Source organism: Leucopleurus acutus (genome assembly GCF_964270905.1).
Source record: "Leucopleurus acutus genome assembly, chromosome: 2".
In the NCBI taxonomy this organism is placed as follows: Eukaryota; Metazoa; Chordata; class Mammalia; order Artiodactyla; family Delphinidae; genus Leucopleurus; species Leucopleurus acutus.
Genome location: NC_139143.1, coordinates 92,643,024 through 92,699,561, shown reverse-complemented (window position 1 = coordinate 92,699,561; position 56,538 = coordinate 92,643,024). Strand labels below are relative to the sequence as shown.

At 38.7% G+C, this 56,538-nt stretch overlaps 2 protein-coding genes across 5 annotated transcripts; both read right to left on the bottom strand.

Moving 5' to 3' along the window:
* Nucleotides 1–578: 578 nt before the first annotated feature.
* Nucleotides 579–16,163, bottom strand: BCAS2 (BCAS2 pre-mRNA processing factor). Of its 2 annotated transcripts, XM_082865738.1 has the most exons (7): nucleotides 15,929–16,163; nucleotides 15,727–15,819; nucleotides 13,128–13,198; nucleotides 11,257–11,418; nucleotides 2,990–3,040; nucleotides 2,203–2,283; nucleotides 579–883 (listed from the first exon to the last, which is right to left on the bottom strand). In XM_082865738.1, the coding sequence occupies exons 1-7, from the start codon at nucleotides 16,019–16,021 to the stop codon at nucleotides 757–759; spliced, it is 678 nt and encodes a 225-aa protein (XP_082721864.1). In that variant the 5' UTR covers nucleotides 16,022–16,163; the 3' UTR covers nucleotides 579–756. The 2 variants fall into 2 exon arrangements, with proteins under 2 accessions (XP_082721864.1, XP_082721865.1); XM_082865739.1 differs by lacking the exons at nucleotides 579–883; nucleotides 2,203–2,283; nucleotides 2,990–3,040 and adding an exon at nucleotides 4,773–5,057.
* Nucleotides 16,164–19,041: 2,878 nt separating this feature from the next.
* DENND2C (DENN domain containing 2C) lies at nucleotides 19,042–54,728 on the bottom strand (the record flags this gene model as incomplete). 3 transcript variants are annotated; one of them, XM_082832575.1, is made up of 18 exons in its annotated part: nucleotides 19,042–19,073; nucleotides 20,542–20,628; nucleotides 20,871–21,107; nucleotides 25,590–25,695; nucleotides 26,634–26,675; nucleotides 33,342–33,519; nucleotides 33,994–34,142; nucleotides 34,628–34,768; nucleotides 35,354–35,431; nucleotides 36,355–36,424; nucleotides 38,026–38,135; nucleotides 42,128–42,315; nucleotides 44,149–44,193; nucleotides 48,491–48,587; nucleotides 51,787–51,957; nucleotides 52,540–52,652; nucleotides 53,082–53,218; nucleotides 53,905–54,728. In XM_082832575.1, 18 exons carry the CDS (start codon nucleotides 54,726–54,728, stop codon nucleotides 19,042–19,044), a joined length of 2,805 nt encoding a protein of 934 aa, XP_082688701.1. The 3 variants fall into 3 exon arrangements, with proteins under 3 accessions (XP_082688701.1, XP_082688702.1, XP_082688703.1); XM_082832576.1 differs by lacking the exon at nucleotides 51,787–51,957; XM_082832577.1 differs by lacking the exons at nucleotides 48,491–48,587; nucleotides 51,787–51,957; nucleotides 52,540–52,652; nucleotides 53,082–53,218; nucleotides 53,905–54,728 and having other exon boundaries at nucleotides 44,145–44,184.
* Nucleotides 54,729–56,538: the final 1,810 nt, after the last annotated feature.

The window sequence follows — 56,538 nt, the reverse complement described above, 5'->3', positions numbered from 1 at the left end:
TAATCAGCACCTGTTACAGTTTGTGTATGGGAACAACAGTATGTAATTCCATAGGTTTTTGTGAGGAGCCAATTATTTTTCTATTCATGTAAGTTTAGTTCATCTACCTAAAGTGCTTGGAACAGTGCTCAGCACATACTAAGCTTTATGTGTTACTTATGACGATGATCATCATCACAGATGACATATATGGAGTCATTGTATTTCTTTAGTCTTGTCTGGTAATTAAGAAGTCGTTTAGAACTACCTCTTTCATTTTATTTTGGCCGCACTGAGCAGTATGCAAACTTCCCCAACCAGGGATCGAACCCGTGTTCCCTGCATCAGAAGCACGGAGTCTTAACTACTGGATCACCAAGTAAGTCCAACTACCTCTTTATTTGAAATACTTATAAATCAAAAGTTTCCAACTTCTTGTACATGTTGAAAACTTTCAATAAAGATCTCTTGGGTACAAAATATGATCCTGGTGACTCAAAATTAATTCTACGAACATTATTATAAAGTCATACTTATTTTGAAAGTCTAAAGTTCTTTTTTTAAATGGCAAAAACACAAGACAAAACAAGCCACCATGTTGAAATTTTTTATTTTGCTGAAATGTACAAACAGAATATAACAGTCCACATTCTATGCTTTCTAAACATTTAACCACTGATGATTTCCGTAAGATGCTGCTGTTTTTCACAGTTCAGATGTTTGATCTTCTGTGAAAGCCCAACATGCCTTCCTTTCTACCCACCAGATCAGTCTTTTTCAGAAGTCTTGCCGTATGTTTTCTTTGTTTGCCTCTCCATGTTGCTGCTTCATTTGAAAGAGTTCATTTTCTAATTGTACAATAGTCCTTTCAATCTCATAATTCTTACTGACCAGGGATACCCAACTAGAAAAGAAAAAAGGGGGGGAAATTACTTAATGTGAACTTTCCCTTATAAGATTTTTATAGTATATATATTTTCAGCCAGGGTCATAACACTAACCTTCACTTTTAGCTTTACATTTTCAAAAACTGAGGTGTAATTAGGCAGGAAAGTGAGTAAAGGGTGTATAGGACCTCTGTATTATTTCTTAAAATTGCATGTGAACCTACAATTATCTCAAAATAAAAGGTTTAATTTAGAAAAGAACAAATTAGAAAGAGCTGAAGAGATATGAAAGAGTGAAGTTGGTATTTAATTGGATTAACAAAAAAGGAGAGAAAATAGGGCAGAGGCAATAAAGAAAAATGATGAAGAAATTCCTACAACTGCTAAGATAAAATTCCATAGATTCAAGGAATCTTCCCCTTCCCCCAGAAAAAAATCTCTAGGACAAATGAAAAGAAACACACATGTACATGTAGAAGATTGTATTAGTTTGAAGAACAGTGTGGAAAGATGCATAATAGACTGATAACATGGGGTACTTAGAGGATGAGGGGAAGGTGGAACAAGGACAATGATGTGGGTGATGGAGGCAGGGAGGTTAGGGAAAGAGCAAATCAAAAATGAAAAGAAATGATAAAAAAAATCATGACTATATTCAGAGATTTGTACAAACTTATTTGAATACATGAAGAACAACATTAAAATATATATATATGGGGCTTCCCTGGTGGCACAGTGGTTGAGAGTTCACCTGCCAATGCAGGGGACACAGGTTCGTGCCCCGGTCCGGGAAGATCCCACATGCCGCGGAGCGGCTGGGCCTGTGAGCCATGGCCGGTGAGCCTGCGCGTCCGGAGTCTGTGCTCCGCAACGGGAGAGGCCACAACAGTGAGAGGCCAGCGTACAGGGGAAAAAAAAATATATATATATATATATATATATATATATATAAATAAACAAAGGGAAAAAACCCCTGAGACACATAAAATTATCAAGAAAGTATGGAATCTCCCTCCTGCAAGAGTTAAAAAATAGACTTTTTTCCTTTTAAAAGAATATAGGTAAAATCTTATTCAGAGCAGAAGTACTGGGCAGAAAACAGGGTGCTCTAAGATCAGAATAAATTAGCAGTGGTTCAGTTTTTGTTTCTAACTCTCATTTCCTTCCGAGCCCATACTTCAGAAAGAGGAAGAGGCGGTGAAGAGTGGGATTCAGAAAACAGCATTTCTGTGACACCTGTGGCACCCCATTTGAATACTGTTTGAATTATATTGTTGAATCTTGATCTTAAAATGTGATAAGCAATTTAAAAGGTGATGGGATTGTAGATACTCACGTTGACTCCATTTCTCTTAATTTAGATCCAGCTGTGAGTTGCATGTTCTTTCGCTGCCAGTTTAAGTCTTGAATATGTTTCCTGTAAAAAAAATTATTTATACAACCCACCTACATTCTAAAATAAGACTAAAATCAGCAGAAAAACCTATAACTAATACATTTTTAATCCTTTGAGAAGAACAGATATATGTATGTGTATATATATACACATATATAGTCACAGACTAATTCCAGGAAATAACTTACTTTTTTTTTTTTAACTTTCTTCTCATTATTTTTCAATTACAAATTTCATAAAACATGCTCATGGTGAAGAATTAAATACACACACACAAGCATGCACACAGACAGAATAAAAATCCAAAGTCCCTCCTCCCATGTGCTTCTCCTTCTCCCTGATAACTTCTGTTCAGTTTTTGGTGAGTGTCTTTCCAGATTCTTTCCTGTATATGTATGTGCCTGTATAGATTAGGGTGTTTTGTTTGCTTGTGTTTTTAACATAAATCAGATTATACATGTTATTCTACAACTTTTCCCCTTCTAAAAGTACCTTTTCAATGTCTGCAGACTTGCAAACTGCAAATGACCTGGTAGAGATGTTTTCAGACCTCAGGTCCATTTCTCCTCCACTCAGGTAGGGCAAACCCAACACTAGACACTGGACACAGTGGATCATCAATTATTTACTCTCATATGACTATAGTCCAATGGTTCCTTTTTCTTCTCATTCTATTTATTAAGATTCACCTCAACTTTATTATAAAATAAGAAGAAAAACAATTTACCTTAACTTCTGGAGCTCTTTCTGTGCATGTTCAATCATATGAACTAGATTTCTAAAAAAGAAAAAGAAAATCAGATTAATGTACATTAAAATCACATAGTACCAACTAAAATGTACTATCTAGTTGATACAAGGTCAAGTTTTTCTGCTAAAAATAGTTAATATTAATTGAGCTCTCTGTGCCAAACACCATGTTAGACACTCTATAAAACTAATTTAATTCTCATAAGAATTCTTTGAGGTAGGTATGATTATCCCTATCTCACATGTTAGGACACTAAGAAAGATAAAGTAACTTGGTCAAGGTAACATGGTTAAGTGTCAGAGGTGAATTCTACTTCAGGTCTTTTAAACTCTTGAGCCCAAACCACTTACTGATATTCTGATTTTGTGTACTTATATCACTTCTTAAACTGTTATTGTCTTTTCATAGACAAGATGGGAAGTATCTGATGAGTGCACTCATTTACACTCCCTTTTATCTCTTTATTCCTTTACCTACATTTATCTTGTCACTCTCCCATCTACTGCTAGCTAGAGAGAAGAAAAAAACTGTTGTGGAAGGCTACAGATTCAGATTCCAGTCCAAATCAGCTCTAATGAGCAGAGGGGAGAAGTTGAGCCATACAGAGTTCCATGGGCTTATTATCATTAGAGAAGTGATTCAAGGGTAAAGTTCAAAATCTATCTTTTCCTAAATAACAGCTTTACTGAGATATAATTTACATACCATATCAATTTCCTCTTAAGGCAGGAGAGTCCATTTCAACCACATTGGCCCTACTATGCTCTTGCTCTAGATCCAGTATTGTTTCCCGGCTTTTGTGACTCAAATTTCCTGCTGCCCTTCTGAGTTATTCTCCTATCTCCACTGACTGATTTCCTATAACTAACTCCAATTCTCTAGAGATTTGGTCTTCAAAAAGTGGTGCCTCTCCAGCTTTCCTTTAGCTCATCCCAATTTCCCTGACTTTGACACTCATTCCATGCTGAGGACAATAAAGCTTAGTACTCTATTCCTGACCTCCAACCATTAATAGGGAGCTTTCTTTTGAACCACCTCTTCCTGAAAGCCCAGTTTGTGGTCTTCTCCCTTCTTCCAGCCTCCCTCTCAAGTACACAGGTCTCTCCTCAAGTACTCTGAATGCTGAAACTGATCACACTGCATCATGGGAGTCAGAAGACTTGGCTTCTAGTCCCAGCTCTGCCCTAAATAGCTATGTTTCCTTTGACAAGTCACCTGACATCACTTGGGCTAAGTCTGTTTATTTGTAAAATTAGGGGCTGACCTTGAAGGTTTCCCTTCAGTTTCAAGTACAGAATTCTCTCCTTATTAATGAAATACTATTTTTTTTAAAGCAGTTCGGCACCAAGACCTACTTAGAGCTAAAAGCTTTCTGCCTAGCATATTTGACACCCTCAAATCCTATCACCGAGAAAGAAAATATAGTACAGCTCCTCTGGAGAAGCATCCATTGGGTTTGGAGGAGACAAAATATGTGCAGGAGAATGACCAACACTATAAAGTGTTATGTAATTAAGTGTACAACAAGTGATGTGCATAATAATTTGTATAGTTACTCAGAAGAGAGAGAGAGTACCAGAGGCAGAATTTTAATCAGGGAAGAAAAGGAAACAGATTAAAGTTGGGCCTTCAATAAGTCGAATTTGGGTAGAATAGTTAAAGGTATTCCAGGTGGAGATAAGGCCTGAGTAAAGGTTCGGAGGCAGAGTTTATGATAATCACCAAGGAGAGGACTAGTTTGGCTGGAGTGAAAGTCTACAACTGAGGTATAGCCTTTTGCTTTGAATATCATGTTAAATAGCCTGGACCTTACCTTGTAGGTAAGGGAAAATTATTAAAGGTTTCTAGGCAAGATGAAAGCAATGCTCTCTTCAATTTAATGCCTCCTCCCCACCCCCCATCCCCTCACCTATGTTCTCCTCCATTCCTGGAATGTTCTCGCTCTCCTTTAAACACCCAAATCTCACCCTTTTCTGGAACCCCTGTACACTGTTGGTGGGAATGTAAATTGGTGCAGCTACTATGGAAAATAGTATGGAGGGTCCTAAAAAAAAAAAAAACTAAAAATAGAACTACCACATGATACAGCAATTCCACTCCTGGGTATATATCCGGAAAAAATGAAAACTCTAATTCGAAAAGATAAACGCACCCCAATGTTCACAGCAGCACTACTTACAGTAGCCAAGACATGGAAGCAACCCGAATGTCCATCAACAGATGACTGTATTAAGATATGGTGCATATATATACATATACAATGGAATATTACTCAGTCATAAAAAAGAAATACTGCCATATGCAGCAATGTGGATGGCCCTAGAGAACATTATGCTTAGTGACATAAACAAATTGGACAGAGACAAATATTGTACGATGTCACTTATATGCGGAATCTAAAAAATAATACAAATGAAAATTCATGCAAAACAAAACAGACTCACAGATATAGAAAACAAACTTGTGGTTAGCAAAGGTGAGAGAGAAGGGGAGTAGGGACAAATTACGGGTATGGGATTAACAGATACAAACTACTATATATAAAATAGATAAGCAACAAAGATATACTGTATAGCACAGGGAATTATACCCGTTATCTTGTAATAACCTACAGTATAATCTGCAAAAATACTAAATCACTATGCTGTATACCTCAAACTAACACAAAAATCAACTATACTTTAATAACCCCCACCCCCATTCCCTAATCTCACTCTTTTATAATGGTCCTAATCCTTAACGTCCCTTTCTTTGGATCTCTGTAGTTTATGGACCACAACACACAATGCAGCACTTGCCCCCATACTGCCAAAAATGAACTACTAGTTATCTGGCCTAGAATATCTTGCCTCCTCAACTAGATAAAGCTTCCTGAGGACAAAGATCACATTTTTCCACTTTGTGAAATACACATTTTGGGGACTGATTTGTTCTCAAATTTCTTAATCATCCCAACCCCATTTTCCCTTTATTCTCCTTGCAACATATTCACAGTAGAAACTGAATTGTTTGTTCTGCAGTTTCTTAAATTCTGGATTTTGCCCAAAGATCCTTACGTGGCCAATAGACATTTAAACATGATTCTGAAAACTTGAGAAAAGGTATTTATTATTTTGTGATTTTTGCTTTACTGTTTCAGGAATCATACTCTAACAAATAGTTTTATGCACAGTTGTGTAGTTCAATGGCCTTTTCTCCTTAAAAGAGACTCGGGATTTTAGGGCTCAAAGGAGCCATGGAGATCATCTAACCACTGAGTTTTACAAGTTGGAAACTGAACCCTAAATAGATAACAAAACCTAAAGCTAAAGCTAGTTATATGGAACAGAAACAGGAGCTAGTGGCACTTTTGTTTCTGGTGTTAATTCTCTACTTACAGTCAATTCTCATCATTTGCAGATTCTGTATATGTGAATTTGCCTACTCACTCAAATTTATGTGTAACCCCAAAATCAATACCTGCAGTGTTTTGTGAGCATTCATGGACATGCTCAGAGCAGCAAAAAATTTTAGTTGCTGGGCATGCACATTTCCAGCTGCATTGGAACAAGGAGATATGCCACCTTCTTGTTTCAGGTCTCATGCAGGGATGACCAAAGGATAGAGTTTGCTTTCCAACTCTGGCAAGTTACTTAACACTTCTGAACTTTATCTTTTCTTTTATAAAATAAAGAAAATACAGAATCTGCCAGGATGAGCTGTTTTAAAGGATTTAAGATTATAATCTATCTGAGATGTGTATATATATATATGTACATATTTCTCCCAGGAGAAATGGTTCAGTATTTGTTAATTCAGTATCCAAGACCACTTTATAAAGCACAACATGCAATAATGAGAGCTAACTGTATAAGCAACCCCCCCACATTAAGGATTACATTCTACCAAGCTGTGATTTGTAAATCAGACCTCAGAACTCATTATTGTAATATTACACAACAAATGTGTTAGGTTTATATTCCCTAAAACTTTGAGATGGGTCTCAAAGCCTTTCATATGGGTTGTAGTTCTAGGACATGACCCCAAGTGAAAGTCCAGCTATACTATTTTTATCCCACTTCTACTCTACTTCCCACATTAAAAAAACAGGACTGGTGAGTGGTCTTAGCACTGCAGGGTCAGGGGCAGAGGGGGTGCAGGGCCTGGGCCCCGGTCCCCTGCCTTCATTCGCTCTGGGGTCACCAGTGGCAGTGCCATAAAGGAGCCAGGCACCATCCAGAGAGTCAAATCTCCACCCAGCATGGGGCATGTTTCTCCTCCAGCTGTAAACACGGTATTTCTTAAGTAAACATTTAGTACACTCCCTCAGAAAGGCAGCCAGGGGGGAAAGAACCACATGTGGGTGAGAGGAGAGAATTCCATTCTCTTGTCCCAGTGCCTCTGGGATGAGAGGGTGCTAAGGCCTGCAACCCTAGTCCCGGTGCCCAGGAGGGGGTCAGATGGAGCTGGTCTCCAAGGAAAAGACTGCATCCTCCCGGCTGGAGGTAAGAGGCGGGACCTGCTGGGGAGGAGGTGGCCGAGAGTGAACCTGTCTGCAGCACAGCCCTGGCCTCAGCAGAAGCTGCTAGTGAGTGCCCTGTGGTGGCTGGGGGTCACGTGCCTGGCTGCAGCTCTTAGGAAAGGATGGGGCAAAGACCGGGGCGTTCATCCTCCCACGAGGCTATCTGTGGGCGGGGGGTGAGAGTTTAAGTGGCAGATGAACACCGAGAGGGAGAAAGAAGCCTTGTACTGCCAACTGAGCCAGGCGGCCGGGCGGGGAGGGCAATGGAATAAGGCACTATGATCTGTCTTGCTGATTCCTCTCACTGAGGGGGAATGGAGCTCAGATCCGTAGGGCTGAGGCCCAGATCCTCCCTCCAAAGGCTATCCTTTTCACAGATCCCAGGAGACAAGAATAACTGGCTGCTATTTTAATGGTTGGAAACTCCTAGAACTTGGACAGGACTAACAGATTGTGGCGCTGAGATGATGCTCCCCAGGGCGGCTGCCAGGCCCGAGACCCAGGTAAAAGGCAGGAAGAGACGACAAGGCTGACTCCAGTGGGAAGAGGTGAACAGTGGCTAAGGGAGAGGATGGCTACCTGGGCCTAACTGAGGCTAGTCTGCCGACTGGGCAGAGCCAGCCTTGACTTCGGGCTGACTTCCACCCGGTTGCTGGGTATCCGAGGTGGATGAAGTGGAGAACAGGGGAGGGAGAAGAGAGACAGGCACTTGAGGCTAACAAGCTGGGCCTCAGGAGCTAGGGAAGGAGGTCCTGCCACCAAGCAAGGACGGGCTAGGAGTCCTGCAAGACAAGGGTACGTGGAGGCTGCCCACCTCACCCGAAAGGTATAGCCACCTGTGACCTACAGTTCCAAGACCTTAGTCAGAGCTAAGAGACCTGGGGAGGGCAGAAGGGAAGGATAAGCAAAAGGTAAATAACCTGTTAGGCTTGAACCGTCACTAGGACTTCAGAGTATGGGCTGTGGCCAGGGAAAGGTGAGGGTGCCAAGTCCGGGGACTGTTTTTCCCACATGTTCATGGACAGACAGACAGCTGCCCTGAGGGAAGGCGGGGAGGTGGGGCAGAGAAGGGGTGCACACTGCAGTTAGGGGATGTGCTCTCCCAGCTGCAGCTCAGAATAGACTCTAGGTTGTCTGAGAAGTCAGAGGGAAGAGACAAGAGACAGATGATGACAAAGAATTTCAGCTGAGGGAGGGGAGGGAGGGGCCTGGTCACCTCCTGCTGCCCTGCTGGATCCTGCTAAGCACAGCTAGCCATCTGCCCAGGAGAAGGAAGAGGACTTGAGAAAAGGTGGAAAGAATGTGAGCAAACATATTGCTGAGTTTGCAAGTCTGGGCTGATGCTGTGCTGGTCTCTCCTAAACTCCCAGGGCCGAAGGGCTGCAGCTCTGGGGGGAAGCCCTCCTTGGTCACATACCAACTTAAATGCCCTCCAACATCTCCCCTATCCATCCTATGCTGGTTTAGAGAAAACAAACAAAAACAACTAAACACAAAAGAATTCCTTTTCCCTTCCTTGCTTTGCTGTAATGGGGTTAGAAGCCAGGTGAGGGGCAACAGGGACAGCTCTCCTCCTGGCAAGGGGAGCGGACACCCCACTTCAGAAGCCCAGGAGTAGGGAGGTTGCAAGAGTCGTTGGAGAGCAGAAGAAAGGCTACAGACAGACAATGGAGGTGGGATCACAGGGTCACAGCCAACAAGCCCACAGGCACCTAATGGTCTTGGTCCACCCCGTCAGCCAGGTCCATCCTTTCCCATCAGACACATTTACACTGAGGGTAGCCCCTAACAGTAAGTCCCTGCAGTGAGGGAGATGATGGTCGACACTGTCACTATATGTGACACCATGGGGCCGGCACACAGGGCACACCCCTCACTGTGAGGAGACGACAGTGGCAGCCGGTTCAGGACACCCTGTTCCTATGGCAATGGTCACAACTGGGTCTTGGGGACTCAGGCGGTGTCTGACGACCTGGACATCTGGCGGGTACATCTGGGAAGACGACGATGCAGGAGGTGATGGGTGCTGAGCTCACAGGAGTGACAGATGCCCGCCGAAGACCCAGCTGTGTCCCAGGCAGAGGTTTGGCACACAGTTTTTTCTGGGAATCATCCTCTGGGAGGAAGATCACTAACAGAAAGGTAGGCTTGTAGAGCTGGGGTGGGCTGGCCGTTCAAACGCCAGACAGTATGAGATGATCACCCTCTGTCCCTCCCCCCCTCAGAACTCCTGGTTTTAAAGGGCAGTAGAAGGAATGGATTCCCTCTTAAGTCCTGGTGTGGCCCTGGGCTTCCAACTGCTTAAAGAGGACAAACCCAAAATACAGATCTTATTTCTCGAGTTCTCCTGGCCAAGCCCTGGTCCTCCCTTTTCAGGTGGTTCTTGGCCGCTATCATCTCCAAGGCCCAAGGGCCAGCCAGGAGCAGGCCACCAGGGAGTCCAGCAGTTCCTGCACCTGGTGAGGAGGCGGCACAGAGGCCTCCTTCTGGCTTCATGCCCCCCATTCCAGAAGAAATCCCCAAATTCTCCATGGAGGGGCAGGCCTTCTCTAGGGAAGTGAGGTGTTATAAGCAGAACTAAGAGATGGGTAAAAGAAAGAAGACAGGAAAAATAAAGGACAAAAACAAAATAGCTCCCTAACCCCTTATAAAAATGAAATTTATACATATGCTTTGTCCATATTGAGTTTCTTTAAAGAAATTGGTGCCTGTCCACAGCATAGCTTCCTGTTCTTCTGAAGTCTTAATTGTTTAAATTTTTTTAAAAAAGGGGGGGAAAGGAAGACAAAAAATTAAAAAATTAAGCAAAACTAAAAGGAGGGGGAAAACCCAAACAAATCTTCACACTGCTGGAGATCCAGCTGTTGGGAGATCGCCAACCGGCCAAGCCACCACCTGTACCCTCTGCCGTCCTCTGTGCGAGACATGATGAGACTGTGGGTCCCGAGGATCAACCTAGTTTAAAAACACCCAAGATGCTTTGCCCTGAATTTTAAGCAGCACACGTGACCCACTACTGGGCATATACCCTGAGAAAACCATAATTCAAAAAGAGTCATGTACCAAAATGTTCACTGCAGCTCTATTTACAATAGCCAGGAAACGGAAACAACCTAAGTGTCCATCAACAGATGAATGGATAATGAAGATGTGGCACATATATACAATGGAATATTACTCAGCCATAAAAAGAAACGAAACTGAGTTATTTGTAGTGAGGTGGATGGATGCAGAGTCTGTCATACAGAGTGAAGTAAGTCAGAAAGAGAAAAACAAATACCATATGTTAACACATATATATGGAATCTAAGAAAAAAAAAAAAAAGGTCATGAAGGACCCAGGGGTAAGATGGGAACAAAGACACAGACCTACTAGAGAATGGACTTGAGGATATGGGGAGGAGGAAGGGTAAGCTGTGATAAAGTGAGAGAGTGGCATGGACATATATACACTACCAAACATAAAATAGATAGCTAATGGGAAGCAGCTGCACAGCACAGGGAGATCAGCTCGGTGCTTTGTGACCGCCTAGATGGGTGGGACAGGGAGGGTGGGAGGGAGGGAGACACAAGAGGGAAGAGATATGGGAACATATGTATATGTATAACTGATTCACTTTGTTATAAAGCAGAAACTAACACACCATTGTAAAGCAATTATACTCCAATAAAGATGTTAAAAAAAAAAAACAACAAGACTAAAGGTGGCATGGGTTTAAAGGAAACAAAAAAGGCTTCTTACTCATTATACACTTTCCAGGCATTGCATCCATGCTGTGACATTAGTTCCAGATTCTCAATTCGAACCGCTTGATGCTCTAACTGGGCCATAGAATTGTTTACGCATTCTTGCCACGCAGTAATGTCATTTTTCTGACCCGAGGAAGGGGCTGGAAGTTCATATCTGAAATTAAACAACAATGAAATAAAACCACATATTCCTCCAAACCTTTCTTTCTCCTCCCAACAGAATGCCTAATGGGTCTATGCACACTGTAAAAACTACAGAAGACTGAAGATAAGATGCAGACCTTGCAATAATAAGAAATCTATTTATCCTAAGAAACAATCAATTTACAAATAAGATTTAGCATCATTATACACAGTAACAAAAAATTGCTCACTTTAATGAACAATTCAATAAGCTACACTGTGCATTCATACAACGTACTGTTATATTAGCTATTAAATGTTATTAAAGAATAGTTAAAACATTAAGATGTTTATAATACATTAAGGGAAAAAAGGATAGAAAAAAATATGCACCTACATCCATCCACCATCCCACCCACGTACCTACACCCCTCTAGAGAAAAAATGGCAGAGGGGTATAATAATTTTTACATTTTGAATTCAGCCTTTTCTGTCTTCATAATACCCAGTCCTTCAACACTGCCAACACAGCCAGCAACATACACTCTTCATAAATCTCAGCTCACTACTGAGTTACTACAAACTAACTTCTAATTTCCATTTTGTTATTTTTACTAGGTATTGTAAAAACTCCAAATCATTCCTATGAAAAATTGAGGGATATGCAACTGGGATTAAGAAGTGATAAACCATTTTGTTTATAAAAAAAACAAGCTTACACATGCATCATGAATGCAGCATTTTGGGAACTTCTAATCATAACCCACAGTAAGAAATATTTTACACTGTGATCCAGTCCACAAATACACACAGCTGAACAGAAGTTTCACAAAACAAAACTTACCTTTACATGCAATGCATTCTGATATTTTCTATCCTACTTCCTTAAAAAAGTGCTGTGGTGTCTTACTAAACTTACTTCACAATCTACTGCTTAAAGGATCATGACCTACTTATGGGTTCAAAATATACTGTTATGAAGGAGTTACTATCATGAAAATCTTTAGAGCAGAAGCACCTGGAAACAGAACTGAGGAGTCCTAGGAGTTTTCCTGCCTTTATCATTCAAGCCAGATAGGAAATGGAGCACAAGAAAAGAAAAAATCTGGTCCTTCGATTCTATAGACTCAAATCCCTCTTTTAATCTGTACATATGCTGAAAGGATAACCCTATTGTTCATGTGGCCCTCTCTGCTCTGCCAGATTAGTTACTGGTTCTCATAATTTCATAGTTTTCTTAGAGCTGAAGGGGACCTCAGATGTTAAGCAACCCAATTCTCCAATTTAGTGAAAGTAACAAAAGGGTGTTTTGGTTTTTTTCCTGAAACAGTTTTGTAGTAAAGTGGTATGGGAAGGGAGACAGTAGAACCAAAGTCAAACTATGCAGGTACTCTGAGTTTACTCATGTTGCCTGTGTAAGAGCGAAGCACTACATGTCTAACCAGGAACCTTTCCTCGGGAATTCTTAAACATGAACTTAGTTACAATTTACCATTCCCCTGTTATTGGATTTTAAAATAGTTTGCATTTTTAAATAATGGTGCAAAGAATATTTTTGAACATTAACACAAGATTATATGAACCACTATTATAACTATTACATGAAAAAACATAAATGCATAAAAACAGACAAGAATTTTTTCTCTTCCACATTTATTTTAACATGGCTACAGCAGTTTTACTAATAAATTAAAATTAAACAATGATTTGAGGCCAGCTGAACCCAGAAATAGGACTTACCGTTTCATACTGAGCAATTCAATTGGTTGCCGAGCAGCCAATCTTTCAAATTCATTTCTCATTATGTCGGTCTGATGTGTAAATTGAAGAAAGAATTATTTCCAAAATCATATCAACAAACTGTATTACTATCCATTATTAACGGATCATTTCCCTTCCCCCCAGGTCTTCTCTGCAGTCAGTGCTCTCTAGAATCTGGACAAGTGCACAGGCACACACACACTTCATATGTAAAGGGGCCCTCAGAGAAAAGGATTAATCCTAAATCAGTGGTTCTCAGTCCAGCACACATTTAGAATCAAATGGGAGTTTCGAAAACAATTCCAATACAATTCACACTATCACTCCTCTCCCCCGCTACAGGACGTGATTATAACTTTTGCTTTTAACTCACCAGTTGATTGTAAAGCCAAGCCAGTGTTGAGAACTATGGATCTAAGTATTCACTGGGGGCATGGGAAGAGAGAAGAGGACGTGGGACATAAAATAATTTGCTTTAGCGCTATGAGCCTAAACCTATACTTTCTTTTTGATCCTGGCTGCTCTTTTCACTTTACTCTTTGCAAAGGAGTAACAGGGGAAGGGACAAAAGGACCTGGTTCTGCTGTCTGCTCTAACAATTTTACTATTTTAAAAAAAATGTGGTATAGCTCTACCTCTTTAAGTCCAGTGTTTTGGTCAACATCTTATTCCATTTAGACTAAAGAGTAGGCAAAAAAGACCTTCCAGAGGTCACATTCCTTGCTTAAAAATTGTGCATTAAGCATGTCTTCATTGGAGAAAGACGTTTTTTTGGACTATTGCTGAGTTTCACACAACTCTAAGAAAATGTGGTTACTTAGTTTCCTGCAGAAACTAAGGCATTCTAGCTAGAAGGCTATGCACAGTGACAGAGTAAAAACTAACAATTAGGTAAGACAGAAACTACAAAAATATAGTACAAGCCAATCTTCCGCCACATAACATCACATGGCTAGTAAGTGACAGATCTGGAATTTTAACTAAACTCTCTTCAACGAATGAGCCAATTCTCACAGGGCTAAGTCATAAGAAGAACTCCAGGCATGAATTGCACACATTAAGCATTCATTAAACTGCCTTAGGCACTCTTCATACATTCAGTGATAAATATATGGGTTCCTATCGTGTGCCAAACACTGTTTTAGGTGATGAAAATACAGTGCTGAAGAAGACAAAAAAGATCCCTGCTCATAGAGCATTCTCATTCTCAGCTTAGACAGGCCTTCCTCAGCCATCCTATCTAAAGCAGTCACCCAGTCACTCTGTATCACATCATTACTTTAATTCTCTGTATAGCTTTATCAAGAATCTGATATTTTCTGATTTATCTGTCTCCACACTCTAGAATTTAAACTCCTGTTCCCCAATAACTCGAATAGAATCGATTTTCAGAAATAGTTGTTAAATGAATTAATGAAAGAGCAGTTCAAAGGCAGTTTGAGGAGTGCTTAAGGTCTTGGGCAAATTAGTTAGCCTAACCTGCAGTTTTCCCATCTAAAAAATTGGGATAATAAACATACAGTTATATAGTTCACAGAGCTGTTTTTAGGACTGAGACAGTGAACCCAGTACACTATTAGCTTCTACTATTAGAAAGCGTTAACTAATCAGTATACTAATTATAAAGACAGGAAACACAGGTTGTATCTAAAAGAGGTAAAAAGAAAACTGGCTCAAGTATTTAAAAGTTTGTGACTGAATGCAATTATCTAAAACTTTCAGAAATCAAGCTAATAAGTACCCATTACTGTCCTTAGTTCTTAATGTGATAACATCTATATTTGGGCAACACCATTTACAAAATGCATGGGAAAACAGCATGCCATAGGAACATCTGTCTCCTACTTAAAACTTAACCAATATTTTTTTTCATGTTACTTCAATAGGAAATCTTGCGTTTTAATAACAGAATTCTTTCATAAATAAATGGTTAACTGTAATGGGGGAAAAAACGGAACATGTATGTACTAAAATGCCTAACAGAATCCATTAACTTAGAAATGATATTTTACATTTCATTCAGCTAATTAGACCCTAAATAGTATTTTGGGTGCACTTCTGGGCTAAATAGCTAAATGGTTTGATATGGTTCACTTAGATATGATTTATCTCTACAGTCATTCACGTCCACCCAGTAAATATTTTAAGACTTTTGATACAAAGGCCGCCCTCCAGTGGTTCTCAGAGGCTTAGGTAATTAGGCTTTTGTAAATATATTAAAAAACCCTAGATCACTTGTTTTACAGTAGTCCTTAATTAGAGAGAAGAGGATCCCTTTGAGAATTTACACAAAAACCTATCTCGGAAAAACGTAACACTAAATTTTGCAGTTAGGTCAGTTCGCGGAGCCCCAGAAAGTCCTTCCGTGGCTCTCAGAATAAGAACCCCGGGGAAGGCTTCTCTGTGTAGCTATTTTCAACTGACTGACAATACCTATACAAAAGGGTAAGTAGTAGCTAAGCAAGTAACAGTTAAAGCTGGAATTTAAAATTCACTTCTACGTGGCGAAGCCTCTCGATCCAAAATAAGGATTCACAGGATCCTGGTTCATACGCTAGGCTCAAAACATCACACTTACTTCAAAAGCGGAATAATCCGGAGCTGTCAGGTAGCTCAGGTAGTTCTTGGTAGGTCGGTATCTGCGTGTTTCCTCCTCCACCAATGCCGCAGCCTAAGAACGAGAACAGAGGCCAGGGTAGAGGCAGCAAATTGTTAAGCGATTCTTCCAGCACTAAGGGCCAGCGAGCGCTGAGTCAGTTACACAGACACCCCGAACTTACCGCTTCCCGCACACCAGGCGCTTCATAACCTTGGTCAAAATACGGCAGCGCATCCACCACAACCTCTCCGGCCACCAGACCCGTACCCGCCATTCTTAGGTTCGCCGAAGTTTTCCGACTTCGCGCTGGCTCAGGTTCACTTAAATACTCCTGCGCCCTACGCTAACGTAATGACGTCGCCTGCGCATCAGCTTTGGCGCCTGCTAAGTTAATTCTGATGGCGCGCTCGCTAGAAATTGCCCGGCCATTTTGTTTTGGTCGGAATTGACGTCACGTCGTGGTTTCCCCTAGTCAGCGGTACATCTCAACTTCCTGTCCCCACGTGCTCTACCGTTTTGCCTCCGACTGGCAGCAAAGTGGAGAGGAGTTGGGACTTTTGGTTTCCTCCAGGACGCTGATATTTGGTTGGGGAATCCTTTAAAACTTTTGGAGGGAACTGGCTGCAGGAATTGGCGGGGAGCAAGTACTGGTTTCCCACCTCGGCTTTACTCTCCTAACCTTTCACCTTCTTCCGTTAAATTCTCTCTCTTTGCACTTCCTTGCTGTATCCCCATCATTCTTCGTTCTCAGCGCCCCCGAGGGTCTTTGCACTAAGTGCAGTTATTTCACAGATTCTGGAAGTGGGCGCTAGTCTCCAATTAAAATTGCGAAGCTTTAGACTCTGCGTAACAAAACGAACCTGATCTCGCCCCCAGCGCGAGATAACCGCCCGCTAATCCCATCTTTTAAAAAGACTGTGATTTCGCATTCAGGGCGTGTATAAAATCCAATCATTTTGCCTTTAGAACTTCTGGTAATAGAATAGTTTCTCATTGCCTCCGACCACTCCTGCTACTGCTGGTGCCCAGTCTCTGGTCCCTGGCTTCCAGTTCCTTTTGACTAAGCAGGGAAAGACCAAATAAGGTAGTCGGACTATATATACCGTGCCCGGTGTGCAAATCTAGACCCCGACTTTGCCAAGAGCCTGGAAATGTTGGCCACTGTAATTAAAGCTTGGTTAGTCTTGGATCGATTATCTTTTACCTACCATTGGATAAATGTGTTAGCTATAGATTTAAGTGAAGTAAAATATCTTTACAGCTTAAACAATTTTATTTCAAATTCTCCAGAAGATCCATTGAATTTTTTGTGTTTATTCATTAAAAGATCTGTAAACATTTTATACAAATTTTCAGCGATTATTTTACAAGTGTGTCCAGAATTTGTAATACTTTACAAACAAAAAATAAAACAGACTGAAGAAAAGGAAGCAGCTTCACATCGCAGGGATAAGACTCCCATCCCTGAAGAAAAGGTCTCCTCACAGAGGGATGTCTGGGATCCACCACAGTAACACCTTATACCCCCATTTTATAAACACTCAATTCCCAGTTACTAATTGTTCCCTCAGGGTGGGAGTGTTAGAGGAGACCAAATGGGGACATGTCTGGTAAAAGCCCCACTGAGGTAAGCTGCTTAATAAACTTTTTTTTTTTTTAACATAGGCTTAGTTCTATTTTCTTGGCCCACATCTATAGGAATTGAATTATACAGCACCCATCTTAAATGGTGTCTGCTTCAGATCCATTCACGCACACCTGAATGGGTTGTAATGACAATACTGCACAAGTTAATAAGTTGTATCATAACACAACTTATAATGCTTTAAGTTTGAATAAATATTTTTTATGCCAGTTAAAGCCATCAGCAGGAGCTGAAGAAAACAAACTGACACTTGCTGTAACATTTATCAATTAGCGTTACACCAATGCTGACAAATTCCTCTTTCATACCACTACTACTACTTTAGATATTATGGGTTGGAGTGATTATGTGGTGTGTGCCCAGGAAATGTCCATATTCTGAGTCCAATTTAACTAGAGCAAAAAGTCCAACATTTCTAGAGGAACCAAAAAAAGTCTCATCTAGACACCTATAGTCTGAAGTCCCTTATTCTCAGAGCTGCAAGTTGACTCTGGTACACTTCAGCTTAAAAAACAAAAACAAAAAAAAAAGCTTTTTCAATAACTAGAGTCCCACAGAGTTCAAATTTCCATCTGTAGGAATAACCAACTTTCTATGTGTTCATAAACTAATAGTCCTAGCTTCAGTTTAAAGTTATTTAAACTCTGAATTCCATTTTCCTCATTAGTAAAATGCAGATGCAAATATCTCATAAAGTTGATTTAAAGACTAAACAAGATGACATACATACATGTACCATTCATGGCACATGGTGGACACTAAAAAAGAAGGTAGTTCTCATGCCCTTAAAGGACATTTTCCTGTTAGGTATATATTTTTTTCTTTTCTTGTTTTTGGCCATGCCATGCGGCATGTGGAATCTGCATGGGGGATCTTAGTTCTCGGACCAGGGATCAAACCCGTGCCCCTGCGGTGGAAGCATGAAGTCTTAACCACTGGACTGCCAGGGAAGTCCCCCATTAGCTATAATTCCCCAAAGTTTAATGCTGACATGCGTGGGACAAGCTACCCAAGTGCCACACAATGTGGAGGAGGCGCTATAAAATGTCTATTTTTATAAGATACTCAATAACAGTGATAATACATAGGGCTTCCACGTAAGTGAGATTCCCCTAGACAGAGCATTAGACCAAAAAAAAAAAAAAAAAAGACGAGTAGAGTCCTTAGCTCAGCTCAAACAGCCCATAGGTTTAAAGCTGCCATGTTATTTCAGTGATGAGAATATGTGTGAAGGGCTAGTCCTCTACTTCTATCATGCCTCCGTAGTACCTTAAATGCAGCACTTTTCTCATTGTGCTCATCTTTGAGCTGTTTTTAAAATGCAACACCACCTCTTTCTTGTAAAAGACAAATGCCTTCATAGACTAAGCTCAAAACACAAAGAATGAGCTCAAGAATCAAAAAGAAAGGCCACTTAAAAAAAATCTGGTGGCAGAGTAAAGGGAGCATTGGTTCCAGACTACTCCCAACAATTCTCCAGTGATTACTACAGCAGCAACAGGAGAATCCTCCTCCGAGAACCTGGCCCGCTCTGTAACCTTTCAACTTTCAAGACTTTGTAGAATACTTCAGGGCATCTTGACTCTTGGAAAAATAGTTTCTTTGTCACTTTCTGTTCTATTTAGGATGGAGGCTGTCAATCAAAGATTTCATTTCTTCTGAAGAAATTTCATTTTACTTCCTAAAGGAAAAAAGTAGAGTGAACTCTCATTAGTTCATTTTTATTTATTATACATTATTTGAGGCAAGGGATTAAACCTAGTCATTCAGAACAGCCCAGAAGTAAGCTGCCATCTCAAGCTATCAGTTGATGGTTTTTTTTTTTTTTGCGATACGCGGGCCTCTCACCGTGGTGGCCTCTCCCACTGCGGAGCACAGGCTCCGGACGCACAGGCTCAGCAGCCATGGCTCACGGGCCCCGCCGCTCTGCGGCATGTGGGATCCTCCCGGACCGGGGCACGAACCCGCCTCCCCTGCATCGGCAGGCGGACTCTCAACCACTGCGCCACCAGGGAAGTCCAGTTGATGTGTTTAACCACCAAAAAACCCCAAACCAAACCAAACCAAACTCACACACACAAAATCCCCACATTTCTAATTGTAGAGGTAGAAGAGAACTGAGACATCATCTAATCCTATGGTTTTCAAACCTGACTGTAGGTTAAAATCAGCTGTCCTGCTCCCCAGAGATTTTGTGGAGCCTGGTGTGGGGTGTGGGGTGTATTTTCTTTTTGTTTTTTCTTTTTCTTGCCGCACCACACAGCTTGCAGGACCTGAGTTCCCTGACCAGGGATCGAACCCATGCCCCTGCATTGGAAGCGTGAAGTCCTAACCACTGGAACGCCAGGAAATTCCCTGGATTTTCATTTAAATTCCCCAGAGATTATAATATTGTAATCAGAGCTGAGAACCACTGATCTAATCTAACATCATGGTATAAAGATGAAATAATAGCCCTAGACATGATTGTCCATGGTCTCTCAGCTAATTAGGGGCTAATTTTAATTAGGGGGGGCACATATTTCAAAGACCAATATAAATACCATAGAATACAGGTTCTTCATTGTTTGGGGCTACCACACCACTGTTCTCCTACATCATACTGGATAATTAAAAGTTAACTATAATTGAAAAATCATAAACAACTGTGTTTCCTTGTGAAGAGTAAAATTAGAGACTTGCAGGAAATCCTCTTTTGCCTCAGATGCCCTCTGAACCAGGTATTTTTAACCTGGAGCATATGGATGGGCTTCAAGGGGGTCCACTAACACCCTAAAATTATATGCATAATTTGTTTGTATGCTCCAAGTATATTTTTCTGGGAAAAGGTGCAGATTTTAATAAGATTCTTCCAGGGATGTGGCCTAGAAAAGATTAATAATCATGATATGCAAAATTCTTATATCATGAGGGAGCTTCATCTGAGGAAAACAGCCCCATGGACGACTCTGATGGAGAATCCTAACCTCTGAGAAAGAGTTTTGTCTTTCTCCAAAACACTTTGGAAATAGGGTCATTGTTTCTTGTCACCCTCCTTGAGTTTATATTGTTGATGTGATGATAAAGCTTTTGTGATGAGGCATGCTTACCGCAAAAGTTTTTTTTTTTTTTTAACTATATTTATCTAACAGGAAAACACAGCAACTTACCAAGAGTCCGCAAAATTCTATTCACTCCACTGGGCTCAGACTCAGGAATTGTTTCCAAATACTGGAGGGCCCGGACCTCAAACAAACCTACAAGAAAAACTCATGTTGATGAAACTGCCATACATTTAAGACTGAAAATCAATTGAATCAAACTCTGTACTCACTACCAATGTACTTCCGTAGCTAAAACAATATCACAAAATAAATGTTTCCCATAATAAACAACTCATAGTGAGCCCTTGTAGCTTTATGCTATTTTTTTATATATTATTTTCAAATCTTTCAAGTACTCACTAAATACAGAGGGAGAACTTTACGATGAAACTGACCTTTCACCCCACTTTTCCGAAGCTCTCGGTCCTGGATGAATCCTGCAAACATCTGAGTTTCCATGAAGAGATCCAGGAAGTGGCGTACACTTCGGGAGGTGTGGGATTTACGGAATGGCTCCCTTTGGAATACACGCTCCCCATGCTCAGTGACAGTCATGCTCAAAGAATAATGTCCCACCAGTTCAACAAAAAACCTGACAAATGCTTCGGACACCAGAGAGTTGAGTGTCACATCTTCTGCAAAATGAACGAAAAAAGGAAGAAGGGGGGAAAAATCCCCTAAGTTTTGTGTTTATAGGGACACTCGCTCCAGTTATAAAAGTGACGCCTAGGGGATCATAGATTAAAGGACAGAGAATAAATGTAGGAATCCTCATTCTTAGCTTTCTTGTACTCTTCATGACCTGAAAAAAAGCAAATGGCTTATATACTTACCTTCATGTTCTTCCCACGCATACTGTGGTCTGCACATCTGTGATTTCACTGTAATGGCTCTTTCAAAGGCCACCAGTGAGAACCAGCCAAATTTAATCTCCTTTTCTATTTTTATCCTCCTTTAAACTCTATGCTGCATTTGTGCTGACCTCCTCCTCATTCCTCTTGTCTCCCACAACTTTATGCTCTCCTGATTTCCTGATTCCTCTCCTGCCTTTAGGACCAAAAACATTTGTTTTGCTCTTGCCTCTTCTTCTTCTTCCTAGGCATGGTCTTTGGACCCCTTCTCTTCAACATTCCTTTCCTTAAGGAGCTAACTGGTATATGCAGAGAGAGCTGGCTTTCTTTGTCAATAATTCTCAACCTCAGATCTCCAGTCCTGATATTTCACCAAAATTCACTTTCTACATTTTCAGGCTACCTATAGGTGATCATCATTTGGCTGTCCCATTAGCACTTACATTCCATTTGTCTAAAAGTCACCATCTAGGGAATTCCCTGGAGGCCCAGTGGTTAGTACTCTGTGCTCTCACTGCTGAGGGCATGGGTTTGATCCCTGGTCAGGGAACTAAGATGTTGCAAGCTGCCTGGCACAGCCAAAAAAAAAAAAAAAAAAGTCACCATCTCAGGTCCTTTTGGGAAATTGGTAGACTACAAATCAAATAAACAATACATGCCAAAAACCAAATTCATTATATTTCTCCACCAAATCAGTTTCTCTCTCAACTTTCTCATTTCATATTGCATCATGATTATTCCATAATAAATAATAATGTATTGAGTGCTTTTACAAATTTTAAAATAATCCAGTGAGGTAAGTCTATTATTTCCCTTTTACAGCTGAGGAAACTGAGGCTCAAATCAAAGACATTCTCCAGGGTCCCCTCATCCAGTACCATGGAGAAGCTGCAGGACTCCCAAGTCAAGTGATTCTTAACCACTATGATATAGCACGATGTGTTGCCTTCCAGGTTCCAGGCTCAAACCTCAGGTTCAACTTAGACTCCTCCTTTTCCTCCCATATCAAAATAGTATTCTTTTCCTCACAATGTCTCTTGCTCTTTCCCATGGGCTGACTGGGGATCTGGGACCCAGGTTTAATCAGACTTCTACCATGAAGCAGCTGTATAATAGTGGGCAACTTGCTTTACCTCTCATGGCCTCTCTTTCCATATCTGTATAATGAGGCGGCTGATTAGGCAATTTCTGAGCTCTCTTCCAACATTAACATTTTTATTCTTTTTTTTTAAATTTCATTTTTATTATTTGGCTGCATCAGGTCTTAGCTGTAGCACGTGGGCTTTTCTCTAGTTCTGGCACGTGGGCTTAGTTGCCCCATAGCATGTGGGATTTTAGTTCCCCAATCAGAGATCGAACCCACATCCTCTGCATTGGAAAGCAGAATCTTAACCACTGGACCACCAGGGAAGTCCTTACACTTTTATTCTAATCTAGATTTTTGTTATATTTGTTATATTTTGTTCAACAGACTTCCTTCTCATCTCTTTCTTTCTGCAGCTGAGAATCCATCACTGCTTTATCATTAATGCTTTTGCCCCACTCTCCCATCACCTCCAGTTACTGTCCCATCTATCCTCCAGTTTGCAGCAAAAAATTTCTTGGAAGAGTTGTTCATACCTGTTGTACCTACTTTCTTACACCTAATTCCCTTTCTTTAAAAAATTATGTTTTTCTATAACTTATCTTCCATTCTTTGTTTCTGTTTTAATGAATAACTTTATAGATTCTTGTAACATGTATGAATATTTCATAAGATCAGGAGTGAGATGACCACAGAAGTGCCCACCACAAAGCTTAGAATAGAACATCACGTGTATCTCTGAAGTTCCCCGTGTGATGCTCTCTCAGTGGTGTTCTTCCCCTACTTTGCAATAGAGGGTGACAATTTTTTGTAATTTTGTGTGTATCATTTGCTTTACATTACAGCCTTACCATACACATCCAACACCAACAACATATTGTTAGGTTTTGTATGTCTTTGAACGTTATATAAAACATTATATTCTTCTGCAACTTACTGTTTTAATTCAACGTGTTTTTTAAAAAATATTTATTTATTTATTTATTTGGCTGTGTTGGGTCTTAGTTGCGGCACGCCAGATCTTCAAAATGTGTGTTTTTAAGCTTCTTTTTTTTAAATGCTATATTCTCCTGTCAGTGGACATTTAGGTTGTTTCAGTGTTTGCTATCACATACAATAACACTATAAAAATTATTGTACTTGTTTCCTAGTTATAATGTACAAGAGTTTCTCTGTGTATATATCTAAAATGGAATTGTTGGGTTGCAGGATATGTACACCTTTAATGTTACTAGATGATGCCAAATTGTTTTTCCAAAGGGGTTGAAGTAACTTACACATTCTCATCAACACCTGATACTGTCAGACTTTTAAATTTTTGCCAATATGGTGGGTATAAAATGGTATCTCACTGTGGTTTTATTTATTTATTTATTTATTTATTTTTTTTGCGGTACGCGGGCCTCTCACCGTTGTGGCCTCTCCCGTTGTGAAGCACAGGCTCCGGACACACAGGCTCAGCGGCCATGGCTCACAGGCCCAGCCACTCTGCGGCATGTGGGATCTTCCCAGACCGGGGCACAAACCCGCGTCCCCTGCATCGGCAGGCGGACTCTCAACACACTGCGCCACCGGGGAAGCCCCTCACTGTGGTTTTAATTTACATTTCCCTGATTTTGATGGGGTTGTGTATCTTTTCATATATTTATTGGCCTTTCATGTTTCCTCCTCTATGAAATGACTGTTCATATCTTTCCCCCATTTTCCTCTTGGGTTGTTCATCTTTTTACTTTTAAACTGTAGGAATTTTAAAAACTAAATTCTAGATACTATTCCTTTGTTAGTTATATTTGTTGAAAATGCCTTCATCTAGTTTATAGCTTGTTTTTTATTTCTTTTAGGGTTAGGGAGATTGGGGTGGACATATATACACTATTGATACCATGTATAAAACAGATAACTGATGAGAACCTACTGTATAGCACAGCAAACTACTCAGTGCTCTGTGGTGACATAAATGAGAAGGAAATCCAAAAAAAGAGGGGCTATATGTATACATATACCTGATTCACTTTGCTGTACTGTACAAACTAACACAATATTGTAAAGCAACTATACTCCAATAAAAATAAAAACAAAAAAACATAACTGCGTACTCTTTCCTCCATGGAATACTTTCTTCACTCAGTTTCTACAATATCACATACTCCTGGTTTTCCACCTACTTCACTAGCTGCTCCTTTTAGTCTCCTTTGCTGGATCCTTCTCCTCTTCCCAACTACCAAAAGTTGGAAATCTAAGCACATCAACCCCAACCAGGGCTCAATCCTTAAATCTTTTTAATTTTCTCTCTATACTTACTCTATTGGGCTATTTCATCTGTTCCCACAGCTTTAAAATAGCAACTTTTAAATGTATGTCTCTAGCCCAAATCTTTCCTCTGAATCTCAAATTCAGGTATATAAATGCCTACTTGATATCTCCAGCTGAAAGTCTGCCAGGTATTGGATGTCCAATAGGTATCTCAAACTTAATATTAAAAACTGAACTTTTAGTTAGTCCTCTAAACCTGCCCCTTCTCTAATGTTCCCCATTGGTAAACAGCCTTAGTGTTCTCCTCTGTAGAATGGGGATTAAATCATAACACCTGCTTCATAAGGATATTACAAGGATGAAATAAGATGTATGCCAAGTGCTTAAAACAATGCCTGGCACAGAGTAAGCCACCCATAAAATATTATTCATCCTTTTATTCAACAAATACTTATTGAATACCTATTTACTGAATGCTGTTTAAAGTACTGGAAATAGAAAACAAATAGACGGTCACGGCTCTCATGGAACTTACATTTTAGCACATCAGATGGTGATGAAAGCCATGGAGAAAAATAAGGTCAGGGAGGAGGATAGGACATGCTAAGGGAACAGGAACAATTTCAAACAGGACAGTCAGAAAAGGCCTCACTAAGAAAGTGACATTTGAGCATGGGCCTGCAAGAACAAAGAGCAGAAGCCATGTGGATATCTAGGGGAATAGCATTCCATACATGGAACTGAGCAAGTGCAAAAGTCCTGAAATAGAAGGGGACTTGGCACAGCTGAGGGTGAGCAAGAAAGCTGACTATAAGCTTATGAAGGCACAGGCAATCTCATACTGCTATTGCATATGCTTTGGCAGGGTGCTGGGCATTTGGTATTTACTGTCTTGACCTTAAATCCTCAGACCACTTGTCTCATACCTTGTAAAAAATTCTGCTCCTGAGCCAAAATTTCATTTCGTTCTTCCAGAATTTGTATCAGGGCAGCCTGGAGTTTAGGTGGTAGAATTTCATCCTCATCAGATACCTTAAGAGAAGAAATTGAGATTTTCATGAGCTTTGAGAGAGAAAGTCTCAAACACGCCTTATTTAAGTCCCTCAAAGTCCACAGGTAGCTTTGTATATATTTTGGCTGAAGAGTCAGTCTCAAGCTTCCTTCCCTACATTGAGCAGAATCCACAAAACTTATGGTGCATACATCTTCATTACATTTAAGAAAAATAAATAATATGCCTTATAAAATTTTCTGGCACTTTCCCACAAAATGTTTCTCATCTCCAAGTCTTATGCTATATTACAAAGATCATCCCCAAATAAATGGTGCTTCACATGTGACGAGCTGACTGATTCTGAAAAAAGACAGTCTTGGGAAACATTCTTTTCACCCTGCCCTCAGTGCTCACAAAACTATATACAGGTTACATACAGAGGGCTGCTCTAAGGCTTTACTAACTCTCCTCTCCACTTCACTATCCAGAATAAGTGACACTTCCTTTCTGCCCCTACTGTATCTTGTATAAGTTTCTATTACACCATTTCTAAAACTTTATGGCTATGTCTGCTCCCTCTCCCCTCCCCTTTAAACTATAAGGCCTGAGAGATCAAACTGAGTATCTTACTCATCTTTACTTTCTGACTGGCTAACAGAATATCTAGAAATAATTGGTGCTGAATGCTTGTTAAATTTAATTAGAGACCTATACATCAACCCATAAGACTTGAAGGGAGGGTTACCTCTTTTGAGAATGGCATTTAATCTGTTTCCTCCTTCCCTAAATTGGGACAGTGAGCTAATTTGAACCCAAATCAAATTTTTCAGGTCCATCTTGTATGATTGGCCGCAGTGTCAAGTCAAGTATGTGTAGGAACTGTAAGTCTTGCCTGAGTCACCTTCTCTAAGTACTTTCACATATTTTCTGGCCAATTATACCCAAACATTACATAATCACCTCCTATGTCACTCACCTCCTGTAAGAACTTGTCTGCACAGAGATCAACTATCAGCACCTACGGAATAAAGGAGCCAGACAAGTTAAACCAGAGACATTCACAGAGAAATACATTAGACACTGCTAGATCAGGAAGAGTGTTTTGATTCTTTCATGCAAAGGGGAATAGTTTTAAATAAACTTAAAGGTTTATTTGTTTTGTTTCCTTTCTTTTTTAAAAAATTGAAGTATAATTGACTTAAATATTATATTAGTTTCAGGTGTATAAAGTGATTCAATATTATTATACACTAACTTAAAGTGTCAGCCCATTTAAATGTTAACTCATCAACACAAGTAAAAAGAATTTCAAGTTAAAAAAAAATGATGGCAGCACACCTAGAGATTAAAAGAGACTAAAAAAACCCACACCAACCAAATGCACTGCATGGACTTTATTTGGAACTTAATTCAAACTATTAAAAATTTATGAAATAATTAGAGAGCTGAATACTGAATTTTTCTGATATTGAGGAACTGTTATTAAATTTTTTAGGTGTGATAATGGTATTGTGATTATGTTAAAAATGACCTTATAGAAATTCATATTGCAATATTTAGAATTATGAAATTATGTCAGGATATACTTCAAAATATTATGGGAGAGAGGTAGAAGTATGATTGGCCAAAACTTTGTAAGTATTTAAGAAGGGTGATTGGATTTATTTTACTCTCTTGTTTACTTTTACGTATGTTTAAAGTTTTCCATTATAACAAGTTAAAAAAAAAGGTTAATACAAAAATCAGAAGTGTTTCTATACATATACACTAACAATGAAGTGTCTGAAAGATAAATTAAGAAAACAACCCCATTTTCAATTGCACCACAAAGAATAAAATACCTAGGAATAAATTTAAACAAGGAGGTCAAAGATATTTGTGCTGAAAACTATAAGACACTGATGAGAGAAACTGAACAATACACAAATAAATGGAAAGATATTCCATGCTCATGGACTGGAAGAATTAATATTGTTAAAATGTCTAAATTACCCAAAGCAATCTACAGTCAGTGCAATCCCTACCAAAATTCCAATGGCAATTTTCACAGAAAGAGAACAAACAATTGTAAAATTTCCATGGAACTACAAAAGATTCCAAATAGCCAAAATGATCTTGAGAAAGAAGAATAAAGGTAGAGACCATCATACCTCCTGATTTCAAACTATATTACAAAGCTATAGTAATCAAAACAGTATGGTACTGGCATAAAACAGACACATGGCTCAATGGAACAGAATAGAGGGTCCATAAATAAACCCCACACATAGTCAATTAACTTTTTTTTATTAATTTTTAAAAAATTAATTAATTTATTAATTTGGCTGCACTGGGTCTTAGTTGCATCACATGAGATCTTTAGTTGTGGCATGAGGGATCTAGTTCCCTGACAGGGGTCGAACCCAGGCCCTCTGCATTGGCAGCGCACAGTCTTCACCACTGGACCACCAGGGAAGTCCCAGTCAATTAACTGATGACAAAGGAGCCAAGAATATAAAATGGGGAAAGGACAATCTCTTCAATTAATGGTGTTGGGAAGATTAGATAGCTGCACGCCAAAAAATAAAATTGGATTCCAATCTTACACCATACACAAAAATCAACTCAAAATGGATTAATGACTTAATCATAAGACCTGAAATCATAAAATTCCTAGAAGAAAACACAGGGGGTAGCATCTTTACCTTGGTCTTGGCAATGATTTTTTGGATTTGACACCAAAAGCAAAGGCAACAAAAGCAAAAATAAGCAAGTAGGATTACATCAAACTAAAAAGCTTCTGCACAGCAAAGGAAACCATCAATAAAATATAAAGGAAATGTAAAGAATGGGAGAAAACATTTGCAAATCATATATTGGATAAGGGGTTACTACCCAAAATATATAAAGAACTCATACAACTCAATAGCAAAAAAACCCCAAACAATCCAATTAAAAAATAGGCAGAGGAACTGAATAGACATTATTCCAAAGAAGACATACAAATGACTAACAAGCACATGAAAAGGTATTCCACATCAGGGAAATGCAAATCAAAACCACAATGAGATATCATCACCTGTTAGAATGGCTAGCAACAAAAGACAAAAGATAACAAATACTGGCAAGAATGTGGAGAAAAGGGAACTATTGTGTACTCTTTATGGGAATGTAAATTGGTTCAGCCACTATGGAAACAGTAAGGAGGTTCGTCAAAAAATTAAAAATAGAATCAGCACATGATTCAGCAATCCCACTTCTGGGCATGAAACCAAAGGAAATAAGATCACTATTTTGAAGAAATAGCTGCACCCCCATGTTCACTGCAGCATTACTTACAACAGACATGACAATGGAAACAACCTAAATGTCCATCAACAGATGACTAGATGAAGATGTGGTACGTGTGTATGCATATATACACACACACACACACACACACACACACAAACACACAATGGAATATTATTCAGCCATATAAAGAAGAAAATCCTGCCAGTGGTGACAACATGGATGCTAAGTGAAATAAGTCAGGCAGAGAAAGACAGATACCACTTACATGTGGAATCTAAAACAAATGAATTCACAGATACAGAGAACAGATTGGTGGTTGCCAGACATGGGGGTGGGGGATGGATGAAATGGGTGAAGGGGGTCAAAAGGCAAAAATTTCCAGTTATAAGAAAGTTCTGGATATGTAATGTACAGCATGGTGACTACATTTAATAATACTACACTGTATATTTGAAAGTTGCTAAGAGTCTATCTTAAAAGTTCTCATAACAAGAAAAAAAAATTTCTAACTATGTGAGGTGATGGATATTAACTAAACTTACTGTGTAATTATTTTGAAATATATGCATATATCATATAATATCATTATGCTGTACATCTCAAACTAATACAATGTTATACGTCAATCATATCTCAATAAAACTGGGGGAGAAAAAAAGCTTAACCCATCAGTGTAATAGGGAAGAAGAGCTATTTCAATAAGTGGTACTGGGATAGTTGGCTATCCATATGAAAAAAATGAAACGACCCCTACCTCCATTTTTTCTTTTTGGCCACACTGTGTGGCTTGCAGGATCTTAGTTCCCTGACCAGGGATTGAACCCACGCCCACAGCAGTGAAAGCAGGGAGTCCTAACCACTGGACTGCCAGGGAATTCCCCCTACCTCCAATTATATATAAAAAAAATCAAGCCCCCGACTTCAGAAACAAAAATTAAAGACATAATAATAAAGCTTCCAAGAGATAATATAGGAGGCTATGTCCATCAAGTTAATATAAAGAAAAACTTAAGCAGTTCACACATACACACACACACACACACACACACACACACATAAAAACACTAACCATAAAAAAATTGATAATTCTGACCACATTAAAATTAAGAACACCACTGTATTTAAAAAACACCATTTTGGAGAATGAAAAGGTAAGCTACAAAGGGGCTCGTATCCAGAGCTATAAAAGAAGCTATAAAAACGCTTCTTACAAATCAGTGAGGGTAAACAATTCAGTATAGGGATATAGCCTATGAATTTTACAAAAGATGACAAAAAATGACATTCAAATGGCCAATAAACATATAGAAAGATGCTCACCCTCAACCATAATCAAGGAATGCCGATTAAACCACAGTGAGTACAACTACATACCCATCAGATAGGCTAAATTACACAAACTGATGACAACAAGGGCTGTCAAGGATGTGGAGCAACAGGAACTCTCATACAGTGCTGGAGGAAGTTTAACTTGGCACACCTACTTTGGAAAAGCTTGACTTTACCTACTAAAGTTGAAGGTTTACTCTATGACCCAGCAATTCCATTTCCAAGTATATGTCCATAAAACTGCATGCACATATGTACCAAGGGTCATGAACAAGAATATTCATAGCAGCATTATTAATAATAACTCCAAACTGGAAACAACTCAGATGTCAATCAACTGTAGAATGGATAAGAAAATTGTGGCACATTCACACAATGGAATACTATACACAATTAGAATAATCAAACTACTGTTGTTAAACCCATCAACATGGATGAATCTTAAAGACATAATGTTGGGGACTTCCCCGGTGGTGCAGTGGTTAAGAATCCGTCTGTCAATGCAGGGGACACGGGTTTGAGCCCTGGTCAGGGAAGATCCCACATGCCACAGAGCAACTAAGCCCACGTCCTGCAAATACTGAGCCTGTGCTCTAAAGTCCACGAGCCACAACTACTGAGCCCACGTGCCAGAACTACTGAAGCCCACTTGCCTAGAGCCCGTGCTCCACAACAAGAGAAGCCACTGCAATGAGAAGCCTGCACACCACAACAAAAAGTAGCCCCACTCGCCGCAACTAGGGAAAGCCCACACGCAGCAACGAAGACCCAACGCAGCCAAAAAAAAAAAAAGACATAATGTTGCTCCAAAGAAGCCAGACTGAAAAAAGAAAAGAAAGAAAGAAAGAAAGAAAGAAAGAAAATACTGTATGAGTTCATTTATTTCACGCTTAAAGCCAGGCAAAACTGAATTACATTGTTTAGGTATACATGCCTAGGATGTTAAACTATAAACAAAACAAGAAAATGAGCACCATGAAAGTCAACATAATGGTTACCTTTTGCAAAGGGTGGGGAAGGGAACAGTGATTAGAAGAAAGCATGATGGGGGACTTCCCTGGCAGTCCAGTGGTTAAGACTCCGTGCTTCAAATGCTGGAGGTGCAGGTTTGATCCCTGGTGGGGGAACTAAGATCCCACATGACACGTGGCATGGCCAAAAAATTTAAAAAATAATAATAATTTAAAAAATTAAATTAAAAAGGCATGATGGGGACTTCTGTTTCCATTGCCATAATATTTCTATTCTATTCCAATGTTGGTTACATAAGCATTCACTATGTGATAATTAGCTGAGCCATACATTTTGTTTGGGCATTTATCTATACGTGTTTTATATCTGAAACAATTTATTAAATTAACCTAGAGTAGTTTCTGTGTATGATTTTTTAAAAAAGACCTATTCTTCTATACAATGGAGAAAAGACAGCCTCTTCAATAAGTGGTGCTGGGAAAACTGGACAGCTACATGTAAAAGAATGAAATAAGAACACTCCCTAAGACCATACACAAAAATAAACTCAAAATGGATTAAAGACCTAAATGTAAGGCCAGACACTATCAAACTCTTAGAGGAAAACATAGGCAGAACACTCTATGACATAAATCACAGCAAGATCCTTTTTGACCCACCTCCTAGAGAAGTGGAAATAAAAACAAGAATAAACAAATGGGACCTAATGAAACTTAAAAGCTTTTGCACAGCAAAGGAAACCATAAACAAGATGAAAAGGCAACCCTCAGAATGGGAGAAAATATTTGCAAATGAAGCAACTGACAAAGGATTAATCTCCAAAATTTACAAGCAGCTCATGCAGCTCAATATCAAAAAAAACAAACAACCCAAACCAAAAATGGGCAGAAGACCTTAATAGACATTTCTCCAAAGAAGATATACAGATTGCCAACAAACCCATGAAAGAATGCTCAACATCACTAATCATTAGAGAAATGCAAATCAAAACTACCATGAGGTATCACCTCACACTAGTCAGAATGGCCACCATCAAAAAATCTACAAACAGTAAATGCTGGAGAGGGTGTGGAGAAAAGGGAACCCTCTTGCACTGCTGGTGGGAATGTAAATTGATACAGCCACTATGGAGAACAGTATGGAGGTTCCTTAAAAAACCAAAAATAGAACTACCATACGACCCAGCAATCCCACTACTGGGCATATACCCTGAGAAAACCATAATTCAAAAAGAGTCATGTACCACAATGTTCACTGCAGCTCTATTTACAATAGCCAGGACATGGAAGCAACCTAAGTGTCCATCAACAGATGAATGGATAAAGAAGATGTGGCACATACATACAATGGAATATTACTCAGCCATCAAAAGAAACGAAATTGAGTTATTTGTAGTGAGGTGGATGGACCCAGACTCTGTCATACAGAGTGAAGTAAATCAGAAAGAGAAAAACAAATACCATATGCTAACACATATATATGGAATCTAAAAAAAAAAAAAAGGTTATGAAGAACCTAGGGGCAGGAGAGGAATAAAGATGAAGATGTAGAGAATGGACTTGAGGACATGGCGAGGGGACAGGGGAAGCTGGGACGAAGTGAGAGAGTGGCATGATGGACATACATACACTACCAAATGTAAAATAGACAGAGGGAAGCAGCCGCATAGCACAGGGAGATCAGCTAGGTGCTTTGTGACAACGTAGAGGGGTGGGATGGAGAGGGTGGGAGGCAGATGCAAGAGGGAGGAGATATGGGGATATATGTATATGTATAGCTGATTCAGTTTGTTATAAAGCAGAAACTAACATACCATTGTAAAGCAATTATACTCCAATAAAGATGTTTTTAAAAAAAAGACCTATTCAGAATAACACAAGAATTAGCCCATGGTTCAATACCGCAAATAAGATACAACTTCAGATTCATGTGTACTATAGAATTTTTCTCACTTTCATAAACAGATACAAAAATATGATAGCATAATGTATTAACAATCATAATTACATATTATTATTAATTAATGACATATCCACCACTGTTAAAGATCACTTGTTTTCATTTGCCAGTGCCCCAGTCTTTTCCACAGGTACTATTTCTCCCATCTCACCTCTTCAATGGGTAGGTCCTGGAGCTGTGGTAAGGAGCAAGACAGGATTCCAATAAGGAAAGGAGTAGGTGAGCACACAATGTCGATCATAGATGCTGGCAGGACTGGGATGTAGGTATGCTGCCAGGTGAATGGATACAGTGTGGCAACCACAGCATGGCCACATTTTGACAGGGTGCTAGCCAGAGGAGAAAGCAAACGGTGTCATATAAAGAACAACAATGGAGGGCATTTCAGACATTACGTTACAGAATTACAAAAGTGATGCCAGTTAGTGATCATAGATTAACAATTCTGTGATTACTCATTAAATTTTAACATTTTATTTAAATTTTAACTTAATTTACTGAATATCTTTAATCTCAATCTAGCTGTTTCCCACAATTTATATTGCTAAAAGCTAGTGTGTACTTAGAAAAGCAATCCTAATTTTTAACAACAGTTTTAACAAAACACATTTTGAAGGTAAATTAATTGCAACCCCCAAAAGTCACTGTTATAGCCGAATGCAAATAGCTTTTGGATTATCCATGTCACTATAGCATTAGGTAACTGAGATCCTACCAAAGTGTTTTCTAATATGCCCGAATTTTAAAATAGTAAGAACAAGTAAAACAACAGGCTGAAGTGACGCATTTTACTTATTTCTCACCTTAGGCTGTTGGCAACAAAGATTATCCTCCGCTCCAAAAGGAGAGAGGCACAGACCCGAATGAGATGGCACACACTCAGGCACTTAAAGAGACATTCAAAATCAACATGTTCCAATCGGGAGTCCAGTGGTCGGCACAGTTCAATTGACTGAAATGCAAAATTTGAATCAGGGGAGCTGAGGTGGGGAAACAATCCCTAATGACAATACTAATGGATCCTGTCATTCTTTTACAGGTTAAATTCAAGAGAGAGGGTCTGCTACAAAGAGTTTGTGAAGCTGCCTACGCTAATGCCAAGACTTAATACCTTACTTTTGGGCTGTAAATTTCTGGTGAAATCTTTCATCCCACTGGACAATAGTATGTATGTATAATCTTCATTTATCACACTGAAATAGATATTATGCAGGGGCTCAATCTACAAATGATAGAAAACCTCTGGTTCCTGGGTCTAGGATCAACTATCTCACAGATCAACTGGATGTTTCTCCAGTGCTTTTGTGACCAAAACATATTCTGTGCAGTTCATGAAAAAGAGAAAACTATCCTGTAAGGTTTCTATCAGGTAAGGCCTACTAGTGTAAGGCCTGCTTTTTGGCAGCTATCAAACCTTTTCAAAATGAACTAACTTACCCCATCTCCAGCCCCAGGGAGGTAGCTCTTTACTGTGATGGTGCGTCCAGGAGCTGGGAAAGGAGCTTCCATGACACTTCGCATAAATGGGTAAACCAAAGCTGGAGACATTTCTCTTCTCTTTTCTACTTCATCTAGAATCTACATACACACAAAAGATTTTTTTTTTAATTAGGGACTCAGTTCAAAAACATAAAAGAATCCTATTGAAGGAACTGCCAAACTGGGTGCACAAACTTGAAAATAATACCAACAGATTTTAAGACAGATAAGCTTCTGCAACGAATAAAAGTTCATTAAAGGCATCATTTCTGTTAGAGGTACCTTTAAATCTCCAAGAAAAGTTACTAAAATAAATCAACTTAATTTTAGAAGAGAAGCCCCTTTTTATATCACTAAGGCAGGGGCAAAGAAGGTGACACAATAATACCCTGCAGTTTGGTGTCTGGGAAAGACATGAGACAAGATAAACTTCAGGCAATGTTTTGCTTTAAGCTGGGAGGTTTAGCAAACCAAAATGAGGATGACGGGGCAACATCATCTGGATTAGAGGTCTAAATTTAAGCCTTCAAACCCGTAGCTCTAATCTACTAATGGGAAACCCTTTCTAAAGTACTATGTTAAAGTCTATGCCACTTAACATTGCCTAGTGAAGTCATCAGAAACAAAAACTCACTCAGAGCTCAGAAAGGACACCACTTTTCATAGGGCCCATTCTCCACTCACCTTTGAAAAAAGGTTGAAGCAGCCTAGGCGACTGACCATGCAGTATACCTCAGGGAGTCGCTTTCCTTTGCCTTCTGGCTAAAAAAAAACCAACAACAACAAAGCAAAAATTAAGCAGCACGAGTCTTTACTTATTTGGACTATTAATACTTCTTAATACTCCTTAGTATAGAGTAGGAACCAAAGCTCTCATTCTCAATGAACACTGAAAGATGAGAAAATGCTAAAAAAAAAAAAAATGATAGCATGATTTATTCCAGTTTAGTGACGGCATATAAGCAAGAAGTAACTCAGAGCTCCCTCAATTGGCTCACTGTACTCCATTCCTCAAATATAACCAGACTGACTTCAGCTACAATGTCAGTGCTTTCTTCATCTATTACAAACAAACAAATAAATAAAATAAATCCATACCGTTTCTATTATGGAACACTCTGTGGCTGACCTCCACCTTGCTCTTACTGTTTAAAGCTAACATAGCTTCGGGACTTCCCTGGTGGTCCAGTGGTAAAGAATCCTCCTTCCAGTGCAGGGGACTCGGGTTCAATCCCTGCTCAGGGAACTAAGATCCCACATGCCGCAGGGCAACTAAGCCCGTGAGCCACAACTACTGAGCTCACGCGTCTCAACTAGAGAGCCTGCGTGCCGCAAACTACAGAGCCCACACGCTCTGGAGCCCGTGAGCCACAACTAGAGAGAGAAAACCCGCACGTTACAACTAGAGAGAAACCCGTGTGCCACAACTAGAGAAAAGCCCGCATGCCACAACTAAGATCCTGTGTGTCGCAACTAAGATCCTGCGTGCTGCAACTAAGACCCACCGCAGCCAAAAAAATAAAGAAAATAAATAAAATAAAAATATAAAGCTTAACTAGCTTCTTTATAATACACAGATCACTGAGTAGCCCCCAAACTCATCTAGAGATCGTGTTTCTGAAGTTCCTAGTCTGACTCTTTTGTTCCTCTACCAAAGCTGCCTGTAGCACAAGTCTGGGACTTACCAAGAGCTTCTTACAGTAACCAAACCACCGGCTCCCATCTTCACCAGTTAAGACAAAGGAGAACGTTTCACTGAAAAAAACAGTCAATAGTTTGAGATCCAAACAACTGCTTATGACATTCCTCGGAACAAGCAATTAAAAATTAGAGTCCAACAGCAGTCATTTTGTGATGTAAGAGGAGGCAGCAATATTATATTTATTGCAAGTCACATTCCTCCTGAGGGAGAATGTCCAGCCCTTGAGAATATCTTGCTTTGTACTGGAGTGAGAGAATAGAATGTGATGAGCTGTTGATGCCGCTGCCTCCTTTTACTTTCTTATTTATTTAGTCCAGCTATTAATCAAGCCTATTTTCCTTTTGCTGAATGTCCAGTTTAGTCAAATATATAGGTAAACTATAAAGAATTCTGATAAGCTATTCTTCCCTTCCAAATTCTTCTATTTAGTTCTGAGAGGTCATATGGAACTGTGATAGGGAAAAGTTTATATCCTTAATACATAAAAATTATTAGGAAAATTACCATCTCATTAGAAACACTGGCAAAAAATATGCATAGATAATTTACAAAATGAAGACCTAGAGATGCCCAAGAAATAAATTCATTAACAATCAAAAGAAATTCAAATCTGAACAACATATACATATGTCTATATTTGGCCACGAATAAAGATTGGAAGGGAACATCTCAAAACATTTACAGTGCTTATCTCTGAGTAACCAGAATGCCAGTGATTTTTAATTTCTGCTTTTTATTTACTCCTCTGTATTTTTCAGACATTCTAGAATAAACACACATAACTCTTGGGGAAAGCCAACCATGGAGCGGCCAGGCCAATAAGAAAGAAGCCGCCTATGCAATTAGTACAACTGACAGCACAAAAGCTTCAGGGTTGATGGCTCAGAGATGAGAGCGGCGATCAGGCTAAACTGGTTAGGAGAGACAGGAGCATAGTCTGGAGGCAACGTGGGGTGGAAGGGCACAGCTACTTAGGCAACAGCTGAGGCTGTCTTCCAGCAGGTCATTGGCATGTGATATGGTTCACATAATCACGCTTTTCAGCCTAAATACATGATTCAATAATTACAGTTTTGAACAAAGCACTTATCTATTTATAAGCAGGATATAATTTTATTATATTATATATGGCTTATTAATTGAAAATAGTAATTTCCTCTAGATACTGGGAAGCAATTTCTTATAATTCCCTTCTCAATATACTTACACCTTCCAAACTACAGCCCCCTCTTCGTACAAGTTCGACAGGGAACATACAATCTGGGCTATGGCTTCTTCTAACAACTTGAAGGAGATAACAAGATGCAGACATTGCCATGTTTTATCTCTGTTTCTCAGTCCCTAAGTTCAAGTCTTTTTTTCCTTTTCTGTCCACTTGGTGGCATTTCTGATTATATGTAAAGTGGAACTTTTTTTCCTGCAGAACTGGCAAATTGAAGAGACTCTCAAACTTGTTTTCCCTTTGACACTGTGTTTTTCTTTTTTGAGCCCCACATAGGAAATGTCCTAATTGTTTCTTCCTTTCCTCCCACTGCATCCTTGATCTGCCACAGAGTCCACATAGCTTCACTGCTGACTCTATCTGTTTCTCAAAGATTCTGGTTCTACTTTTGCTCGTCCAACAAATAGAAATCAGATAAAGTAGTCTATTTACCTCTTGAGTTCTGAGGTTGGCACCCAGTCCTTTGAATCAGGAAAACAAAATTTTGGGATAACTTTGAGCCTGTCTTCAGTGTCTCTGGATTGCTTACAGCCATGATCACCCTGAAAAAAAATAACACTGTAAATGACTAATAGTCTATGTAAGTGGAGTATAGAAATAAACTCAGCCTGGTCTTAGGAAAAGAGGTCTCTGATAAGTCTAGGTAGGTGTCTCAGAGTGGTTCTGTGCTATTTAATAAAACAGGAAGGCCAAGACTGGTAATCACTGAAAACATACTGAGAACTGAGTTTCTAAGGAAAAAGAATTCTGTTTTACATAGAGAGGGTACTTATGGACATCCTATAATCTGATGTAAGAGAAATGACTGAAAACAGTTTCTTAGCTAGAGGAAGAATCTTAATTCAGAATTAACATACTAGTGAGAATATTTTTATGAATCATGGGACATAAAATAAATGAAAATCTATTCTACAATATACTGATAGCAAAAACCTAGTTAGCTCAAGACACTCTCTGATCAATAATCCAAGATGTTTTGAAAAGGCAGGTGAACGTTACTTAGAAAAGATACTATTTTTAGAATCCACCCCATATATATAATCATTTCCCTTAGCATATAATCTTTGCTACCTAATTATGGGTTTGCAACTTCCTGTAAGATTTTAGCATGGAAGACCTTTTGTGCAAGTCTGGTATTGTACTTTAAAGGACAGTCTAAATTTAGTTAAACCAAAAGACATTTTAAAATTAGTACAAAAACAAGCAGATAAGTCTAATTACCATATTGCCTTCATGTAACTAATACCAATGATCTATCCTTTAATTGCTAGAACAAAACATGCAGCCATTCTGGGTCACTTAGAGATTAAGCCCTTAAGAAACGGGAAAGCATTCTAACAAAATTTTAGTTGTGTCATATTCTATTATTTTTATACTGTTAAATGATTCACAATCATCTTCATTCAAGGTTTTCCACATCAGAATCAAGAAGGGCTCAGGCAGCTCTTTCCCTCCCAGACTTATAGATGCCTAATGCACAATAACGCCAAGTAACTTGCTTAGAGACATCCTTGAATTACTGTCAGAGTCAACTGGATCCTCATCTGGTTCCAAACCCATAATTCAGGCTGTGCTGAAAACAGGTTCAACCTCAAGATTTCTCTTTGCAAATGTAAGACTGATGAACAACAGAGAAAAAAATTAAGCTTCTCTTTATGGGAAATTTGATTCCTCGACTATCTATTTTAGACTTTTACAGTACTGTATTACTAAAGAGTGCAGTGACACTGTGCTCTCAGGCCACACTGAGGAATTTTATAAGAAATTAAACATTGATTTATTTACAGCAGGAATGTTGGTGAGGACTTTCTTAAAAAATGAGAACCCATGCAGGAAATGTCTCAGATTTCTGTTAAGTTGTGCTTCATTAGCTTTTCTTATTTTTATTTATTTATTTTTTGGCTGCGTTGGGTCTTCGTTGCTGCTCATGGGCTTTCCCTAGTTGCGGCGAGCGGGGGCTACTCTTTGTTGCGGTGTGCAGGCTTCTCATTGCGGTGGCTTCTCTTGTTGTGGCGTATGGGCTCTAGGCGTGCGGGTTTCAGTAGTTGTGGCTCGAGGGCTCTAGAGCACAGGCTCAGTAGTTGTGGCGCACGGGCTTAGTTGCTCCGCGGCATGTGGGATCTTCCAGGACCAGGGCTCGAACCTGTGTCCCCTGCATTGGTAGGAGGATTCTTAACCGCTGCACCACCAGGGAAGCCCTTCACTAGCTTTTCTAGTGAAACATGAAACTCAGGGTTTAAACCCAAAGTCCTAAAGTTCCTGAGCAGATAATGAGAGAAGTGGTCCAAGTAGTAAGCTGGAGTGTGAGTAAATGTCCCTGTTTAAAGGGATTACTCCTTCCCAAGCTACATAATTTGCAGAGCACAGTGCAAGATGAAAAACTGTGAGCCCCTTGTTCAAAAAGCAGGAAAAAAACAATGTAAAATGAAATATAAAACTTGTTACTTTCTTCTGTGGTTTCTTTCTCAGCCTGCAATGGGGTTTTTGATTTTCTGCTTAATGGCATGCTCCCTCAGGAACGAGGATCCTGGGGACAAGTGCAGACTCTCACAGGTGCCCAGGGACCCTGGCCTGCAATCTGGTGCCCAAGTGGCCCACCAGCTGCTGGGTTTCCCCTCGGGCCAGCTGCAGGACTGAAACTCTGTGTCCTGACTAGGGGTGGGAAAGTTGAGCCAAGGACTTCCCTTCCCATGGGCCCACTACTCCAATCCGCAGCAGCTAGGCGACCCTCAAGGGGTTGTAGCCTCCACATGGGGACGTGCTTAGTACTTGGATTGGGGTGGTGAAAAGGCTTGCCCCCCCAGGCCACCCACTGAACACAGGGGCAATGCCCAGGGTAGGGAAGGATCTACCATGTGTTGCTTAAGACACTTTGGCGTTAATGCTTGCCTGATCCTGACCCCCTCCATGCCCGTGCAGAGGGTGGCAGCAGTCACTGAGTGAGGATTGAAAGGGGGAAGCCAGACAGGGCCTGGGGAACCAAGGGGTAGGAGTGAGGACAACTGGAGAACCCATCCTGGAGAGGTGACAGCATACATGAGCCAAGGCTTTAAGACCTTGGCACGTGCCCCACTGTCTCATCAGATCTCACTCCTCACTTACAAAACACAGATTCAAATATAAAATTATTGGGGCTTCCCTGGTGGCGCAGTGGTTGAGAGTCCGCCTGCCGATGCAGGGGAGGCGGGTTCGTGCCCCGGTCCGGGAAGATCCCACATGCCGCGGAGCGGCTGGGCCCGTGAGCCATGGCCGCTGAGCCTGCACGTCCAGAGCCTGTGCTCCGCAACGGGAGAGGCCACAACGGTGAGAGGCCCGCGTACCGTAAAAAATAAAATAAAATAAAAATAAAAAAATAAAATTATTAAGAACTTCAACAGTGACTGCGGAGCAGGGTGCAGGGCCCTTGTAAGTGAGGGGCCTTGTGTGACTGCACTGGTCACGTGCCCATGAAGTCAGTCCTGCTCCTTACTCAGCTTCAGCCAATTCATGCCACTTAGGAATGTAGGCTGAATGTTGGCAGTCTTTCTAGTTTCTCAGGAGAAAGCAGAAATACAGATTTTTATGTGAAATATGACTTTTAAACAAAAAATTGACAACAAAACTTTTATTATTTTATCACTGTGCAAACCCAAAAAACATACCTGTGGGCTAAATATGCTCAGAGGCCATCAGTTTGTTAAGCCCTGATGTAATGATTATGCTCTTTGTATTTACTGCCACAAAGCTCAGAGCCACATTTGGGGTCTATTTTGTAAGCTCTGTGAGGGCAGGGACCAAGAAGATCTATTTCAGTTGTATTCCCAGCACCTAATCTTGGCAAATAGTAGGTATTTATGAAATATTGATTAAATAAATGAATGAATTATTTTGTGAAAAAGGCAGAGTAAATGAAATAATACTGTTAATAACAGTTACCATTTATCAAGTGTTACTATGTGCAAGGAACTGGATTAAGTACGTTACATACATTATCTCATTAAATCCTCACTAATAGGGAATAACATTACATAGTGCTTACTGTATGCTAGACACTGTTCTAAGTGCCTTATATTAATTAGAATTAGTTCATTTAATCCTCACCACAACTCCACGGGGGTAGACACTATGAAGATTATCCCCCTTTGACCAATGAAGAAAATGAGGCACAGAGCAGTTCAACTGGTCCAAGTCACAGAGCTAATAAGTGGCAAATGCAGATAGTTGGCTCCCAGTCCATGCTCTGAACTGCTACCCTACTCTGCCACATTTATCACTCCCCTCATTAAGGATGAGAAAATTGAGGCTCTGTAACTTGCTAAAGGTCACTTAGTAAATAGCAGAACAAAAGATAAAAGCCCAACTTGAATAACGAGCTTTAATTCCCCCTTGGTTGCAGCCCATGCCTGACACGAGGTATCATTAGAGTGCACTGGATCCTACAAGAAGTACAGTATTAGTAAAAGCTAACTGAGACAATAGTAAACAAGAAGAGAGGGAATAAATACACAGAGACACAGAACCGTTCCTGGATGCCTCATAGCCTCCATGCACTTACCTTGCTAGGGAATTGTTGTATGACCTGGGGAATGTAGCTTATTTCTGATGGCTTCTTCTGTAGAGACACCACCACAAAAAGTTCAAACAGCTGCTGCTCCTGTAATTCAATTAGATCCCGCTCTAAGGTCTGGTAGTGAGGATTCCTCTTGGAAGGTTGCTGCAGTTGCGCTATGCGCTTGTAGCGACCTGCGATGAGATTACGGAGTCTTGTTTTCCTTTATAGCCCTATCTTCCCTCTAGCATCCAGAGGTCATGACCCACGCAGGACTAATCTTCACTCAGTCGTTGCTAATGAATGTTGACTAACCAATGTCTGCCACCCAGACATACTTGTTAGGGCTATGACACACTTGGAGGACAAGTGCAGATTCTCACAAGCACCTGGGGGCCCTGCAGTGGGACCGATGTTCTGTGTCCCAACCGAAACCTATGTATGTCCCAACACATACTCTGTGCCATCCCATCTTTCATGGCATGACGCCAGGATACACAGAAAAGGTCAGGTAAAAGCACTGGCCTGACAAAAGATGCCATTTTGGGGACCATGAAATCTTAGGTGGGGGAAAAGATCTGATAAAAGAACTGAAGTCCTATAGAAGGTAAGTTCCTAAAGAGACAAGTTTGATCAAGTTAAAACAAAAACTATCCTCACATTAAAGAAATGTTCTTTTCCCTTTTCTCCTTGGCATATATTACTAATAATGGACATATACTTATATCAATAAATGGTGCTAAATGCAAGAGAGAAAAATGACATGTAAGAAGGTATCCATTAGCAGACTGTTTCTCAAAAGAAAGAATTCATAGAAGCATACTATGTAAACAGTATGAGCAATCCCACCAAAAAGTGGATACCATTTATCCTTTATTCTCATTTATCTCTAAATTCTGAATAAGTTGGGGTAGTCTCCACTAGGGGACATGCAGTACTTGCAGAAGAAATAGTCTAAGCATCCCAGAGATTTGCTTATGTGTCATTCTGAGCCAATGATGGAAAGACTCATCCACTAACTGTTTTGCTTTTCTTTTGAGATATGATGCATTCTGCCCCCAAAGAAGTTACAAGGTAGATCAAAATATTAAGAACACTTAAAAAATAATTTTGGAGTGCCTCTCCAAAATTATCCGGTACATTTAGTGCTCTAGGCAAACCTTCCTTACTCCAAACTCCAAAGGGCTCAGTTCAAGTCAAGAAAATTTTAGGGCCTGTTTCTCAGTAGCAACAGAACAAAATTAATCATCTTTACACATCCAAGCTGAACCTGATGATGACTTAAGTTTCACCTTCAGTCAGCCTACAGAATCAAACACCTGAAGCAATTTAGGCTACTGGTAGGAGCACATGATTATTAATCATAAGATCAGAGTATCTGACCTGGAACTGCCCTGTACTCAGCTTTGATAATTCAGGTCTCCTATTTTTTCCATGCTTCAGTTAAACAGAAATTATATAATTTGCTGTGAAGATCCATTAGATGAAGGATACAGAGCACTATGACTGCTTGAACAAATACAGCCAAAAAAGCACAGCATCTTCTATATTCTAACAGAAAGTAAATGGCACAATAATTTAGAATATAAATACCTATGAATAAGAAACAGATCAGTGTTTCCTGTCCCAATGTCAGAGATATCTAAGATACTCAAATGAATGACTATGAAAAAATCAGATATTTAATGCAAAGTATTTGCCTCAGAGAATGACTCACATACTGTTTTGGCTGCTGCACATATGTCTGAACGTGCAGCTCTGCCGCTCCCCTCTTAAGATGGAAGAACATTCCATCTTAAGAACTACACTGGTCTGCCTCCCTCTACCATGGGAGATTTTTAATGCTGTCAAACATCTGACAGTGTACTGTTTAGTTCCCCAAATGTCAACAGGTTCTTATAATGAAGAAATCACCGACAAAGTAAAACTTCGTGTAGAAAAAACATGCTTAATCACAAAGGCAGGTGCCACTCCACCTACAACCAGGATCATCACGCGAAAGGGAGCAGCCCCACTGACTCACTCACTCTTTGGCAGATACTCGGCATCACTTTCGTACCCACAGGTTTCACCTGAAAAGAAAGAGTTTCCATTTGTACTGTCCAGCAAGAACAGGCAGAACACGAGGACAAAAACAACGTAAAAGCTCCACAGACCTGGGGACTTACTTGGAGTAAGGAATAATTAAGGAGGCTGAGCCTTTCTCCAAACCACTTAGCTGTATCAGGGCAGGACAGGCGCAAAAAAGAATAAAAGGCTCAGAGAAGAAACTATTCCATTCCATCTTCTTCCCACACCCACCTCCCTCCTCAGTTCCCCTCTCATCTCTAATTCTAGAAATTAACAGCAGTTCAGACTAGTTTTAGAAAGCCTTGATCAGAGTGGATTTTATTTCTACCTTCATATCATTGTCTTTATATTCCCAAATAAGGTATCAAAGGTAAAACACCAACCTGGCTAAACAAAAATCTCAATACGGAACAAACTGTGAATTTAGATTAACAGGAAAATGTGAGGCTAAGAAAGATTACCAAATAAGTTTATGAAGTAATATTTATGATGCCTTTATGATGCCTCTAAGCCACCTCTAATGCCAAACTAAACTGAACTTTACTCTGAATTCTTATAGTACTCAAACGGCTTTGAACTGCTCTTATTTTCCACAATAGGATTTTAAGTATCTTGAGGCTAAGATACTTTTAGCCTGTTTCTAGAAGGGAATGTTCTGTACAATACTAGGCACATTGTCAATTTACAAAAAAAAAAAAAGAAAGAAAGAGAACAACCAAAACACAAAACAAAACATCGTGAACAGGTGAATGAAAAATTTTTAAATTAAGTCTGAAAAGTTAAAGCAAAATTTTAAAATACAAAGAAAGGGAAAAAATTTTAATATATCAGGAAAAACAAGGACTAGGAGTATAAATGAAAAATGTATGGAAGTTTGTATAAAAATGTAAAATTTCTAATCTAATAAAAAATCATTAGTAAATTCAAAGGTAAATAAAATGGGGGAATATTTGAAATCCACATTGCAGACGCAAGGCTAAGTTTCTTAATATTTAAATAGCTGTTACAAATGAATAAGTAAAAACACAGCACAACAAAAAAAATGAATAAAAGAGTAGGAAAAGACAATTTATAGAAAAAGACTGATAACTATTGATAAACATAACTGTCCAAATTCATAATTAATAAAATAAATTTAATAACTTAAAACAATAAGTAAGATACACTTTTCAAACATGATACTGGCAAAAAATAAAAAGCTCTAATAAAACACAGTATTAATGAAGATTATGAGGAAAAAACCATTTTCAAAAGCTCTTCATAGAAATATAAAGCTGTTTTGTTTTTTTTTTTTGCGGTACGCGGACGTCTCATTGTGGTGGCCTCTCCTGTTGCAGAGCACAGGCTCTGGACGCACAGGCCCAGCGGCCATGGCTCACGGGCCCAGCCGCTCCACAGCAATGTGGGATCTTCCCGGACCAGGCCACGAACCCGTGTCCCCTGCATCGGCAGGCGGACTCTCAACCACTGCGCCACCAGGGAAGCCCAAAGCTGTTTTTTTTTAAGTTGTTAAAATCTATTTGTGAGACAATTTGTCAGCAGTTATAAAAATTTTAATTTATGTGTTCTTTAAAGTATGTGTTCTTTGATTAAGTACACTGCTAGGAACTTATTCTACAGATGTATTCTTACCAACATACAAAAAAATATATAAACAAAAAATATATATTACAGCACTGTTTGAAGAAAAAAATCTATATCTATATATCTACCTATCTATTTATAAAACTTAATTATCCACAGGTTAAATAAAATGTTAGAAACAGCCAAAATGTCTACCAGCTAAATAAAACTCTTTTACATCTATACCAAGAAATACAGTACAGCTATGTGGATCTCTATGTGTTGATACCAAAAGAGCTCCAAAGTATATTAATTATATATTTTTTAAAACAGCAAGATATACAAAGTCTGAATAGTATAAAAGTATTTGGGGAGAAAAAATATTTGCATGTGCATAAGATTTTCTGGGATTAGTAGGAGGAGGTTTGGGAAACTTTGGCTTTCCGTTTTATGTTATTTTATATTATTGTAATTTCTTGCTGTGCTCATTTTAATTTTGTAATAAGGAGGAAGAGAACATAAAAAAAATACTGTCTCTTCACTAGATATGTGGGAAAGGTACACAAGACATGTTACAGAAAAAGCAGGTATTTAAATATTGTGTACTGTACAGGTTTTATAACTTCAAACTAATTACAATGACAAAAAGTATACTGGGGCTATAAAATATTGTTCAGTATGAAAGAACAAACACTGTGAGCTCCTGAGTCCTATTTGTATCCTTAGCACCAAGCACCTCTTGGGAGCCCATGAAGTGTTTGGAAAGACAAAAAAAAAAGAAAGAGGGAAGGGAGGAAAGGTAATTTACCTGGAAAAGACCTTACAAAAGATCATTTAAATGGCTTTAACATATTCACATCTATGGGTTTTGACGATCTGCATTCCAAGACACTGAATGAAGGTTAAGGGGTTTATAAGCCAATAGGAAAATCTGCTGAGAATCTGTAGGGATCAAAAAAGTACTAGGTTGTCCCTTTTTAAAATGTGACTTCAACACACAAAATTATAATTTTGAAGAAGGACAACAAATCATTTTGTGATACCTGATAACTGAGAGTTAAGAACTGTTTAGGTTGCAACAGATTCGGTAAAACCTAGCATGTACTGGCAGAGTAGGTAAATATAATCATCTGGTTCTATGAGGCATTGCTGATATACAGACAAAAGCTTAAGGAGGTAAACAAAAATCTGAGAACTGTGACTACTGAGCCAGGAGATCCTCAGGCATGAGAGAAATTCCTCGGGTCCACTGAAGGAGTTGGCCACAGAGACTGAGTAAATGCATATTTCCTTTGAGCCACGCAAAAGAAAAATCTGTAGGGACTACTCCTTTTTGTGTGTGAATGTGTTAGAAGTTGGCAGTTTATGCTCTTGAATTTTTTCTTTTCAATAATGATACAGTGAAAAAAAGGATTTGGCTCTTCAAAAACTTTTCTTGGAGCCAAATTTACTAAAATGTTCCTAATCCATAAAGCATTCAAATAAAATAAGAGATCGGTGATCATCTACCTAGGGTGGCATATCTGGTGAATACAGTTATCAATAGAGTGCTGTTAATACGGGAAAATGATAATGTTTTCTAAGAATTTGTCCTGGTTCCAGTGTCTTGATATTTCACAAAATTTGCAATTTATAATTTATTTCCTTATCTATAAAACAATAATATTTGCTACATGCCGTTATTTAGAAAAACAATCGTAATAGAGAAGAATAAGACTTTGTGGTATCATGTTCCTTGATTCAAATTGATGCTTCCTCCTCTGGCTCAGCTTCTTCCTCTGTAAAATTAGGACAGTCCCTACCTCCCAGTGTGGTCATACGTTATACACCAGATAAAGTACATAAAGAAACTATTACTTCATTCAGTAAATGGTAGCTATTATTATTAACAATAACCAGAAGTATTTCTTCTACAGAAGAGAAGGCTGAAATGTTGTAATAATTGCTTTTGAAAATATGAAAACTCACATTTAAAATGGTGATGAGATGATTTTAATCATCACGAAGTAAGAAGAAAGAGTCTTGAATTATTGAATGGGGAAGTTTATTTTCACATAGTAATTGTTAGAATGAAGAAGAGATTTTCAATGGAAATGAAGAAATTTCTGTCTTTGGAAGTCTGCAAAAATATGAAATATTCTTTTCTGGTATGACTTGGCTGTTGCTTCTCACTTATGAATCTCACAGACAAAAATTGCTAAGCTCTACACATCCTTTGCCAGACAACCAAGTTAAAGTTGTAAAGAAGATTCTACAATAATAATTCACTATAGATGTTGAAAGTTTCTTAAGACAATCTAAGTTTTATCTAGGCATCTGAAGAATAAAACTACTGAACTTATTAGATGACTATAGGTTGAATACCACATACATTCAGTATATATATACTTAATATTTTCATTTCGACACTGAGAGAGTCTATACTGACAAAAGACTGTAAATCAAAGTAGTACTACATAATAAGGATGCAACCTGTCCATGAAAATTAGTCTCATTGGTTTATAACTATTTTTTAATTTATTTACTTATTCATCCAATACTTATTACTTGGTACAGAACTAAACAAAAGGGATTTGAGGAAGAACAAGAAATAATCCCTTAGCCTAAAGAAGTTTTATGTTTAAGTGGGATAGACAGGAAAGTAAACCAAAAATTATAATTCACATCAAACATTAAATTATTTAATGATTTGCCCCTCATATGCTAACAGCTATGGACAGTTGGAACAATTCTTACCTTTAGAGGGAGGTACATCTTTTCCAGTGTAAGGGTGTAACTTTACCCTCTTCTTCCCTCTCTTAGATTCAAATATATCATCTATTTTCAATACAAGCTGAAAAAAGACCAGAAAAGTACAAGCTAAAACAAACACCAACAAGTTTTGCAGCTTGATGTTAACTTATTAGTGATTCTCGTTCAGAGAAAGATCCATTTTATAAATAAAAACCTTTACATTTTTCAATTTTGAATCTAAAATTATCTTTAGTAAGATGATATGCTATTCTAATACATACTCCATTTAACATGGGTAAGAGAAGTGGGAAAGGATATTTCCTTTCCAGAGGAAGTTTAGCACAGGTTCTTAGAGAGATTGCTTGTCATTCCATGTCACAACATGCAGGAAATCTGGCTACTGCACTCCATATATTGACCAAGCCTTACCAATGGACTCAAGTTTTTGCGAGCCCAGAGTAGGAAGTGGGATATTTACTCACTTGTAAGGCAGGGTGAGGCACAGTTATGTCTGCTCCCAGGAATTTTTGCAAAGAGAGGATAATCACGCTTAGAAAGCTTTAGTCAAAAGGAATACTCCTTTGCTACTGGGAGCACTAATATTATAATTTATTTTGGAAACATGTCATAAAAATAGGAGATTCTCAAATATGCCCAAGTACAAAACAATGTTCCATTTAATATGCATTATTCATTAAAATTCTTTCTTTGCTTCTGGGAAGTGTGTATAAAAGAGACAGACAGACAGACTGGGCTTAAAAAAGAGAAAAGAATTAAAGCTGATCAACAGCCACTTTTAAAAGGAGAAATTGATTAGTTTTTCTATGTATATTTTTCTTAAAATTCCAAACTTTTTCTTAACTATCAATATTGATTTAACATATTTAATGCCCAGAATTACAGTTGTTAGGAACATTATATAATATGATAACCAACAAAGTTGCTTGAGAAAAATGTTCTTGTTTTTTCCTTTGTCCTTGTTTCTCTAGCAATCCTGGCAATCCATAGGCAGTGAATCAGTCCACTGCAAGAAAAATAACATGTGAGAAACATGTGCTTCCAATATGCAGATTATTCCCACATTTTTGGATGAGTTTATTCTTTTAAAGATTTTCATAGCTATAATTCAAGTGAAAAGTTACCAATATTCTTAAATATTAGCATTATTAAAGAAAATAAGAGAATCCAATATAAAAAGGTATTGCTAGGGGCTATAGGAAAGATGTATGGAGTAAACATGTATTTTGGATACATAAGGACCAAAAATAGTAGAATTATTAATGTGTATTTGAAAAGTATACTTAAAAGTATACTCAAATGTTATAAAGAAAAGGGAACTATCTATTCTAGAAATATGAGATAAAGTAACAAAATTTAAATTTTGATTATGAGCTAGGAGCCTATAATTACCTTCTAGTTACAGGAAATACTGTAGAATAGTTTTCCTAAGAAATGATGGAAACCATATTGCTGTACACACTTGACACAAACAATATAAAACATTAGGAAATCTACTCTAGCAAACAATCCCACACAGATTGCCACAGTAGAGAAAGAAAGGAAGGGTAGGGAAGAGGCATATGGACTAGATCAGTTACTTTCAAACTATGAAACCAGTTTCCCTTCCAGAGATAGCTCTAGTCATCAAAGAGGAAATAAGTGAAAACTGCTTTCCTCATGGAATGTTGTTCCCGAAGATAGTCCAAAACCAAAATTTGTATTGCAAATGAAACATCCTAAAAGAATTTAATCCAAGGAGGGTCACAGGTAGAAATGCTAACAGTCTGTTCCTGCCTGACAATCAAGAATTCATCACCATTTTTCTCTTCCCCACTTCTCAAGAAAACCTTTGGGAAAATATCCAAACAGGAAAAGTTGGATCATCTCACCTATAATCAGAAAGAGAACAGACTTTGAGTACTCAAGGGATCCACAGTACATAAAATACTGAGGCATGAAATCAAAAGCACTGCAAATATCCTTGGGTCTCATTAAATTCCACAATCCATAATTTCTAAATATTTGTTAATGCTATTCCAAGAACCACACCTTAAATACAATTCCTTATGTGTTTGTGTTCTAGCCCCTGTGAATGCATGATCTGCTGTTTCTGGAACATGTGGGAGGCTGCTTTGTTGTGCCAGCAATTCTTTTTTTTTTTTTTTTTTGGAAGTATAGTTGATTTACAATGCGGTGTTAGTTCCTGGTGTACAGGAAAGTGATTGTTATGCATTATATATACATACATCCTGGAAATTCTTTAAACCTCTGATTTTTAAGTAGTCCTCACCATACACAGGAGAATAAACACCTAAAGATTTTTTTTTCCAGAGAGATCAGTTTAGTGCTTTAAAAAAAACTCTGTGTCTTTAGCACTTCACATATTAAAGAGGGAGGGGCAGGAAATGGATCAGAAGAATTAAAGTAACTGTGGAACAGAATATTTCCCAAGGAACCAATCAGCAGTTACTACACCAAGAAACAGCTATGACTTTTGTTCAGTGTTAAAATCAGGTACAGAAATCATGTGCTAAATGAATATAGCTAATTCAGATGGGATTAAAGACAGGAATACTATTTAAATGATTTTATTTCTGCATAGTAATCCTGAAAACATTCTGAATTACAGAACAAAATAACATAAACAGTTTTTAAATATTTTCATGTAATTTCTTAAATGTCTCTCTTAAAAAAATATATATTACAAATAATCCAAATTTCTTTATTTTGGTTCAGTGGCTGTCACTGAGATGATTTACAGACTTATTGCCTTTTCTCCCTTGAGAGAGAAGTCATTTATTTAATATAATTGGCAAAAATTTCTTTTCCCAAGTAATAGTAAAATTTCTTTTTTCCTTCCTTTGAGTGGACATTTTTGGCATATACTTTGTCATTACTGAAAATTTGTAAACTCAGGCACAAAACTGAATTAACTTTGGCTGTTATACAAATAAGTGAGAACAACACTGATGCCAGCTTACTAGAAGGTCCTTTTACATGAGGTTCTAGGGCTTCCTTCACACCGGCAGCTGATTTTAATGAGAACTAAGGTAACTAGAGCGAAGCCCTCCATCTAAAATCAATTTTCCAAATCCACACACACACACACAAACCTTGGCAAAAGCCATTCATGCATTTTTCTTGCATGAGCAAAAACTTAGCTTAAGGCTGCTTTCCAAATCTTCTAATTCCAGTAGGTCAGTTCTAACCTATTATTCGTTTCAGTCTAAAGTTTATTTATTCGCATTTGTGGAAATGCTGAAGTAAGAGTTGAAGAATCAAAGTACTGGAGTTCTTACCCTTGGAAGATTTTTCCTTTTCCTGTTTGCAACTTCTCCAGCTCGGAAAAGCTTCCATTCAGTTAAAGTGACAGGCAATGTGGTATCCTTTGTGAGCTTTGGCCATAAATAAACTTGTGAGTTCTTCGGTTCCATAGTCTTCCGGTGAAGTAACTGAGGTTTGGGAGGAAGCTAAAACAGAAGAGGTACTGCTAAGGTAAGATCATCTAGGTAATGCCTGTGTTCTCAAAGTCAAAGCTATCCCCCCAAAATATTTATCTTTCCTTTAAAATCATCTAAAAGAGGACACCGTAATTTCTTTTTCACTGTTTGTAAAGAAGTTTCTTGGGTTTCTAATCCAAGTTCTTCTACAACAGTGTAATCAAATTTCCAGAAAACAACAGCTCAGAGTCCTCATTAACTCAAGGCAGCCTTTGCTTTCAGGGCTGGTGAGTGCTTGCAGGGACCAGACAGGTAATTTAGGCCACAGGTTGATGTGAGACTATTACAGTGCTGTGGTAACTATAGTGAACTAAAAGGTTTATGGTCTGTCTAAAGGTGTTTGTATTCAAGTCTTCTCAAGCGCTAAGAAAACAAACAAAAACCCCTCCCCAAAACCAAAAAAAAAGTTTTGTGCTGCTCCCCCCAAAATAAAACAAAGAACAATAAACCAACATTTCAGTGCCTCTTAGTTTTGGACCTAGTTAAACCATTTTAACCTTTTTGTAGGATCATAAATAAGATTCTAATATTTTCTTATTTCTCTGGTTATACCTTGTGTGCTTTGAAAGCACTTTTAGGGGGTGGTAGCTTCCATGTTGAAAGAGACCTCCACATGGGCAAAGGCTGCACTGGAATATCTTCATATGGATTTTCTTTGGTGGGATCTTGAAAAATAATGAAAAAAAAAAGCTTAGAGGAACATAATTAAATGGGAACACACTGACTACACTTAAAAGGAAAAGAAAGCAAAAACTGACTAAATATGTTCAGCTTTCTACTCTACATTGCTGTAGGGATGTAGGTCTCAAAATCAATGGTACTTTAAGCTCACAAACCACTCAGGCGTCCAACCAACCTCAAAGAATTCTCAAAATACCATACTACACACATCTACTTCTGAACGGAACAGTCCAATAAACTAGTTGTAAAATCCATTAGAGAATTAAGGAATTTATACAACAAAGGTTTCAATATTAGAAAGGAAAATCTAGAGCAAGACATGCTTGATTGTAAAAGAAAATAACATACTCTAGTTAAGAGCTCCACCAACTACATACTCACTAAATTTAATTGCAAAGTTTGTGGACACCTACATATGATATCCTCATAGATATTGTCCTCAGACTGTGTGTAATAAAGTGCTGAGCCAGAATTTCTTCTAAGTTCTTCACGAATCTTCCGTGAGTTCTGATTTCGAAAGTGCTGAATGTCCTCAAATTCAAAGGATTTCCTTAAGAAAGGAGATACATTTTAAAGTTGTATCTTGTAAAACTCTAGTATTCTTTATATTGGTATGATAGACACAAATTGATAAGAAAAGGACTTAGTGTACAAAATTACAAAGGTGTTTTATCAGATACCTAAGAATAATAAATTAGGCTGATGCCCTAATACGCACCATGAGAAAACTGGAGGCTTTTAGCCAATTACATTCATGTTCTTCTTTGGGTACTTTATTAAATTCACTCTGTAATAAAAAGTGAGGCTAATGCCAGCATGTCCTAAATGAAGTAGAAGAAGGTACTTGCTTCCCTATACATTGTTCTTTTCTTTTTTGGCCGCACCGCATGACAGGTGGTATCTTAGTTCCCCAACCAGGGATCAAACCCATATCCCTTGCATTGGAAGCGCGGAGTCTTAATCACTGGACCGCCAGGGAAGTCCCCTATACATTTTTAAGGATATAAAATGGAAGTTTTTCTACAGTACTTATGTCAGTAGATTGTCCTGGATATTACCTATACTCCTACCGTTTCGCTTGTATGTATTTTCCCCTTGGGTTAATCAACATCTGTATAATCAAATTATAGGTGTAACCCACACATGGAAATGGAAATTGGTTTGAAAAGGAAACAGAAGCTCAATAGTTCTATAAGGAAAATACTTAAAATCATTACCTTTCAAATAAAAACATACCTTTTAGATCTCCCTCTGATTTTTCTGCCATAGTTCTTTGGTTCAGGTTCCTGAGAAGAGGCTAAAGAGGGCTCTGTACAAGAATTATTTTCACAGTATTTTCTGTCACAGTTTCTTTCTTTATATGGCATATCACCAGATTCAGATAAATATCTGAATGTCCTACGAGGTTTTGGCAAAGGATTTATAGAAGGTCCACATTCTTGTCCCTCAGGTTCAGAGTAAATGTTTTCTAAGCTCTTCGTTACTCCATGTGCACTATCCAGACCTCTGAAATTCAGTTCTTTTTCTGAAGAGTCACAATGTTCTAAAGCTAAATTTAAGACTTTATCTGGGGGAAATGCTTCTATTTTCTTCCACAATATCTGTGAGGTATAGAAATTTCCTGGAGGTAATGAAGTCTCTGGATCCAAAACTTCTTTCCAGCTTTCAGTTTGTTTGGCCCGAGAACATACCCAGTTGGATCCTGATTCATTTTTAAAGAAGTGTGTATCATCATACTCACGTCTCTCACTTTCATCCTCACTTCGATTGTGGCTTTTGGCATCTTCATTAATACCCTGATCAACGTTTTGAGAGTTGGTGACATCCAGTTTTTTGCTCTTTCCCTCAGCAACAGGATTTCTCTTAAGAAGAATCTCTTGATTACAGTTATTATATCTCACTCCAAAGTCCTTTGGATCGCACTTATCTGGATTAGATTTACCATTAGTTCTTCCTTCCCACTGAGAAATTTTTTGTTTGATGTTTTTGCAGTGGCTTCTTGACAGTGTATGAACAGCAGAACGAGAAAAACCAACATCCATGTTCCCAGTTGGGTGCATGACAAGTGATGAATTTTACTGAGGTTCCATTACAAGTAACTGTGAAATACTATATTCTTTATCCTGTCAGTTAGAATCCAAACAATTCCAGCATTTTCCTTTCATCTTTAACTTGAAAATTTTTTAAAAAGAAAAATTCTGATCATCAATCCTTGTTGAAAATGGCTACAACTTTATCTTGAATATCCTATTAAAATGAAATGAATATGTTAACACAGTTTTATAATTTCCTAATTTAAACTCCACTAAAACACTGCCCACCTATCCCTAAATAAGTCGCTAACATTTCATATGTAACGATGTACCTGTCATCCATTAAGCAATTCAACCTCATAAAGGCATTCCTAAGAGGGTGGTATAATATTACAGAGAAAATATTACTTAATGGTATTTCTCAAATTGTCTGCTTTAACATTCTGCACATTTAATTTCCTAAAGTTAAGTAGAATGAGGTTTTATAAGAGATTACACATAGTAGTATACAATATTATTTTGTGATAAATCAATTCTTTACAAAACCTTCTGTTAATGAAACAAGGACCAACAGAGTATTATAAAAAGCATACAGAAATACATCTCAAATAACCAAAATAACCAAACAACCAAAAAGTTTATGATTCATAAGTAATTTAAATAACCACAGAAACAAAAGTCAATATTTTTTACATGAACACATCAAAATCCAGAGGAAGAGCCAGTTAGTCTGGAAACACACCAATAGCTGATTTCCTTCTCCAGTGCTACATTGAGATAATATTAGCTCATCACATACCCTTATTTCAACTTTACTATTAGCAACACAGAATTCCATACACACCACTGTCACTAAAGACAATCCAAGGTGCCATTAACTATCAGTTACTTTGAAATGTAATAACCTATTTTGTCACTGACTGAATTTTCCACATCTCTGCCACCACACACTTGACCCAAATCAGCAAAAATACTTACAGTCACATCCCTTCCTTTCACATAGAGGCTTCACTCATTTAGGCCCATTAACTGTTTCCTCAAATGCAAAATTTGGCAGAGAACTTTTCCTGTCAACTGAGTAAAGACCTGATCTCAAGTTCTACTGTATACTGTTTAAAAATAGCAACTGATTCGATACTTCCTGAGAAAGGGGTCATCCTTCCTTGAGCTCTGTCTGTGTGTCCTTGATTAACAGGCAGGAAAATGTCTTGGCCCAGCTCTGTCAGTGTAGCTGACCAAAACTGATACATACACCACACACACACACAATTTATTCTAGGCAGAGCAACTGCTAGTCAGGACTACCATCAACTTTCAATTATTTCTTCAAGTTTGTAGGAAAACCAGGTTTGCTAGCAAATAAACTTTGATGAGGGTCTTATGCAAAGAAAATCACTCTAAAAAACCTTAAGAAATTGAACTCATGAGTGGAAAAAACAAAACAAAGCACCCAAAATATAAAAGCTGTTGGGCAGAACTCTTCACAAAAGACTAATGCATAGAATTTGAACATCCAATCAGCTTCTACTGCTCATTATTAAAACTCGGAAAATCCTTTATACTAGTTTCTGATGTTTACAGAGAATTCCTAAGGATTTTAAGGTGTCCTTTAGACTCAGGTTTTCTTCACTACAGACAAGATAGGAGTATTTTTCTCTCTCCTGGGAACCTAGTCAAGGTTTTTGGCAGTCCCAAACTCTTTCATTACTCTTCCCTTGTTAATGTGTTTTAAGTATGAAGGCGTCAAACTGAGAAGAAAAAGATGAAAATTGCTTGGGCTAAAAAAAAAAAAATGTTTAACTTGAAAAGAACTGGCAACAAATGGCTTAATCTGTGG

What these genes read in the sequence shown, in the direction of transcription:
- BCAS2 (XM_082865738.1), bottom strand. Translation starts at nt 16,021, where the DNA reads ATGGCGGGTACGGGTCTGGTGGCCGGAGAGGTTGTGGTGGATGCGCTG. An exon ending in CGCCTGGTGTGCGGGAAGCG is followed by an intron (nt 15,820 to 15,928) that starts GTAAGTTCGGGG and finishes TCTCGTTCTTAG; the next exon opens with GCTGCGGCATTGGTGGAGGA. An exon ending in CGGATTATTCCGCTTTTGAA is followed by an intron (nt 13,199 to 15,726) that starts GTAAGTGTGATG and finishes TTTACACATCAG; the next exon opens with ACCGACATAATGAGAAATGA.